At 39.3% G+C, this 72,089-nt stretch overlaps 1 protein-coding gene across 2 annotated transcripts; it reads right to left on the reverse strand.

Moving 5' to 3' along the window:
* Nucleotides 1–5,875: 5,875 nt before the first annotated feature.
* On the reverse strand, nt 5,876–48,620 carry PCGF5 (polycomb group ring finger 5). 2 transcript variants are annotated; one of them, XM_081329879.1, is made up of 10 exons: nt 48,059–48,620; nt 28,125–28,431; nt 26,926–27,022; nt 23,925–23,980; nt 23,768–23,827; nt 23,173–23,321; nt 20,221–20,319; nt 18,987–19,076; nt 16,010–16,069; nt 5,876–11,966 (listed from the first exon to the last, which is right to left on the reverse strand). In XM_081329879.1, the coding sequence occupies exons 2-10, from the start codon at nt 28,234–28,236 to the stop codon at nt 11,919–11,921; spliced, it is 771 nt and encodes a 256-aa protein (XP_081186005.1). In that variant the 5' UTR covers nt 28,237–28,431; nt 48,059–48,620; the 3' UTR covers nt 5,876–11,918. The 2 variants fall into 2 exon arrangements, with proteins under 2 accessions (XP_081186005.1, XP_081186006.1); XM_081329880.1 differs by lacking the exon at nt 48,059–48,620 and adding an exon at nt 46,985–47,274.
* Nucleotides 48,621–72,089: the final 23,469 nt, after the last annotated feature.

Raw genomic sequence — 72,089 nt, forward strand, 5'->3', positions numbered from 1 at the left:
TGCCTCCTCTGGGGAAGCAGGGTCATCATTCCCACTGCAGTACGGGGCAGGGTATTGGACTGCTTACACGAGGGACACCCGGGGGTGGTTAGGATGAAGGCTCTGGCCAGAAGCTACCTCTGGTGGCCAGGGCTGGACAAGGACATTGAGGAACGGGTCAAGGCCTGTTACACGTGCCAGAGATCCAGGCCTGAGATGCCACACGCATCCGTGCACAGGTGGGAGGCCACACACACACCCTGGTCCCGCATCCACATTGACTATGCTGGGCCATTTCAGGGCCAACTGTTCTTAGTAGTAGTGGACAGCCACTCCAAGTGGTTGGAAGTAGTCCCTGTTCCCAACATGACCTCGGGGAGGACAATCCAGGTGCTCAGAGCTCTCTTTGCCACACACGGCCTCCCTGATGTAATTGTGTCTGATAACGGGCCTCAGTTTACCGCTAATGATTTCCAGGCGTTCTTGAAGGCGAACTGGATTAGGCACGCCACCTCCGCGCCCTTCCATCCATCGACCAACGGGCAGGCTGAACGGATGGTAAGGACGACCAAAGACGCACTCCGGCGCATCATTAGCGGGGACTGGCATCACAGACTGGCAAAATTCCTACTCGCCCAACACACCACACCATGCGTTGCTACAGGGAAGAGCCCAGCAGAACTTCGATGGGGACAGCGTCTCATCACCAAGCTGGACCGCTTACACCCGGACCGAGTAGCAGCTGAGACGGTTAGACCATCATCATCATCATCATCATCACCATCACATTCATCACCAGCACACAGGGTCCTTAATGTGGGGGACCTGGTCTGGGCAAGGAACCACAGGGCTGGGCATCCATGGGTTCCGGGGACAGTGGTTGACAAAACAGGACCCCTCTCTTACATCGTGGGGGTGGAGGGGGACAGACACATAAGGCGACACATCGACCAGCTCAGAGGAAGGGTCCCTGAGCCCAACAGGGAAGCCACACCCCAGGAGAGGTCAGCCCAAACAGTAACAACACAGAACAGGAACCAGAGGAGGAGGGCCTCCTGAACCCAGCTCTGCTCAACCCAGCACAGAGGCCGCAAGAACCAGCTGTCCAATCCCAGGGCCAAGCCACACCCAGATGGTCCACCCGGCCCCACAGGACACCTGCCTACCTGGCGGACTATGTGTGCAAGTGACCACCACGCAGTTGCATTGTTTTTTTGTTGACACACGGTGTATATAGTTATGTAGCTAGTTGCAAGTTGTTATTGTTATGCGGTTCTTCTCTAAGGGGGGAGGGGTGTTATGTATGCAGGCAGCTGCATAGCAACAGCCACCAGGGGGCGTTGGCCTGAACTGTTTTGGCGGGAAACCCAGTTTCGGCGGGAAACCTAGGGCCAACCCCATTGGCTGTCCGCTTACCTGGCCAGGTTTTTAAGGAGGCCAGGTAACCCTCATCCCTCAGTACGCTACCCCCCTTCCAATAAAGAGCTGAACACGTACTCCGGCTGGCGTCTCTTCCTCGTGTCGGACCCACTACACAATACTGTGGTTTCGGCAGCTGAGTCGGACAATTCTGAAGAGAGGAGGAGGAGGGGTTTGGAGAGCCTTTGGTGTCAGAGGAAGGTTCTGATGCACCGCAGAACTCTCAGCCTGGCTCCTCCCATCTTGTTCTTCCTCAGACCCAGCTGTGTGAGCATGAAGGATTGGAAGAAGACGATCCACAGCTGGCTCTGTTCAGGGACGCTAGGAGCAGGAGGCAATCTAGCAGAACTGAGCAGACGAAAGCAATGAGGCAACTCGGGAGAAGGCAATGAGAAGCCACGCCTTGGGACTGCTGTTAAAAGGGGAATGTGTGGGAGGTGCTGGTTGCTGAAGGCAACCGTTTGAAGAGCTTCTGCGAGAGTCCTGGTCTGTTATTGTTTAACTCTTGTTTAACCTTTTTGGTTTAAGTCGTTTGAACTTTTCGTTTAACTTTTGTAAATTTGAGCTATTTGAGCTATTTCTATTGATAAAGTTTTCTTTATGATGAAGATGCAGTATTTTGCCCAATTGAAGCTTACAAAGTATCAAACAGACATAAGAGTTTAAGAAAGATAGAGATATGCGGGAGAACAACTTATGATTCTCATACATTTTGCCCAATGTTGAATTATAACTGGAAGCCAAGTAGAAACAGGCAAGCTCCATTTCACATGGAAAAGAAGGGCACTGTGTTGTTTGCCAGACTTAACAATTGGGTGACTTAAATTTATTGCCATTTTTCTAGCTGTCTTGAATTAATGTTAGAAGTAATAAAGGAAATGTGAAAATGTTGTGGAACACAGAATTATTGCATAAACTAGACTTGTAGACGTATATATATATTCTGCATAACTTTATTAAAAATGTATAGGGTTCATATCAGAGCATAGATTTTCAATCTTTGGCACTCAAACCGTATTTAAATGAATGTGGAATTCTTCAGATTTATCCTTACCTTTCAAAGTTGACAGCATTCTTCCCTCAGTCCCCCTGGAATGGTGTAAAAATGTTGGTGGATTTCCCTGGATGTGATAGTTAATGACATGTAGTAAACTTGAGTTGATATGGCTGTGAACATGCTGGAATGTAAATCTTCAATCAAAAGCTTTCCCACATAGTAGTTGTGATCCTATTGGCTTGTGGGTAAATATGCACTCAAAATCCTTCTCCAGTAGTCCTAGCATGCTGACAGGAGGGTAAGCTTACATCCAGAATCCTAAGTAGCATGGATGGACAAGGTGAAAGCCTATCATCTGTGTAAATGGATACATCATAAAATGGGAAGGTTTAAATCCTGAATCCTGTGCATGTCCATATGTGCATGTAAATTTCAGGTACTGTACAAGCCTTGCTTTCAGAATAAATTAAAATGCTGAAGCTGAGCTCAAGAATCAAAAGACAGATGTTGTCAGAAACTATCCCTGCAGAAAACAGAACACCTCTGTGGGCTGCAGTAGTTTCTCCATGGTACAGTCTCAAAAAATATTGAAGACAAAACTTTCCTTAGAAATTACATCAAGATAGACGTCAAGTTTCCGATGTATGGGCTTTTCAAGTGACTCTGAGGCACTGTTTACCTTAAAAGTCCTTTATTAGCCTAATACACCGGCAAATGCTTGCTCGAAGAAAGCTGGAATCTGAAATCTCCGCCCCTTGCACAATATATTAAAACACAATTCTCCTAACTTCGAATGTTATTGCTTGACAATAGAACTGAAGAATGAGTTAAGCATTAATAAACTGGCCAGCAGATGGAGCCTTTTGCCTAAAAGGATTTAGTTTCTTCATACCTTATTTGGTAGATTTTACAGCCAAGATCAATCAACTAACGGGACAAATCAAGGAGAAGGTTTATGAAAATGCAGAAAACAAAACTGTACAACTGATTTTGTGGCATGATTTGGGAAACCATTAATGCTCACTAAAAAAATGCTGGAGAAACAGTGTGGTGTTAGACTAAGAAGGAAAGAGCAAACTTCTACTCCAGCCTTGGTCACAGAAGATCCTTGGGTGACTTTATGTCACTCTCTCCCAGCTCTTCATAACTCACAGGGTTATTGTTTGAAAAACAGGAAAATACCCTGAGCTCTATTTTGAGCTCCTGGATGAAGGATGTAAATCAGATAACAAAATAGTAATCTGTGAATCAGAGCAATAAATGTTTGAATGTTCTTCATATAATCATGTACTTAAACTGTACACTGCTACAGTGAATTGCAGTATTTTATATTTTAGCCTTAAAAGCTGCCTTGAAATGTCAATAACATCACCAGGTGTTGAGCTTAATTAACAATAAATGTCACTTTTAGGTACTAATCATTTTTAATGAATTCTACACTAAGTTCAGTGGCTATAAACTATAGTCACTTCTATTAGCTTCACTGGCTAAATCATATAATCATGTTTACAAATCCATCTTTTTGCATCAATAAATCAAAGTGTGTTTTGTCTAATGGCTCATTTGCCAATTCTTTAACTTGTTCTGTTTCTCCTTTCTGTTTTTAGATTTAAGCCTCAACATATGTATTTCTAAAATAACAGAATTCCATCTCTGGAAAAATCACCAACTTATTAAATGCATCATATATTAAATAGGATAGGAAGACTTATCAAATATTCACACATAACTTCCTGGCTTGGTAGTTCTTGCATTTGTGTTTCCTTGTTTGCCATGTTTCTAACCCTCAGTAGAGGTATAGCCTCCAGAGCTCCGTAGTGGGAAGTTCTGAAAAGCCCATGTGGCTTTTTGTATTCAGACCTAAATATTCAACATCAGAAAAAATAAAAATGGGCAAAGATTAAATGAAGTTGAATTAAATTATAATTGGTGTTGCATGAGAAATTATAATTCTGAGACTGAACGTTTTGAGTTTCTATGGTTCATATGAAGATATCTTAGTATAGCTATTCCCAACATATACATTCTTCTAAAGCAAAAATACAAATCAGTATTTTTTCACATGATATAATTTTTATAGCACAAACTATACAGAAAGCAAAAGGACCAGAAAAATGTTTATCATACGTTGCAGATTAGTGGCACAACACATATATTTGCTTTCAAAAAATGGCAGTATGATGCTAAACAGCAAATTACTTTTACAATTTGCCTGGCTTATTTTTTATAAGTTTTATCCAATGAGCTAGATCAGGGGTCTTCAAACTTGGCCCTTTTATGACTAGTGGACTTCAACTCCCAGCATTTCTCAGACAGCGTGCCTGGCTGAGGAATTCTGGGAGCTGAAGTCCACAAGTCATAAAAGGGCCAAGTTTGAAGACCCCTGAGCTAGAAGCATGTTGCAGCATACAGGTTGTACGTGCTGGGGTTTCTATCAAGCAGCTTATGCTATAGATATTCTTGATATTGGCAATCAGTGCAGTTTGAAGGACAGCATGTTTATGATCATTATATAATGCATATAATTAATAGCAGGTCCTTGGGAAGAACTTGAATGGCAAATTGAGTCTGAATATCTGGTTGACTGTGCAATGATCCATAATAGCAGACTTATGAATGGCTGAGCAATGGATTGCCCATTCATAAGTATGAGTTACCTTTTCTTGTCTTCTGCTCAATCACGTCAAATCAAACAGCTTTATTACGATATCTGACCAGCTTTTACAAGAAAAGAGTATGGTAAAAAGAGAAATGGTTTAATACAATAATTGTTACTGGAGAAGGAAAAAAAATAGGACAATAAAACAGCATACCAAATTAAAATTTTTGCACAGTTGTGTAACTTGGTGAAAATGAACTGGTCACCTGATACGTGAGTGTAGAGTAAGCTTCTCTTAAAAAAATAATAAACATAAAAATTATCTGTATGGTGTTCGTATTTGGAGGTGGCTGAGGTAATCAAAGCATATCTTGGGGCATCATGGAAAGAAAGCACTGTAAGAGGAGATGGGTGACAGTTTCTGCCCGCCTGGATCTACAAGGGCAAAGTCTCTGTGAATAAGGAATCCCATGGAAACCTCCCTCCGGTAGAGCTGATAGGAAGGTATTAAATCGGGCTCTAGTAAAGGCCCATTATATTTGCTTAGTGTTACAATTGTGCAAGTACCCCACAAGAGAGGGCTTGTCTATTGGCGATAGGATTCAGGGCACTGGTGATAACATTTTGGTGATCAATCTCCCTGATTTTCTCTTTTTACTGTGTTATTCTAAGTCCTTCTTCTGTGCTGGCACTGCTAGTGTTTTTCATTTCAAAATCTTGACAGCTCTTTAAGAATCTGCACACTGAAAATACCGGTAATCCTTTGCTGCAATTATTCTGGATTGCAGCTCTCATAACGAACTTGTTATGTCACAATGACAAAAATAGAAATTATAAGACACCAGCAAACTAATGCAGAAGATGAAAACACGGCACCAATGTATATTCTGCCTTCAGGTGAATTTAATGAGAAACTCTTGTGGCATGCTCAAGACATATTCGGGTTAAGTCCATATATAAAATGCATCTAGCTCAGCTGTAACTATTTAGACATGAACAGAATGAATTTGTCATGAATACAAAGCAATACCATTTCTAGGTAATTCCCTAAGCAGCAACATTTTTTTCCAAAACAAAACAGGTTGATAGAATATTTACAAGTGCATTTCTTTTACAAAAATACATATATTTTAACAAGTAGAAGAGACCAAGTCATTAATAATGACCCCTTTTCACTTCAATTTGAATATTCATAATCGTTTACAACCACAAAAAGATTTCTTAAGGTATTACTAATTTTGACAAAAAACTCTGTAAAATATTTCCAACTTAAAAAAGAGAGATAACAATGAAATATTGTGCATTAAGGTGTACAGATTGCAAGTGAGAATCATCAGGAAGAAGTACAAGAGAATAACTACACGTGTTATACTTTTTGTCATTTTTGGAACTTATAAAGACATCTTAGGTATGCTTTTTAGCTCCACGAAGTTATGCATGTTTTATTTCCAATTTTATTTTCCAGTAGTTATCTGGAATATGTTTTTTAAAAGAATTGCATCATATCTTCATTTTAAATGGCTGATTGTTAAAAACCGAGAAGGCCTATGGAAATATTATGATTCTCAATTCCAGCAAAGAATCTATTAGATATTTTTAGAAGAAAATATTAAAAAACAGAGTTCTTGAAGGTTTTCCATTAAATTAAGAAATACTTTGGGGAAAAATTAGTACCCAACATTGCCTTACCTGTAAATCTGTAGGACAGGTGCTACTGATATCAGTTTTAAGGTAAAATATAGTATTTACCAAGCAAATGCTAATATTTTATCATTTATGTTAAATAGGTAATTGTGAAACCATAATTATTTTAAAAGGGTAACAATCTGTTCAGTTTTGTGCTTTATCGAGTAAGAGCGTATTGGATTTTTGGTTCAGTGGCTAAATAAATTACAGCCAACAGCAATAAAAAATAGAAATCTGAAATGTCCACTTCCTGTTTCCTGAGCGGGGGGGGGGGGGAGAAGAGGGCTCTGTTACTCAGGACTACTTTGAAAATTGCTTCTCTGCATTCCCCCATTCTCCCCCAGCTAGAAAACATCACTGAGAAGCAGAGGTGACTAATAACCAACCTTCTCCAATCTGGTGTTTTCATGATAATATGGGTTATAACTCCAGAATTTACAACTAGCATGCTTTACCTCTTAGGAAGATTCGAACAGAGTATTTACTTTCAATTCATATAAATATTTTAATAAAAATATAAGTTATTTCTGTAAAGTTAGGCCTTAAAAAAAGACCAGCAAGATCAATTCTAAGGAAAATCAAATTTCAAAACAACAATTCAGGAAGTAAAAATGCAAAAGAAAAAAAAGAGAGAAAGAAATAGAGAAAGAGAGAGAATAAGAGAGAAAGAAAGAAAAAGAACAAGAAAGAAAAAAGGAAGGAAAAATATTTTTGAAGCAAGTGACTTTGGTCATTTTTTAAAAGAATGTTAGACATTTTTCATTTTTTTCTTTTATATTATTATAATCTGCTTATCACATATAGAAAATCAGTAGATCCCACTGCATATTCAATCTACTTTGTTTTAGTAACTCAAAAATATTCAGAATCTTATTCTTCCTGCACAGCTTTCATAGTACTTTCCATGTAAATAATGGCAAGCATCAGCTTTCTCTCTTGGAGAACTGAATATTTTAATAGTCTATATATTTCCATAATTTATTTAAAATAATTGAATCATGTAAGAACTTGAGATGAGCTTCCATTAAAAATGGCTGATCGCTTGTCATGAAGGTAACTGGAAAGTGTATTACAGCTAGCTAGCTAAAATACCATTAACAAAAGCAAAAAAAAAAATAAGCTTTACCTTTGTGTTTGTGCAGACAATCTCAATTGTAACATTTAAATAAAGACATTTGCTTCAGTATAGCAAGCACATTCTCCTTCAAAGTACAGTATATTAAAATGTTTTACAGTAGTGCTTTCTATCAACTCAGTACTATCTCCACATACTGCAAGGAATTATCTATACTTCTACATAGAACTTGTTTTTTAGCTGAAGATGCCAATTATTTTGAGACTTTTCTACCTAAAAAGATTTAGCCCCTCCCTGAACTACAGTACTTCCTAGCAGCAGTGTACATTATGAGTTACACCTAAACCTCACTGGACAAATGATGTGATCATACAACTTGTGTCAATGGCCACATGGCATATGATGCAAGTACGTAAAGTCACCACATGATCATGTCATGGCGCACAAGCCGTGGGAACCCCGTCCAGCCCCTCCTGGAGTTTCCTCTTGTTCAGAGAATAGGACATATTTTGAAATAAGCCTGAGCACATGTGTCACGTACACAAGCATCTAAAGTGAACAGGATACTGATGAAAAGGGAACCTAGTCCCCAACTAAATTTTGTTTTATTGCTTTTAATGGATAATTCCATTTCCTTTGTGCCGCTTTGTGGAAAATTATTGTAGAGTAAAAGCGTATAGAATTTTTGGTTCAGTGGCTAAATAAAAGCTTCTCTTCATGTTTTACAAGGAAATGCTCAGATTCTTTAACACTATATTAATATGTTGTGAATTTTGACAAAAAGCATCTACAATGTAGAGGTACAATGCACCTGTATCAGAAATGCAAATTTGCAGGCCACAAGGAGGCTAGATGTGCAAGAAATATTTTAAGGCTTTTACTTTCACAGCTGAGAAGTCACATCTTGGACTTTTACACTCTTTTTTCCCAACTCATTTGGAAAAAAATCTTACTAATCACGGTTAAATCATATGACAAAAATGAAATAAACTGGTTCTGAAATCTGGAAATTCATTGAATTGTTGTTGAAAGTCTTTTTACTCAGAGCCCAAACATTTGTTTTCATATGATCCTTTATGTATTGCAAAAGGCAAAATCCCTGCTAGGTACAGTGGAAAATATTCTGGAGCATTTGGACAAAATGCTCTTCTGCAATATAATAAGAAATAGGAGATTGAAAATGCAACACAGATCAGTTGGAATTAACCTATGGAATATTACATTTCTTGTAATGAGACAAGATAAAGCAATAATTACTCACTCCGCAGAGGAAACCTGAAATAAAAATTGTGCACATACTTAATTGTAAAATCAAGAATGCTTATACAGTTGCATGGATGTTTAATTTTAACAATGCTGAGCCTGACAGAGTACTGACATGAGAAAAAGACTAGATGCTCCCTATTTAGTATATAGCAGGGGTCTTCAAACTTGGCCCTTTTATGACTTGTGGACTTCAACTCCCAGAATTCCTTAGCCAGGCACGCTGGCTGAGGAATTCTGGGAGTTGAAGTCCACAAGACATAAAAGGGCCAAGTTTGAAGACTCCTGGTATATAGGGACAGATAAGTCTCACTGCTAATGAGTTAGCTATGTTTGCTTAGCAGTTGTGGAAGATTTTTCAATTAATTGCAAAAATACTTGAAAAAGTAATAAAGGCATTATGTAGGACCTATCTGTATTGATAGATGTCTTAGGAGCAGGCCAAAAGCCCTGAAAATTAGAACTATGCATCGATTTCCTAGGGTTTGGGATAAAAGAAAAAGTAATGTCCTATGTATCCTCTCCATGGGGAGACATACATACTTCTAGGTTCATAGTCATTTATCCCAGAAATATGGGAATTGCAGTTTTGGGGGTTATCCAGAATTATGGAATGAAACCCACAAATCGCTCATATCTTTTACCCCCTTGCTTGAAGGGAATATTCAAAGCCACTCTTAAGACACTGGATGCATTAAGAAATCTGTTGTCATTATATACATGTTAAACTGAAGACTGAAAGAACTTTATGAACAACTTTATGTAATCAGGTCCCCAACTATATCTGACTTTTTCAGTGTTATAGCATGATTGACTAGCTGAATTAATATGTCATCTAAGCCATCAATCATAGTTTACAAACCATATGGGTTCATAGCATCAGCTAAGCCAAAACCAAACAAACTTTATGATAACAAAGCACAATGTGTAAACCCAATCAGAATACACAAAATTCTGACTAAGATACACACAATGAGTTCTAAGGGCCCAAAGTTTTGTATATTTAAAAGTAGCTTCAAAAGCAATGTATCAGCTGTTTTGAAAATGGAAGGGAATGGCAAAATTATTTTTTTAGTATGCCATGGGGTGCATTTAACTATTCAAAAAAGAAAAAAAACCCTAGCTAAAACTATTATTTGGATCCAACCTATTGCATCTAACAAAAGAAACATGTACAAATGATACTTTTTCAATGAGCTGAGAACATTTAACAGATGATTTAATATTTAACTGAGAATTCTCTATATTTGTCAGAAAGTGCTGGCCCCAAGCATAACAAGCATTGCACAGTATTTTAATCTATAGCTGATTATTCTGGACTAGAACCTTAGAACCGAGTCTATTAGTCTGGGATTTGACCTGGTGCAAATAGCACATTTTTCCTCTAGAAATAATGATCTACTTTATATGCTTTTACTTACAAGACCCCTGTATTACAAGGAAGGCATACAGTATTCGAGCTTAGTTTCCAAAACTCAATAGTTTTCTAGACTGAATTACTTGACTTATGGTATGTAATTTACTATATAAAGAATGATGTTTATTAAAAATTGTACAAATCACTAAACTTGACTGTTATCTTGGTTTTTAACTGCAAAAAGGTAATGGAAGACAAGAAAAAACAGTATACAATACATTGTGATTTCTGTAGCAATATCCATAACACAACATTATTGAACAAGAAAGAAGTCACATGTAATACCTAAGGCAACCATTAACATTTTTGAACACTACTGTTATGAAAAAACCCCAAACACCCTGAACAGCCAGTAGTTTTGGTCACATAGCTTTGTAACCATTTAAATTTACTTGAGTTTCACACTTCACAACCCATTTTATAACCACAGTAAGATTCCTGGTAACCCTAGACTGTGCCTGTGATGCAATTAAACTGGCTCATTTTATAAGCGTACTGATGCATATTACTGAATATGTTCAAAGTATACAGAAGCATGTGCCATTCCAGTGGCTGTAATCCAACACATTTAAGACCACAATTTCAACCCACAACTTTCTAGTGTCATTACCAAATTTCAAAGGGAAGGCAACAACAATTAAAAATATAACCCACACTTTGAGAATAAAGTTTTCACAACAGTTTGTGTTTTTCTTTTTAGTTGAATTATAATAAAATTTAAAATATCTCTTATTTTAAAAACTCTTATTTTACCTGCTGCACATGTACCAATGTGCTTATTACTCCAAATCAAAACTTTAAATAAAATTCTTGTGTATTATTGAAAGGAGATCATATGATATTATACCAGTCAAGTTCAATTCAGTCTGGATATTTTCAACTCCTTTGATACAAATTCTAACTGTTCAGATACTGCTAAATGATCACTGCATATCAATGAGTGAACTACATCAGATTCTATGAGAAGCTGAACAAGAAAAAGTAGTGGTAAAATAACCACTTTTCTGAAACATGTATTATATACAAATATTTAAAGGTATAGTTTTAACCTTTTATACAGTACTTTTAAACAACTTTTTCTTCAGTAAAACAGTACATGTGAAAAAACAATAATACCACAAGAGAAATAGAAGACAGCTACTTTTTCTAATTGTAATTGATGTTATGGAAGTTTTGTATCAGGCAAAGCAAGTATTCAAGAGATTCTGATTCTTGACTATACATTTAATGATTTGGCTATAATTTACAGTCTTTGATGCCACAAATATATCATGAATGTTTCAGTTGCAGAATGGCACTTGGTTTACTCTAACAGTAGGGACAAAGTAATTGATCAACTGAAGAGAAGTCCATATTTGCAGGTTGAAATTCGAGTGGTTTCCCCCCTCCCACCCCAATCCAGGCACATCCATTCATTGTGCAATCTGTCGATGGGTAAACAACATAGTGCAGGTTTAATCTCAGTGGAATCTGGCCCTTTGGTTTAACTGAAGTCAATTCTGGGTCGATACTGGAGTACCATGGGATAAGACTAAAACCACAATGAAAACAGAACAGAGACAATAATAGCAGGTGAACATGAATCATTACCGTAAGTCATTACACTGCTTGTTTATTTAACAGAATTTAGTTAGTAAGTCCTTCCACATCAACGTTAAAAGGAACAAAATAATACAAGGGTAAAGGTGGTATAAGTTAAACTCTCATGTCCACCTGACTCATCAATAAACCAATAAACATTCTCAAAATGAAAAATAAATTGGCCATGTTCTCAACAATCTGAATTCACTAGCACTTTTCTTCCTAAGCTATTCCTCATTATCTACAAAAGGATTGCTTGAGAGGCTAAAGAAAGCAATCACACTTTATAAGGAATGGGGTGTGTGTGGGGGGGAGTTGTCCCCAAACCGGTTATTTTCAGTATTGAAATAATTTTAATTCTCTCTCTGGATACACAGAGTACCATCATTAAATACCAAGAAACTAGCAATTTTTAAAATTAAAAGAATATATACAAGGTAGCCAAGAAGTGGTTTCCAGGACTGCTGCTAATAGTTGTGATGGTCCTCACAGTAACACTATGCTGAGCACTGAGGTTAGCTTTGTACTCCATTGCATAAAAACAAAACAAAACAAGCAATTTTCACCAGCTGTTCTGATTGGGCTTAATCATCATTTAAGGATGCTCTCTTTAAAATTCCAAAGCAGTCCATAATTCATAATCACCTGATATAAACTGTGATGATACAAAGATAATAACAGGAACCATCATGATATAAATCCCAGTCTTTCATCTCAGCATCAGACACCAACATGTAAAGTATGTAGCCGTGTGACATTTCATTGTTTTACCTTCCCTTGCAGATGCCTATGTCACAGCTGCAAATAGGCCACATCCCAGAAAGCAAAGGAAATTTAAAAATAGCTTAGATTACAGTGTTTTTCTACCTTGGCGGCTTGAAGATGTGTGGATTTCAACTCCCAGAATTCCACAGCCAGCATACTGACTGTGGAATTCTGGGAGTTGAAGTCCACACATCTTCAAGCGGCCAAGGTTGAGAAACACTCCCTTAGAAAATTAATTCCTGAACAGTGTTTGTTAACCATGTACTAGGACGTGATCTTTTTCATTCCAATATTTGTTAAAGTCCAATTCTCATCATATCCAGCCACTGTTGACAATGTTAAGGGATGAGAAATGAGAAATGTTCTGTAACAATATTTGCATATTGTTATGACAATCTCCACTCTTTAGGGATATACAGTTGCAAGAAAAAGTATGTGAACCCTTTGGGATTACGTGGAGCTTTGCATGAATTGGCCATAAAATGCGCTCTAAACGTCATGTAAGTCACAACAATAGAAAAACACAGTCTGCTTAAAATAATACTACACAAACATTAGCTGTTGTCATGTTTTAATTGAACATAAGATGGAAACATTCACAGTGCAGGGTGGAAAAAGTATGTGAACCTTTGGACTTAATAACTGGTTGACCCTCCTTTGGCAGCAATAACCTCAACCAAACGTTTCCTGTAGTTGCAGATCAGACCTGCACAACGATCTGGAGTAATTTTGGACCACTCCTCTTCACAAAACTGTTTCAGTGTAGCAATATTCTTGGGATGTCTGGTGTGAATCGCTCTCTTAAGGTCATGCCACAGCATTTCAATCGGGTTGAGGTCAGGACTCTGACTGGGCCACTCCAGAAGGCGTATTCTGTTCTGTTGAAGCCATTGTTTTGTTGAATTACTTGTATGCTTTGGGTCATTGTCCTGTTGCATCACCCATCCTCTGCGGAGCTTCAGTTGGCGGACAGATGGTCGTACGTTTTCCTGCAAAATGTCCTGATAAACTCTGGAATTCATTTTCCCATCAATGACAACAATCCGTCCAGGCCCTGAGGCAGCAAAGCAGCCCCAAACCATGATGCTCCCTCCACCATGTTTTACAGTGGGGATGAGGTTTTGATGTTGGTGTGCTGTGCCTTTTTTTCTCCACACATAGTGTTGTGTGTTTTTCCCAAACAACTCAATTTTGGTTTCATCTGTCCACAGTATATTTTGCCAGTAGTGCTGTGGAACATCCAGGTGCTCTTTTGCAAACTTCAAACGTGCTGCAATATTTTTTTTGGACAGCAATGGCTTCCTCTGTGGTGTCCTCCCATGTACTCCATTCTTGTTTAATGTTTTCCTTATTGTAGATGTGTCAACAAAAATGTTAGCATGTGCCAGAGATTTCTGTAGGTCTTTAGCTGACACTCTAGGATTCTTCTTTACCTCATTAAGCATTATGCGCTGTGCTCTTGCAGTCATTTTTACAGGACGACCATGCCTAGGGAGAGTAGCAATAGTGCTAAACTTTCTCCATTTGTAGACAGTCTGTCTTACCGTGGACACATGAACATCAAGGCTTTTGGAGATACTTTTGTTAACCCTTTCCAGCTTCATGCAAGTCAACAATTCTTGATCGTAGGTCTTCTGAGAGCTCTTTTCTGCGAGGCATGGTTCACATCAGACAGTGCTTCATGAGACCAGTAAACCCAAAACAGGTGTGTGTTTTTAAAGGGCAGGACAGCTGTCAGCAACACATCCAATATCATCACACTGGTTGGAGTCAAGGTTGGTTCACTCCTGGCTCCAATTAGCTGTTGGAGAAGTCATTAGGCTAGGGGTTCACATACTTTTTCCACCCTGCACTGTGAATGTTTCCATCTTATGTTCAATTAAAACATGACAACAGCTAATGTTTGTGTAGTATTATTTTAAGCAGACTGTGTTTTTCTATTGTTGTGACTTACATGACGTTTAGAGCGCATTTTATGGCCAATTCATGCAAAACTCCACGTAATCCCAAAGGGTTCACATACTTTTTCTTGCAACTGTAATCTGAAAATACAGGGACATGTCAAAGCAGTGATATGCATTTTCCCCAAGGCTACTGTCCATTTACATAAATTATGGTTGTACTTTCTGCACCTAACTGCAAAGGACTAGCTCAGATGACAATGTGTAATAGACCTCGCACAAGCAAATTTATTCTAATATTGGATATAACATTGCATTTTACGGTCTCACCATAAAGAGATCATAATGCTTTTTCAATTTCTCCCCTAGCAGAGTGACTTACTATATATACCTGGTTATATAAAATTGGGGAGCAGAGTAAAATTGAAACATACAATGAATGCTTCAGATTAGAAGTCCATTATGACAAAGGTTAATATTCTATGGCATTCTGGACTAACTCTCCTTCTTTGAAAGTATGGTCACTATATAAAAGATAATATTTCTGCAATATATTTCTAATATTTCATAAAAATAGCTTTAAAATCCTCAACTTCCTATCCCTTGAAGCCCCTAATTATGAAACCCAATATTCATAACACCCAATCATTCAACTAAGATAGTGTAGCCATAATGGTTACCAATTTTCTGTTATATTCATTTCGCAAAATATTTATAGCACTATTCATTAATCTTAATGTCCCATGCTTGTAGACACAAAATAATTTCAGAGATTATCCTATTGCTACATTATTATGTCATGATAATATAAATGGAGTTACATAGAATATTGCTAAAGTCAGCAAAGCTTCAAAGAAGGCATTAAGTCTGATTAGTTTACAAAAAATAAGTCTGTCAACTTGCAATTAATCATGGGTTAATATTCATGCACATGGTATCCTATCATATCTTACTATAAGTGCTACGATTAATCAACAGCATAGGAAATCTGATCTAAATCATTGTAATATTACGACATATTTATCTTTATTTCAAACTGATTTAGAGAATTGTTTTTTTTTATAATTTGGGAGCCCATGAAGAGCCTGCCCTATAGCATGCCACACAAGATATAAATTAATGAATATAGCTTGCCCCGTGCAATTTTTTTTTAAAATCTAGGTAAACATTCAGACAAAAACCCAAGGCTTCAATCTTTACAATCAAATTTAGTCTAAAGAACTTAATCTAGCAGAAAATGAAAGACCCATTCAGCTCCCACCTAAACTGGATTTCAAAGAATATTGCCTTAATGACTACAATGTGTACAGTCGGGAGTGCCTCTTACCTGATAAAAAGAGCCATCCTGTGAGCAGACTTGTGATGAGGAGCAGTTCTGACACCGAAACTGCAAAGGAGATGATTTTCTGATCAGATAAGAGGCATCCACAACTGAACATTGATCATCAGTCATTTCAAAATAGTTTCATATTCAAGAATGTAATTTTCTGACCCGTAAGAAATGAGCTATATGGCTGCCAGAATTTTTTTAATGCTGCTTTCTTGTTCTCCCAGTATTGGCTACAAAACAACCCCATGGATGCTCTAGAAAACAATTATCTTAGATATAATTGGAAGTGGATGGGAAGGTGGATATTGGGATTCCCCCCCACCCCATTTGAATTAAAGTATCCCTGACATTTATGAATGCTTAAAGGCAGCAATGTGTCATTAAAAAGCACAACATAATAAAAAATAAGAGCAGTGGTGAGGCAAAGGGAGACTGAAAAAGGTTGGCAATAAGATCTGCAAAAAATTCAAATCTCTGTATTGCCAAGAATTTTGCAGGCAAAAAACTATGGCAACAAATTTAATTAACATTAATTACACTAATTGTGAATTCAGTAAAAGAATAAGTCTCATAAAAATGGTAATCATCTATTTCTAGCCAATTTATAACAATTATTAAAATGCAGAATTATGCAACTTTTAGAGAGATGTATTTTTTAAAAGGCTGTCAGTAATAACATTGGGAGTTCCAAAGACTACTCCTATTCCATGTTAGATAACGGGAATTATTAATTTTGTAGAGTTCAACTTTCTTAGATTCATTAAATATTCAAAAAATGGATAAAATGTCAATATTTATTAAGCATACCAATGTATTGAAGAGTGTTAAACTATAGGTTTAACTAAAAGAGAAAATAAGTTAGCAGATAAAGAAATATGGAACAGTCCTACATATATCCATACAACAGAACTGCTCTCATGAAACACTAGACCAGACAATAATTTTTTTTAGATCTGAGTATTTTATTTTCCCAGTCACAATTGTTTTGACATCTGTATCTATAACTATAATACTGTTTTAAGATGACATTTTCAGAAATCTGAGAAGTTGCTTTTTGTACCCCAAAGTTAATTGGATTCTTGTTATTTATTTATTTTCCAATTTTTCTGGATCATTTTCCAAAATGAGTTTCTTCATAGTACATGCTGATGTGCTATCTCCAATTCATATTTTTGAAACTGTACATTTGTGAATTTCATGCACTTTGATGCTATCTAAATAACTAGTTTTTTGGGGAAAAAAATGTTATTTAGTAGAGATGTGCCCTGTCTCTACTAACAAAGTTAAACTACTGGCCAGCTAGACTGGCATTGCCTATTCTATCAACTCTCCTGAGTCTCAGTCAGAGTGGTTCTCTGACCTTTAATTGAAGATGTCACTAAGGTCAGTGCCCTTCCTCAAAGTCCTTTTATATTTATATTAAAATTTCTAAGAATATTATATACTTCAGTGTTTTTCAACCTTTTTTGGGCAAAGGCACACTTGTTTCATGAAAAAAATCACGAGGCACTCCACCATTAGAAAATGTTAAAAAATTTAACTCTGTGCCTATATTGACTATATATAAAGTAATTCTCTTGAATAGGAATCAAATAAACACAAAGAAAGTATTTTATAATTACTTTTCAATTTTTCCCACGGCACACCAGGCAACATCTCGCGGCACACTAGTGTGCCGCGGAACAGTGGTTGAAAAACACTGATATACTTTACCCACCTGTTTAAAGTCAAGATTTCCCTGAATTCAAATAACAGAGGCACAATAAATTCTAGCCTTGGTGGAATAGTTGCGCCATTTTCTACCTAATTTTACTTATGTATCAGCCTATTTCCCTTTATGAAAATAGACTTAAGTTGTTTGACAAAAAGATTAATTCTCACCACCCTAGGAAAAATCTGGCAATTACTGATTCCACTTTGTCTATTTATCTGAACTGTTGGCCACTGATAACAGGAAGAACAGTTACTCGGCAAAGTCTTGAAAAGCAAAAAATCTGGCCAAACTGTGCTTTTGGGGGGTCTATTTCTGGTTATTGCTGATATTCCTGTTAGATTTCCCTTTTTCCTGAATAATTTTCCTGGATAATTCACTGAATAAATCTAGATGCTGTTGAATCAGGGCATTAATGACTCCAGTATATCTGCTATACTATTTTATTTGTTTTTTTGCACACCTTTCTACCAATTGTCTTTTTGGCATTCTTCCAATGAATTCTAGCAGTGGACTCACAAACTGGTAAAGATTTATTTTGCCTATAAACAATCATTAGTTCCACATGCCGATATGGCTTAGAAAGGCCCATTTAAATAGCAGTACTGAAGATGGAGATAAGTTGAAATAGGTTGGCCTAACCCTTATCTCAAGATGATTAAATAGCAGTTTATCTCCTTTAAATCCCAGGCCACACTCCTACATCACAGGAAGGACCAACAGAAGAAGGAGCTCATCACTTGTTACAAGACATACTTTGTTAAGTGCAAATACTTTAAAAAGGGCAGGAAGCCCTGTTTTTAGATGTGCCAAATGACAGCAACATCAGGAAGAAGGTATGTTAGAAACTAGGTAAATACCAGGGCCAAAAGGAGGAACTGGAGAGGGTCTGGAAAAGTAAAGGCCAAATTGGTCCCAGTCATGGAAGAAGCATTCAGGCTGTGATTTCTAAGCTGGGAGAGTGGCTCCAGCAGAGCCCAGTAGCATCAGAGCTTTGTCCAGAAGACTGTGGTGCTAGAAACAGTGAAGATACTGTATAAAGTAGAACCCTCAAACTCCCAGGCCTCTGGTAGAGGACCCATGTTTGAGGAAGCCATAGAATAGAACACCCATGATGGTGGGGCTTCTCTCTCTCTCTCATACACACACATTAAATAAGCTTTAAAAGGAATATAATTAAAATAATATATAGCTAAAAGCCCTATAATTAATATAAATATATATATATATAAAGTAAAAGCAATAAAAACTTATTTCATTTACATTTTCGCCTCGTAGTCTCCATCTTGTCATGTAGATAAATTCCATAGTATGATCCTTCCCCATGATTTCCCCATTGCATAGTACATCCAGCTTTAAAAGAAAACAGTTACTTGAAGTATTTTAAAAACATTTCAGTTATTTTCATCTTTCCTAGAAGAGAATCATTAATATGTAAGAGAAAAGAGATTAGAAACCTACCATAGCATGATTACTCTTATGCAAGATAGTTACTTAATGAACAAGAATGCAAACAAAATGACTTTTTAGCTATTTATGTTGATTTTAATTATTATTCCCAAACACAAACTGTATCTCCCATCTAAAGTGTTTAGAACACAGAACATCCATTACAGCTGTTAAATACACTTACCTGTCTCCCCACCTCCCACCCCCCAAATATTTATTTTGGGATTCATTTGGTCTTTATTCTAAATCATTGGATGTTTTTAAAAGGATAGAAGTTACATAGTTGTATTTTTTATGGCAACATGAATATGCAAATTAGGAAATTATCTTATGCTGTTTTATATGCAGTATATCTTCAATATGAGAGAAGGAGAAAAACTAAAGTTTTATTTGGCATAAGAAAATTTAAAAAAACTGATGTTATACTATTTTAGCCATCCAATTCAGCACTGTGGCAATAAATATCCAGGGGTTCAAGCATGGCCTTTAATATCACCTGCAAAATTATTTTTTTAAACTTTTTCTTTTCAAGGACAGTATCTAAGGCCATTAGCACACAAAGCATATACTAAAGTAAATTGTGATCCAAATAATACAGTCATAAATACTGATATATATACAACATAAGAAAATTGCTATACACATTTGTTTTAAAACAAATCTACATCCAATTTCAGAGTTACATGATTTTGTATTCTGTTTGGATTGTAATACTACAAACAATTTTTCAGATGAAAAGTTTTCAGATGGAAGCCATTTATAAAATGTTCTTCTAATAGTCTACTCTTTTTCTTTCTTGGTGATTGACCACCTTCAATAAAATAGAGACTTTAAATTGGATTATGACATTTAAAGTGCAATTGAATGCTAATTTACATTGGAATAGGTCTAATGAACACTTCACTAAGGAAAAAGATTATTAATGCACTATATGACATTCCATATTGGCAATGCAAGGAAAAATGGTTTAGGTAGCTAAAGTTGTGATAGTTTAAATTCACTTAGTCAAAGGACAGCATCTACTACTTTGGGTGATAGAACATCATACCTCATAAGAACTTGGAAGCTTTAATTTTAAACTCAGAAATTTCTTGATAGTTCCTACAGTTACTCGTGTAGAACACCGTATGAATTTCTTCATCAACCCCTAAAAAAAGAGAGACAAAAACTGAAAACTTAGATATTAAAATCTGAATTGCTTACACTCCAAATGCTACCTACGTAATCAGATAACCTACCAATTTTATTTACTTATACGTACCTTGTCTCAATTATTTTGTACAAACATCTCAAGACTGAAATATCCAACACCTTCCTCCACTTATTTTCCTCACAACAAACCTGTGAGGTGGGTTGGGCTGAAAGAGGATGACTGGACTACTACCCAGCCAGTTTTCATGACTAAAGCGGGACTAGAACTCAGGGTCTCCCATCTTCTAGCCTGGTGCCTTAATCATTAGACTAAACTGGCTTGAATTCTAGCCAATGCTACAATATATGACATGCAAGAATGATTTTATACAGATTAAATTCACTAAATGAAATGACTTCTTTGATACATTATTTAATTTCTAAAGAAAACTATTTGATATTTGTGATATGACAAAATATTGTTGTTGTTGTTAGTTGCGAAGTTGTGTCCGACCCATCGCAACTCCATGGACAACGTTCCTCCAGGCCTTCCTGTCCTCTACCATCTTCTGGAGTCCATTTAGGTTCACGCCTACTGCTTCAGTGACTCCATCCAGCCATCTCATTCTCTGTCGTCCCCTTCTTCTCTTGCCCTCAATCTTTCCCAGCATTAGGCTCTTCTCCAGTGAGTCCTTCCTTCTCATTAGGTGGCCAAAGTATTTGAGTTTCAACTTCAGGATCTGGCCTTCTAAAGAGCAGTCAGGGTTGATCTCCTCTAGGACTGACCGGTTTGATCGCCTTGCAGTACAAGGGACTTGCAGGAGTCTTCTCCAGCACCATAGTTCAAAGGCCTCAATTCTTTGGCGCTCAGCCTTTCTTATGGTCCAACCTTCACTGCCATACATTGCAACTGGGAAGACCATAGCCTTGACTATACACACTTTTGTTGACAGGGTGATGTCTCTGCTTTTTACTGTGCTGTCTAGATTTGCCATGGCTTTCCTCCCCAGGAGCAAGCATCTTTTAATTTCTTGGCTGCAGTCCCCATCTGCAGTGATCTTGGAGCCCAGGAAAATAAAATCTGTCACTACCTCCATTTCTTCCCCATCTATTTGCCAGGAATTGAGAGGGCCGGATGCCATGATTTTGGTTTTCTTAATGTTTAGTTTCAACTCAACTTTTGCACTCTCCTTCTTCACTCGCAACAAGAGGCTCTTTAGTTCCTCTTCACTTTCTGCCATTAGAGTGGTATCATCTGCATATCTTAGGTTGTTGATATTTCTCCCGGCAATCTTAATTCCAACTTTTGATTCATCTAGCCCTGCCTTTCTCATGATGTGTTCTGCATATAAGTTAAACAGGCAGGGCGACAGTATACAGCCTTGCTGGACTCCTTTCCCAATTTTGAACCAATCAGTGGTTCCGTGTCCAGTTCTCACTGTTGCTTCTTGGCCCGCATATAGATTTCTCAAGAGACAAATAAGATGGTCTGGTATGCCCATCTCTTTAAGGACTTGCCACAGTTTGTTGTGATCCACACAATCAAATGCTTTAGAATAGTCAATAAAGCAGAAGTAGATGTTTTTCTGGAACTCCCTAGCTTTCTCCATGATCCAGCGTATGTTGGCAATTTGATCTCTAGTTCCTCTGCCTCTTTGAAATCCTGCCTGTACTTCTGGTAGTTCTCGATCCACATACTGCTGAAGTCTAGCTTGTAGGATTTTAAGCATAACTTTACTAGCACGTGAAACGAGTGCAATGGTGCGATAGTTTGAACATTCTATGGCAGTGCCTTTCTTTGGAATTGGAATGTAAACTGATCTTTTCCAATCCTGTGGCCACTGCTGAGTTTTCCAAATTTGCTGGCAAATTGAGTGTAGCACTTTTACTGCATTGTCTTTTAAGATTTTGAATAGCTCAACTGGAATACTGTCACCTCCACTAGCTTTGTTGTTGCTCAGCTTTTCTAAGGCCCATTTCACTTCACATTCTAGGATGTCTGGCTCGAGGTCAGTGACCATCTCATCGTGGTTATCAGGGACGTTAAGCTCATTGTTGTATAGTTCTTCTGTGTAATTTTGCCACCTGTTCTTAATCTCTTCTGCCTCTGTTAGGTCCCTGCCATTTTGGTTCTTTATCATGCCCATTTTTGCATGAAACGTTCCCTTCATCTCTCCAATTTTCTTGAAGAGATCTCTGGTCCTCCCTATTCTATTGTTTTCTTCTATTTCTTTGCACTGTTCATTTAAGAAGGCGTTCTTATCTCTTCTAGCTATTCTCTGGAATTCTGCATTCAGTTGGGTGCAACTTTCTTTTTCTCCCTTGCCTTTCACTTCCCTCCTTTCCTCAGCTATTTGCAAAGCTTCCTCAGACAGCCATTTTGCTTTCTTGCATTTCTTTTTCTTTGGGATGGTTTTAGTTGCTACTTCTTGTACAATGTTGCGAACCATGAAAGGGATGACAAAATATACATCCCATTAATCTCTTAAGTAACAAAGAAAAACCAGTTGGGGGCAAGATGTTGATACTTCCTCTGTTAACAAAAGATATTTTTCTTTTAATCCATATGTGCAGAATTTGAGGTCCCACAAATATTATTGTACTATAACTTTCAAAAGCACCATCTACAGGGACAGAGAATCAGAGTTTCTTAACTTTTATTTTATATTTAGAACTTTAAAATTAGCTCACTTAGACAGTGGAATGAAGACCCAGATAGGGGAACTGCAGAAAATTTTTTTAAGAAATTAGTTCAGATTTCCTTTAATTATAGAAAATCAGCATTTAAGTAACAAACCTTGTTTATATCATACCTATTTACTCTGCATCATTCAACTAATTAATACTGTATAAAGAGTTCAAAACTCACTTTTACTACATTATCACCAGACTGCCCATTGTTACGTAAACAATCCAGGCAAATAGCAATCTGTGGGTCGCTCCTGTGATAGTCTTTATCGTCTTGGTTTTCAACTCCATTTTCACCATCTTTAGGATTTTCAGAATTTGCATTTTCTTCTGAAACCAAACAAAGTACATAGATAGCTATGTAGAAAGTAACAAGCTAAGATTGCAATCTAGGCCAAGTTTTCTTGAAACCAATGTCATGTATCTTACTGAAGCAGTGCCAAGAGAGTTCCATTCTGTTTGCTCTTGCTGTGCAACTTCTACAAGAAACTTCTCTGAGAGGGAACTGGGAGGTGTTACTTCTGCTTTTCAAACTTAGGTGAGGCAGAAAATGTTCTGAAGAAGTACTTGAAATCAGTAATGCAGTTTATGACATCTAATTATTTAAAGTTTAAGTCATATAAAGTAAAGGCACTGATGGTGGATGGCTTGTTCCTTCAGTTAAGATGTACATGTCTCCATTTATTAACAAATGCAAGTGAAAAATAAGACTGCAGTTTCTGAAATTTTAATAAGTTGGAAGTTAAAATGTTACATTGTGAAATAAATGTAAATACCTTCTCCATTTTCTATAGGTTTGTTTTTCTTCCAGAATTCAGCTTCACGGTGCAATTCTTCTAGTTTTTAGTAACAAAAAACAAATTTGTAACTCAAATTAATAATGCAACAGGATTACAAAAATGAATAATCTTGTTAAGAGGAGCAAAAACATACTCTCTCGAAGTCCTGGAACCAGCTTAAATATAATTTCTTCTAGAGTATTATCCAGCCTTGAAAAGAAAAAAAAAATCAACGACTCAAAATGCTTAATATGTATATATGCATATATTAATAGACATTACAGGCATACATTAGAGAAATTCAAAGGGAAATAACAGAGCTATTCTGAATATATTTTCAATTTCTTTTTGAGCAAATGTTCTGAAAGTGATAACAAACTCCATGACTGTTCTGTAGGGAAGAGATGTACTCCCAAAGATAGCAATATGTGTAATTTGACTTTTGATTCCATAAAACTAATGGGGCTCTATTGTTTGCTCTGTAATTCTGAATGGCAACAACTTTAAATGAATTCTGAGTTAATCCTTGCTCTTTTGAGGATTATGAAATTGATCTGGGAGATATTCTTTTGGCTAAAAAGTAGATTTGGAAAGAACTCAAATGTTCTTCTGAAGAGAAGTAGTCTACCAACTCATATACACATGCATAATGACCCCATCCAGAAACATATCTGTCTTACTATCTTACTAGGTTAGAACCAATAGACTTGCTTCAAGATATTGTCAGAATCTGAAGCCCATTAAATTGTTTGAATTGCCCATTTATTATAGTGACACTAAAGTGTATCCATAATTGGGTAATGATATTAGCTATTTATAAATATGCTTAGAAGTGGGATGAGCAGACATCTTGGTGTATGTATATTGTAATTTTTGATCACAACTATTCAAATTAATGCAAAGAGTATATTCTTAAAATTACTGAAGAACAAATGGGGGTCATAATGTAAAAATAGGATACAACATACATGTCAGCTGTGTTCAGAACAAGCTTATAAATGAATTCATAAACAAGTTCTTAATGAATTAATCCCTGATTCAAGCCATCAGTTTATACTCTAACACTTCTTTCTTTGTTGCTGCTACCGCCATCACCTTGGACTAGAAAAATAATAAGATAACAGAGATTTAAAATAACAAGATACTTTAGAGATTTTGAGAAGACATTCATATAGCTGACTCCATGGCTATTTTGCATAGATAGCCATGCATAAGTTATTATTTTTTCCCAGGCAGAATGAAAATAGTAACAGTAGGACATGAATATACAAACAAAGGAAAAGGTCAGTTGCAGTGATGCTTTGAGGTAGTATGTAATTGCAAAACCTATTTAATTTTATATGTACTTTTCCATTTTTAATACTTAGATTTTCTGAATAAAATTATACACATGCACACACAGACACAGACACACACACACACACAATTCCTTGTATCTTAGACTAGCATACTTCTTCAACAAGAAAACATTCATTCGTATTTTTGGAAATCCAAAAGATCTCAAAAGATACAACTCTTAGTCTAATTAAAAATTAGCTACAATTATACATACATACATACACACATACACACACACACACACACACACACACACTACTGGAGCTCCCTTGTCTAACCTTCAATCGAGTGAAATTGGAAGGTATAGGACAACAATTATTGAACCAAGATAATTCAAATGGATTAACTTACAGAGTGCTGTAACCCATGACTCTTGTGGGAATGAAATTTGGGAAAGTTGTGACCACTTCAGCTCCACCGCTCCTTCTGACTACACTTCCCAGAAATCTGTAGGTTATGTGATGTAAGGGAAGATGGGAGGGCTATATGCCAGTCTTTTCCTGCCTCCTTCTGGCCCCTGCACTTATTCAGCTAGCAGCAATGGGGCACAAAGTGTACAGTAAAAGTTTAATGCATTATTGTTTTGCCAACTGGTTTTATACTTAATGTTTCCTTGCATTGTATTTGCTATTTTGGGAGATTAAAAGTCATTGTTTTTCTAAAAACAAACATCACTTCTTTTTTCTTTAACCCCTTCAACCAAGGTAAAACACAGAGCAGCGGCTATTACCATGTTACTGTAGTTTCCCATCATTCCTCATCATTATCTACTCTCTTCCTAGAAACTTCATTCTCTTCCATAATGAGCATATTGTTCAGAACCTTCATATTTGTTGTCCATGATGCTTCCTACCACTCAATTTTATTTGCCTAAAAAAAGAACATAAGTCTGTTCCAGGTGCTGTAGTTCCCTGTCAGTGTACCATATTTCTGGGGAACCCTGCAGTGTGATCCATGTTAGTTAGTTGTTCAGTAGACCAGAGGTCCCCAACCCCCCCCCCCCGCCGGTCCACACAAACAACTGGTCCTCACAAACAAGCAAAGCCCCATCCGTGAGATGCAGGCAGCACACAAAACCACGCACTCTCCAGTCCGTGGAAAAACCTTTCTCCATGGAACTGGTCCCTGGTGCACAAAAGATTGGGGACCTCTGCAGTAGACTGTTAGTGAAGATGTTTGCTTTCCTGCTGCTCATGACATTTGGATGGTTGATGGGAAGAAAGGGAAAGCCATTTATTATATGTGCTGATACCCAGTAATGTTTAAGTTCATAAAAAAAATAAGCCATCCAAAAACTAGAGAGGTGGGATTTGTACCAGGGGAAGAGTTTTTTCTAAAATAAATCATGTCAAAGTAGCTTCGGAGTTGAGCAAGAAGAGAAGGTAAAAAAGTTGAGTGCATATCATATCATGGAACAGTATCTTACTATAGTTGCAAAGCAGATGTGCAAAAGTATTTAGATGGTGTAAAGAAAGGAATTTCTCCAGTATAATTGAAAATTGGTTGGCAATATTTAAACCTGGGAAATTAATGATTTGTGATCTGTAAAACTGAAACTGAGTTTGATTGAAACAAGACAGATCCTTTTGTTATATTTGAAACTAATTTAAAATGTGTGGCAAATTTTAATAATAATTGATTTTAACAAGATTCCATGACTAACATTTAGTTAAGGTGACAAAGAACTATTTTATTATTCTCAATTATCTAAAATGTTGGAAATTTGGAATTCCAGCACTATATACATTTGTTTCTTATTTCATAACATTGTTGCTAAACTGTTTTCCTTTAAAATAATTTATTAAATAACCTCTTACCGTAACATTTCTAATGGATTGGTCTCATGTACTTGATTGCCACATCTGGGACAATCATTGCTGTCTTCAAAGTGTTGCACAATACAACTCTTGCAGACTGCAAAATCAGATAAGATGTGTTTTAGGAAAATATGTAAATACTAACCGCAAATTACTGATTTTTTAAGGAAAACTAATAGCCCAAGATCTACTAGAAATATATCCTGATTTTCCACATGTTATTTGAAAACCCAAATGCTTGAGCTTGAAGATTCAAGACCATTCTTGCAATGAAGTTTTAAGATATCGAAGATTGTCAAATCAAGTTATGAAAGCTACAAAGAATTATGCCTGATTTAGCACTGTACAGTTTATGTGATTATTACGTCTATTTTTTATAGAGTTAAATATTGTACCTCATGCTTTCAGCCAATAACCTTGGAGGAGGAGATACCCTGAACACCTGTATGTGTTACAGTGGCTGTTGTTAACATACGGTGAGGGAGAGATATTTTTCTAAACACTTACAAATGTACCCTTTTCATTTATAGTATGTCTCCCACACTTCACTTTCTGCTGAAAGTACTGATTCCTAGAACATCTGGATCTACTATCACGTGATGTGTCACAACATAACTCGACTTTTTTTCCATTGCCGGCAATGGGGTGTGCGCCATGATGCATCTGGCTCACAGACCGGCAGTTTGACACCCTGGTCTAGGCAGATGTTTCTTGCTGTCATATGTTTGGTCTACTGGTTAAAGTACCAGGCTAAAAACCGAGTATGACAGCCAGCTGGGTGACTTTGGGCCAACCAGTCCTTCTCAGCCCAATCCACCTCACAGCACTGTTGTGTGGGGAAAACAAAAAGAGGAAGGAGCATTATGTATGCTCACTTTGAGTTACTTATATAGTAATAAAGATAGGGATAAAACTATAATAAACAACAAAATAAATAAATGTAGGATAAAAATATAAATAAAACTTTGATCCTAGTATTAAAACTTCCTTCGCGGTTTCCAACTTCTTACTATTAATTAATAATTCGAACACATCTTGTAAGTGACAATGTATACTGAAATACATTCTAGTAAATATTAATCATTGATGGCTTCTAAATCACCAGCCTTAATCTCACAAGTGCCAAAGCATTGATTGATTGATTAATGAACACTAATTGCAGCAGGGGAAAAAAGGATGCCTCACAAATCCCTACTTACAAGTATGGAGGCACTCGGTGACGGTAGTTGGCTTGATCAAATACCCTTTACAGATGCAGCAGGTGATATGCGGGTTGAAATCTTTCACAAAGTGCTTTCTCTGTGTAGCCATTTGTGGTACTAGCAGGCAGAATAAAGTGATCAGACTTGAGACCGTGGATTTGGAAGGCAAAAGATTTGGGATCACAGGAGCTGAGGTGCTGCTGGCTGCAGCTGGGCTTCTCCCAGCATTGGAGCAGGATCTGGATTCTCAAGAGGTGACAATGCTGAACCCCATTTTCTTTTTAGAGTTAGACATCTTTCAGCCCTGAAACAAACAAACCAAGGAAACAAATAAATTCCAGGAAATGGGAGACACATACCAGGGAGGAATTAGTTATGCTTCCCCCCTCCCTTTTCCTGCTCATTAAAACAGGAAGACCACTGCCTGCAAGAGTTTGTAGGGAAAGGTGGAGGAGGAACAGAAAAAAGAATGTAGAGGCAAGCCCACATTGCAGTCTTGCTTACCTCTTTCCTACCCCACACTGCTGAAAACCACAGCAGCAAAAAGGGAGGAGTTTGCAAGGGAACCTGGACGGGGAAGTTGTACGTTCCCTTCTTGAGCCATCCATAGGTGGCCCTTCATCTGGGGGAGCTTGCATCTTCCACAATCACTTATGGCCCAAGACTCTGAACCAGGAATGTGACTACTGCTCCCTGGCTGCTACCTGGCGGTTATCACCAGCCTCAGCAGGGGGAAAAAAGGACATGCACCCTCCCACCCTCTTCTTTGGTAGAGAGGCAGCCCACCTAAACCAAGCCTCAGCAGACAAGGCCTGTTCCCATCCACTGATGCGAGTTGCTCTAATGTATGGGAAGACCACCTAATTGGGAACGATGGGTCAATTAAACGCAACGTTCTTGAAAAGTTGATCTGGCAAGGAGTTGGTAGAGGTCAACAAAAATGCACATCAAAACGTAAGTAGGATTTTAGATACATAGAAAGTGCCACCAGGAATACTGAAACTTCTCGTAAGATTAATTTTATTTTCATCATGCTCTCATTAAGATTGGGTGACAATGATAAATATAGCAGGATCTGAAGAATGGGAGCTGAATTACTAGCAGCTCACAACAGACAAATCAAAGATGAAATTATGCCATTTCTGATCAAAATATCTGGTTTTAACACAACTGTAACATGAAAAACATTTTGTTCAGTAGTCGCAAAGGTGCTTTTTCAAGAGGCAACTGGACTTTCTTGTTAGTCTTTGAAGTCCAGTTGCGTCTTGAAAAAGCACCTTTGGGACAACCATGACCTGGATGACTGAGAATCTCCGTAGAATATTTTGTTCGGTAGGAATCATAGGTGCAGTCATTCAACAAAATTATCTATTGTTTATATTTCCATAGTTTTATTTCTAATGTTATTTTTTCTGGCAATAAAAATTAAAACATCTGTTGGAGTATTTTGCACAAGCTGTTGCTGTGTAGCATAAAAACCAGACTTTTGGAGGAGTACTTTCTTAGGTTTTTCAATTCTGGGCTGGAAATTGTCATTTTGTAGTAATGCTTTTGACACAAATATCTGAAAGAAATGCTTCATAACATTCAGAAACCAGAGGAAGCAGTTTCGGAAGTAGCTGTGTGAGCCTGGCAAAAGACACGGCTGCTTTAATGATTCCAAGAAAGGTGCTTTGTTTATGCTCGGGTGGATTGCAAAGGACCTTTTTTTAAATACTCTGTACTGTCCTAATAAGGATTTCTAAACATTTCCTTTCAGTTAAAAAACAAAATATATTCAGATAGTTAGTTCCATAATCTAGTGTAAACATAACTATATATAACTGAAAAGTTATTTTTCTTCATATATTTATTACTTTTGAATACTGACTTTCTTTCTTTATAGAATTCAGGTCAACAAATAAGTGTATAGGGTAAACTTTTTATTAGTGTATAATCCACCTAATGACTAGAGACATACAGATTAACTTTGGAAATTTTTTTTCTTCCTGTGATTAAATAGGGCTGTGGGTTAGGACGCTGAGCTTGTCGATCAGAAGGTCGGCAGTTTGGCGGGTTGAATCCTGAGTGCCGCGTAACAGAGTGAGCGCCTGTTACTCGTCCCAACTTCTGCCAACCTAGCAGTTCGAAAGCACGTAAAAATGCAAGTAGAAAAACAGGGACCACTACGTGGGAATGTAACAGCGTTCCGTGTGCCTTTGGCGTCTAGTCATGTCGGTCACATGACCACAGAGACATCCTCGGACAAGCGCTGGCTCTTCGGCTTTGAAACGGAGATGAGCACCGGCCCCTAGAGTTGGAAACGACTAGCACGATGTGCGGGGGAACCTTTACCTTTACCTTATCTTTTTTCCCCCCAGACTTATACAGAGGTCTGAAATAAGCCCACTGTAAGGTTAGCAGTGCAGGTGTCTAAACAGTTGAACAGAACAAAGCCACTTCCTATATCATAGCCTAGTTACTACATCCCTTATAATTCCTATTTTCTGTGCTGAGATGATGTGACTTGAAATACCAAAAATCTACAACAGTATTTCTCAAGCTCAATAACTTTAAGATAGCCTGGACCTTAACACCCAGAACTCCCAGAATTCCCCAGCCAGCCTTCTAGAAGTTGAAGGGTACACATCTTAAAGTCACAGATCTTGAGAAACACTGATCTAGACTAGAGGATATTTGATTTGATTACTACATTTCATAACCATATGATCATACAACTGCCTGAAAGAAAATGAGATGCTAAAGGGCAGCTCACAAAGTGTAAGAAGCAACATTTCACATTTCAAACGTATTTCTAATGATCAACGTGTAGGATTTTCCATACGTGATATCAGTTTCAAGGTAATTTTGAAAGTTGGGTGACTTCCTTATGTTTGAGCATCAACTTTTAAGCTTTACAGTATTTTCAACTAAATTGCTGAGTCATTTCCCTGTGTGTTTGAGATAAATGAAATACTGTTGTGGTCTTTTCTTTTTTCACAGAATATATTACAACTAAACAGATAAAAAGCAAATTTTACACAAGCAGCTACTTTACTACATTTACAATGGTGGCAGCAACTGGGTTTTATGGTCTGAAAATACAAGTGAAATCTGTTTTTGTAGAGAAACAAAAATGGAAAGTAAAAATAAAGCAGAATATTACTTTGGCTAGTAAAACATTAAAAGGATCTACTTGATCCTCAACATTTTTTTTGAGGATCAAGTAGAGGCTAAAGAACCAAGTTTAGAACTATCAAGTTGGGATGCAGAAAGGAGCTAGTTTTCTGCCTCTCCTTGCTGTCATCTAGTGGTTATCCAGATTTTTGCCCCCTGAATCTACTAATCACACTTTAAGATGCCCACTGTTCTAAATTTTGGCTTATGATTATACTTTTCATTTGGTGTAAAACTAAACAAGTTCAATGCCAGCCCCCAACTTTGATAAATCTTCCACTAGTAAGAATGTCTTTCTCTGTGACCAGGAGGTCTATATAATGTTTTAATGGCTAAATATATTCAGCCCATTGGATTCAAGGGAAAAGAGAAAAGAGAGAGAAACACAACTATTTCTATAATATTATTACTACTACCACCACTACTACTACTGCACATTACTGTTCTACCAGCCTAAAGCTGGCAACGGTTTTGTTGTTGTTAGTTGCGAAGTCGTGTCCGACCCATCACGACCCTATGGACAATGTTCCTCCAGGCTTTCCTGTCCTCTACCATCTTCTGGAGTCCATTTAAGCTCACGCCTACTGCTTCAGTGACTCCATCCAGCCACCTCATTCTCTGTCGTCCCCTTCTTCTATTGCCCTCAATCTTTCCCAGCATTAGGCTCTTCTCCAGTGAGTCCTTCCTCCTCATTAGGTGGCCAAAGTATTTGAGTTTTAGCTTCAGGATCTGGCCTTCTAAAGAGCAGTCAGGGTTGATCTCCTCTAGGACTGACCGGTTTGATCGCCTTGCAGTCCAAGGGACTCGCAGGAGTCTTCTCCAGCACCAGAGTTCAAAGGCCTCAATTCTTTTGCGCTCAGCCTTTCTTATGGTCCAACTTTCACTGCCATACATTGCAACTGGGAAGACCATAGCCTTGACTATACGCACTTTTGTTGACAGGGTGATGTCTCTGCTTTTTAGTGTGCTGTCTAGATTTGCCATGGCTTTCCTCCCGAGGAGCAAGCGTCTTTTAATTTCTTGACTACAGTCCCCATCTGCAGTGATCTTGGAGCCCAGGAAAATAAAATCTGTCACTACCTCCATTTCTTCCCCATCTATTTGCCAGGAATTGAGAGGGCCGGATGCCATGATCTTGGTTTTCTTAATGTTTAGTTTCAACCCAACTTTTGCACTCTGCTTCTTCACCCGCAACAAGAGGCTCTTTAGTTCTTCTTCACTTTCTGCCATTAGAGTGGTATCATCTGCATATCTTAGGTTGTTGATATTTCTTTCGGCCTTGGTGGAGCAGTGGGCTAATGCCTCCTTAAGTAACACCAGCTGCCTGCAATTAGTGCAGGTTCGCATCCCACCAGGCTCAAGGTTGACTCAGCCTTCCATCCTTCCAAAGTAGGTAAAATGAGGACCCAGATTGTTGGGGGCAATTAAGCTGACTTTGTAATAATGCCGCTTAGGGGGTGTGTGAAAGCCCTAATAAGCAGGCATATACATAGAATGAAGGCTACTGCTAAGCTTGTAAGCCGCCCTGAGTCTTCGGAGAAGGGCGGGATATAAATGGAATTAAAAAAAATCTTAATTCCAATTTTTCATTCATCTAGCCCTGCCTTTCTCATGATGTACTCTGCATATAAGTTAAATAGGCAGGGCGACAGTATACAGCCTTGCCGGACTCCTTTCCCAATTTTGATCCAATCAGTGGTTCCGTGTCCAGTTCTCACTGTTGTTTCTTGGCCTGCATATAGGTTTCTCAAGAGACAAATAAGATGGTCTGGTACTCCCATCTCTTTAAGGACTTGCCACAGTTTGTTATGATCCACACAATCAAAGGCTTTAGCATAGTCAATGAAGCAGAAGTAGATGTTTTTCTGGAACTCTCTAGCTTTCTCCATGATCCAGCGTATGTTGGCAATTTGATCTCTAGTTCCTCTGCCTCTTTGAAAACCTGCCTGTACTTCTGGTAGTTCTCGATCCACATACTGCTGGAGTCTAGCTTGTAGGATTTTAAGCATAACTTTACTAGCATGAGAAATGAGTGCAATGGTGCGATAGTTTGAACATTCTTTGGCACTGCCTTTCTTTGGAATTGGAATGTAAACTGATCTTTTCCAATCCTGTGGCCACTGTTGAGTTTTTCAAGTTTGCTGGCAAATTGAGTGTAGCACTTTTACTGCATTGTCTTTTAAGATTTTGAATAGCTCAGCTGCAAAATGTAAAATAAATACATTTCCACTAAAGCAACATTGTTTCCAAATATAATAGGGTATTTCAGATAGCTGCAAATAGCAGTTCATGGATTTAGAAACAGTATCCTACACTTTTAAAAGTGCTTAATAATTTTTTTTATTATGGTCACAGACCAGCATTACAAATAACAGCAACAATAATAATAAAAGTTACAATTAGTGGTGGATTATTTGTGAGCAATCAAAATCTGCCTAATTTTGTAAACAGTATAACAAAATTTAGCTACATTCAAAGACACTAGTTATAATGCTCTGATAATAGCAATTGTATGTATAAAAAAATATCAGTGTTTCCTGGGTGTTTTATCAGAGTCGTTATAGAAGTCACAGCACAGTAGGACGTGAGCTGTAGTTTCAATAGCTCCTTGTCCATAGGAGCGTAGGCTCAACTCATATAGAATTTTTTTATACTAGCCCTCTAAAATTGGTGTGAGAAGTGCACTGCAGCGTGCTAAAATTAGTGCCCTTCAGAGTCTGGGGACAGTTATATCATGTAGGTATCTCACTGCTTTGAAAAAAGGAGTTTGACTGCTCAAAGAAAATGTTCTTAGGAAAAGCAGACTTATCTTGCTAGTCTTCCAAGTCTTTGGTAAAGTTGTTTAAATGTACTAAGTGCACACTCATATCCCATCATTATGAGCACATCTCTGGTGCTTTAAATACAGTAGTGGCCAAAATTGTGGAAACCTTTTCGGAAAAGTGTATTTTTGAGGTTTGATGGCTAATAACACCACTTTTTTTGTACCATAAAATTATATATCAATGGAAAGATAATTTAATCAAGATTGTAATGCAACATAGCCTGTTCAATTATCTGTACTGTATTCTATGAAAAGTTATAGCCAAATAACCAGAAAAAGGAAGCACAACTTGCTTAGGTTGATATCAGGTAGCTTTCCTTCTTCTGATTGTAGCCAATGAGCACGAGCGTTTAGAGAGCCAATCAGGTGTCATCTTGTTTAGGCAATGAGCCAATCAGATCACAGTAGGATTCAGTTATTGATGTCATGTATTGAAGCTGAGAGGAGGACGTTTGTCAGTGTGTTATGTGATCACTATCAAGTTGGTTGGTTTTTTGTTTCCATTTAGTGAGCTTGTAAAACGTAATATAATTAAAGTAATGGTGCAAAGAGTTGACTGGTCACCCAGAAAGCAATGTAAAATAGTATTATTAACTGAAAAGGCTACAGTTGTAAAGAAGTTAGAAGAAAATTGGTGGAAACTTAACCAAAGGTGGCATTTCTACTTTACACTTTTCCCAAAAGGTTTCCACAACTTTGGCCACTACTTTATTAGAATCTCTTGAATAAATGTTGAACTCATCCATATATAACCAACTATTATTCTGATTAGGTATAGTGTGTTTTTCTCCCCTTCCGTTCAAACCGAATTCCCAGAGACTTCCTGGAAAAGTCCCTCCGGTTTTCTTGGTAAGGTTTTTCATAAGTGATTTACCTTTGCCTCCTTTTTAGGGCTGAGAGAAAGTGATTGGCCCAAAGCCATCCATTGGGTTTTGTGCTTCAGGCAGGACTAGAACTCACTGTCTTCCAGTTTCCAGAATGATGCCTTAACCACCAAACTGGTTCTCTTGATCTGCTTAGAATAACCTAATACCAGTTGCATTACACAGGAAACCCACTGAACTTATACTAGATCAGGGGTGGCTGGCATGGCTGGCTCAGGAATTCTGGGAGTTGAAGTCCACAAGTCATAAAACAGCCAAGGTTCCCCACCCCGGTACTAGATCATCTTAACTTCATCATCCCAGTATGATTGATACATCCTGCAGAGTATTACTGCAAGCATGCTTTGAACAAATCCAGTTCAAACTGTTACTGTATAGTACACAGGTCTGCAACCTGCGGCTCCGGAGCCGCATGCGTCTCTTTCAGCCATCTCCTGCGGCTCCCAGTCCTCTGCCATGTGCAGTTCCCCCCCCCCAAAAAAAAGTGGGACTAAAAAGTTCAATCAATTCAAATATGCAGGGTAGGTGCATATCTCGCCTTGGCTCCACTCTTCAGTCAAACCCTGTTCCGCACATGCGCGCATGTACGCACATGCGCACACATTTTTTGCAGCTCCCAGTTTTTCCTTTTGTGAGGGAACCGGTTCCGAGTGGCTCTTTCACTGCTTCAGGTTGCTGACCCCTGGTATAGTAGTTGTAATTCCCCCCCCCCACATAGTTTTATTTTCTAACGCAGCTCACTTTTCAAAAACATACTTAATTCTGTAATCACACGTGTACAGATTCAAAATGGAATCTGAACTCCTTCTGTGAACTGTTCCTGGTATGAATTATTATTCCTGAATTACTAGGCATGGTTTTGGCATACAATTGACAACGTAGGTTGCATCTCATACCTAAAGCAAAAGGCAGCTTGGGAAAGTTCTGCTTGCTCAAACATGTGAAAATGTACCAGGTTTCATTTCACACAGTATAAAAAGGTTCAAGATGTGCTTCAAACAATGATGCCTCCCTTGTTTCAAAATAAAGAAAATGGGTGGAATCCACAGTACTGTACTTTTGTCCATTAATGACTAATAGTTCTCAGCCTTCCTGTCTCAGGTATTTGAAGCTGCTTGTAGTTAGCACAAATAGCACAGTGTATGCATCTTTAATCAAAGAAAACCTATTTAACCTATTTTTCCCCCAGAAAAAAACCATGAAAATCAATAAAAATTGCAAAGACAGAAACCCGTGCATTGTATTTTATTTACAGAGTAACTAGAATGCACACTTAAGGCAGAAACCAGACACTACTATTCATTGTATTTTTTGCTAAACATTTATAGTATTTTCTTCATACTTACTAATTATACACCTTCCACATACACACCCTGGCCAGTCTACAATATGTTATTTTTATTTCAATTTAGCCCTGATTGTGGAATTTGCCTTTTGCCGAGTGATTTCTTTTGACCTTCACTGGTGATACAATTTTATTATCTGATGTAAAAATTAACATGGAATTAGCAAATCTATGGGTATCACTTCAGATTAATTCTGATTCTGGGAACATTAAAGACAATAAAATGTTTTGCAGTAAATCTGACCTTCCTTTTCTCATCTCCTCTCTACAAGGAAGAAACAGTAACTTATTGTCCTAGTCCTGGAGATTCCTGTACATTTTTATTAATTGCACTGAAAATCTATGCCAATCCAAAAACTCATTAATTAAACTAAGTATGGCAATTAAAATAGATATAATGACAAAAGAATCAAAGCTATTTTCCTGACTGAAATAATGAAAAGTTTCATGTTATAGATATCTTTAGAACTTTTTACAATCTAGATGCAATTTTAATTAAGATGTTAGTTGCACTCTGGATCTCAAGATTGCAGACCACTTTCACAATAAAATATTGAATTTCTATCCATCCAGATCCTAGAACAAACACAAGCTGTATTTGTTTTTTTTATTAAATCTTGAATATTTTCTTGCCACAAATCCAGCAATAGTTAACAAGAAACCTCTCCCCACAAAATGTTTTCATTACCATCCCCTTAAGTATAAAAAAGAGATAGCTTCTCTTATTTTTAAAATGTTTTTCACTAATAAATGACATTGCTATGTATAGTTCTATTTTAAATACATTTTTAAATGGTACCATTTGAGACCTAAGGTAAAGGTAAAGGTTCCCCCACACATGCATGCTAGTCGTTGCCGACTCTAGGGGCCAGTGCTCATCTCTGTTTCAAAGCCAAAGAGCCAGCGCTTGTCCGAGGACGTCTCCGTGGTCACGTGGCCGGCATGACTAGACGCCAAAGGCGCACGGAACGCTGTTACCTTCCCACCGTAGTGGTCCCTATTTTTCTACTTGCATTTTTACGTGCTTTCGAACTGTTAGGTTGGCAGAAGCTGGGACGAGTAACAGGCGCTCACTGTTACGCGGCACTCGGGATTTGACCTGCCAAACTGCCGACCTTCCGATCGACAAGCTCAGCGTCCCAACCCACTGAGCCACCGCGTCCCTTTTTGAGACCTGGTATAGGGTTAATCTGCTGGAGTAAAACTCAAGGAACCTGGATGGAAGCAGTTGCTGGTCAGCAACCTGGAGTTACTAGAATCGTTAGCTCTGCCTAATCCTGACTGATTCCATTCTCTACTGTATCTTTTCCATTTCCATTTCATTCTTTGGTTTGTCTTATGATGGTATCTAGAAAATGTTCTTTAGTTTATTATATGTGCAGCTCTTTTGTGATCTTTTTTTCTGTACAGTTATAGAGTACAGCAGGAATTGAAACTAATCCTTTGCAAGGTAATGGTAAAATGTTTTAAGAGAAATGTGATACAGAAATAGCAAGTACTTCTCAATTTAAGAAATCAGTTCATATATATTAATGACCAGCAGTTGTAATGGAAAAGAGACACACTCTTTTCTTGAAAAATGACATACTTCAGTCAACTTTTGGGGTGACTGCAGGGGCAGGGGGAAATTTGGAATGACATGTTTATTACAGCAAAAGTGACAATGGTATACAAATATGTAAGTCAACAGGACTAGCACACTGATTTCCAACTTTTTTGCTTCTCCTAAAATGGGACCCATTTATAATTCAAACTTGTTTTGGTTCAGCACAGAAATTTTATAAAAGCTGTCATACCCCATGCATTTTAAACACACTCATATATTTAAGACTTGTATTTTCTCCTATATAATCCAGTATGCTCTGAAGAACACTGAAATAACTATATTCTTTTATTTTGTAGTATGATGTATCCAACGATGTAAAGACACAGTGGAATAATATCTTAGAGACAAGAAAATACACTTTATGGAGTGATTATAGCTGTACTTTTAAAACTGTTAACAGTTCTGATCATTATATCTTAAAAACATTGAAGAGCTAAAAAAAAAGGCAGAAAAAAATCATTCAAAGTGATCATACAGCTTCAGCGACTCTGATATTTATTTATTTATTTATTTATTTATTTATTTATTTATTTATTTATTTATTTATTTATTTGTTGAATTTATATACCGCCCCATTCCCGAAGGACTCATATAAAGGCTACAATAATTGGGAAGCTTTAACTTTGAAGAAAAAAAGACAATAAGTGTTGTATGATTAAGATATGCACAGTACATATATGTATAAAGAAGTATCATACAGAAAAATAAGAATCTTGGGTCATCCACTGAGTTGAAATTGTAGAAATTCAAATTTTAAAAAAATCTTCACACGGCATAATTTATTTTTGGTACTATCAGAATAAATCAAACCACAAATTTAAATTGCTTAAGAGAGGTTAAAGTAAATTCATGGAGGTTAAGGTTATTAGTGGATAATAATATTGGAGGCAACAGGCCTCATGATGTCAGTTACAGAAGACGCTACATTTGTGATCTGCTTATAGGATTTCTGTAGGATCTGGATGATCATTGTGAGAATAAAAGGCTGGATGTGGATTATTTGGAATGATTAATTACATTTCTTCTTATATCTTTTTCCTTGCCACTTTTGACTAACTTTTGTGATAAATTTTAATAAAAAATTAAAACAATGCCACTCTTAAAAAAGATCTGCCTTTACATTTTTAAAATAGATAGGTGAAGAATCATAACATCTGCATGTTCATAGGTGGAAATTTCCTTCATCTACTTCTGAAAATTATTTACTGATGAAATTACTATAACCCAGTTTAAGAAACTTATAGGAAAGCAAGCTTTTGAACAATTCCTTATTTCAGGTTAAGAACTACAATATAAATTGGATATTGTTGATTGGGAGCCACCCAGAGTTTAATATAAGATGAATGCCTATATAAATGTATGAATGAATGAATGCAGATAGTCCTTGACTTTTATAAGTTCATTTAATAACCATTTGAAGTTAACGAGGTTTTTAACAGAATAACAGAGTTGGAAGGGACCTTGGGAGATCTTCTAGTCCAACCCTGTGCTCAAGCAGGAAACCAATGCAGCATGCCCAGGATCATGTGATCAAAATTCAAACGCTTGGCAACTGACTCATATTTATGACAGTTGGTGTTCCAGGGTCATGTGATCTCCTTTTGTGACCCTTCTGACGAACAAAGTGAATAGGAAAGCCAAACTTACCGTACTTAACAACTGTGTTACTAACTTAACAACTGTGGCAAGAAAGATTGTAAAATGGGGCAAAATTCACTTAAGAACTGTTTCACTTAGCATCAGAAATTTTGGGCTGAATTGTGGTCCTGAGGACTACCTGTAAATAAATCCACATTCAGATGCATATTATTATTATTATTATTATTTATTAAATTTTTATACCGCCCTTCTCCCGAAGGACTCAGGGCGGTGAACAGGGCATATCTTAAAACTACAAAAGTACAAAAGTTAAAAAAGAATTAAATTATTGCCCACAATAAAAACAATAAAATATATATATAAATATTAAAACCCTAAGTGATTCCCCATCAGGCCAGGCCAGCTTGTTCAAATAAATGGGTCTTTAACCCGCGCCGGAAGGAGCGGAGATCCGGTGCCATCCGGAGCTCAACCAGCAGCTGGTTCCACAAAGCCGGAGCGCCCACAGAGAAGGCCCTCCCCCTGGGGGCCACCAGCCGACATTCTCTGACTGGAGGCACCCTGAGGAGGCCCTCTCTGTGGGAACGCACGGGGCGGAGGGGAGTCGACGCCGGCAGCAGGTGGTCCCCGAGGTATTCCGGACCCATGCCATGTAAGGACTTAAAAACCATCACTAAGACCTTGAACCTCACCCGGAAGACAACTGGTAACCAATGCAGCTCGCGGAGCAAAGGTGTAACATGGGAGTACCGGGAAACTCCCAAGACAACTCTCGCGGCCGCATTCTGTACCAGTTGGAGCCTCCGAGTGGTCTTCAAGGGAAGCCCCATGTAGAGAGCATTGCAATAGTCAAGACGAGAGGTCACGAGCGCATGAGTGACCGTACACAGGGCATCCCGGTCTAGATAGGGCTGCAACTGCCGCACCAGGCGAACCTGTGCGAAAGCCCCCCTGGTCACGGCTACTACATGATCTTCTAAGGTAAGCCGTGCATCCAGGAGGACTCCCAAGTTGCGAGCCCTATCTACGGGGGGTAAAGACTCACCCCCCATAGAAAGTGATGGAACGTTTTGAATGTCCCGGGATGCCGGAATGTACAGCCACTCAGTCTTGTCAGGGTTGAGTTGAAGTCTGTTCCTCCCCATCCAGACCCGAACCGCCTCCAGGCAACGGGACATCACAGCGAGGGCATCACTGGGGTGGTTTGGGGTCGAAATGAAAAGTTGGGTATCATCAGCATATTGATGATACCCAACTCCAAAACCACGAATGATCTCACCCAGCGGTTTCATGTAGATGTTGAACAGGAGAGGCGAGAGAACCGAACCCTGAGGAACTCCACAAACGAGAGACCTAGGGGCCGATCTCTGCCCCCCTGCCAACACCGACTGCGAATGTCCCAGGAGATAGGAGGAGAACCACCGAAGAACTGTGCCTCCCACTCCCAATCCCCTGAGACGCCGCAGCAGGATACCATGGTCGATGGTATCGAAAGCCGCCGAGAGGTCTAATAGGACCAGGACAGAGGAATATCCCCTATCCCGGGCCCTCCAGAGATCATTCACCAGAGCGACCAATGCCGTCTCCGTGCTGTACCCGGGCCTGAAACCCGATTGGTACGGGTCCAGATAATCCGCTTCATCCAGGACCAGAGGGAGCTGATGCGCCACCACACTCTCAACAACCTTCGCAAGAAAGCGAAGGTTGGAGACTGGACGAAAGTTGTTCAAGACAGCTGGGTCCAAGGCAGGCTTCTTGAGGAGGTCTCACCACCGCCTCCTTCAAGACGGTGGGGAAATTACCCTCACTCAAAGAAGCAGATATCACCGCCTGGAACCAGCCTCGTGTCCTCTCCCTGGCTGCATAAACCAGCCAGGAAGGGCACGGATCCAATAAACATGTGGTGGAGCTCAACCTCCCCATAATCCTGTCCACTTCATCAGGGGTCACAGAATCAAACTCCTCCCAGATAACATTGACAAGACCGCCCGTGTCCTGATCGTCCGACTCTGTCCAGCTGGAGTCCAAACCGGTCCGAATACGAGCGATTTTATCCGACAGATGTTGACCAAACTCCTCGGCACGACCCTGCAAGGGATCCTCCCTCACCTCCTGATTAAGGAGGGAGCGAGTCACCCTAAACAGGGCGGCCGGGCGATTATCTGCGGACGCGATTATCTGTATTCTAAATACTGGCACAATTCAGAGCACTGACATGACACAATTGATTGTCCTTTCACATGCATATTGCAATTATAGTCTTGTGCAAGTTGTTATATGTTGTATCTGGTTCACTTACATTAGAACTAGATTATGAAGACAGGTATATTTGATATGGGTATTATCAATGAGAAGGTCTTTATAATACCAAAGACTGCATATATGTATGCAAATTGATATTATAAAAGTTAACATATTTGCTGTGACCAGCACAGCAAAAGATATCAATATCAATAATGCTGTTCTGCAACATTTTATTTACAAAATTCACGTCAGCATGCACATTTTAGGTGGTATACATGCTAATCTGCTAAACTAATACCTATGGAATTCTCTGGAATTATCAGCAATGCTAATCTATTGTAAATAAATAGGGTTTATTACATGACTAGTACTTTTATCATATGGCATATGAAATTTGTCTATCCTTACCACATTTTACTTAGACAATCCTTTTGTTAGAAGTTCTAACTACCGTATGCATAACTGCAGTAACACACAAGATAGTTTTTCAGAGACTTGAATTCATATATAAAGCCTTTTATGACTTGGTACTAAATTATCTGCAGGATATTTTTCCACTAGAATTGGCTCCATCGCTTCCTGCCACGAGAAACATTGGCCAAGTATAATTATTGAGGATTTGGGTGGGCAAAAGCCCAGAAGCACTGTTTTTCTGTAATGGTGCTGGCCGTCTGAAATAGCCTTCCACAGGAGGTTTTTCTGTCTCTCACATTAGTTTTGGGAAAAGTTAAAAAAAGAGCTTTTCTGAGCTCTTTTTGAGAAATTTTAACATCTTTGTAAGATATTTTGGTTGATTCACATAGTCTCTTTTAAGGTAGACCTCACTTACTGCCTCATTTAGCAACCAGAGACATGATTGTGTTAAAAGTAACACCTGATAAAGAAATATCATGAAGTTGTGCTTTCAAAAGAATAATAATGATTTGACCAAGTTTTTCATATGCAAACCATTTATAAATGAAGAGTATTCTAGATAAAACACTTCAACTTTTATGCATGGATTTGTATCTATAGCAGTTTGAAAACTAATGAAAAAATAGCATAGTGCCACCACTATCATTGTTTATTTGTCTGTTAAACTTACCACCCATCTTGCAGTGGGATTTAGCTTGCAACTGTTATATACCGCTTCATAGTGCTTTACATTATGTACTTTACCCTCTCTAAGTGGTTTACAATGTTAGCATATTGCCCCCAACAATTTGGGTCCTCATTTTACCAACATCAGAAGAATAGAGTGCTTGAGCCGTTCAGAATTGAACTCCTGGAGTGAGCAGTGAATTCTTTGCAATAGATATATATTGTGATATATACACACAATACATACATATATAAATACACACACACACACACACAGAGAGAGAGAGAGAGAGAGAGAGAGAGAGAGAGAGAGAGAGAGAGAGAGAGAGAGAGAGACTTACGATGTTCTCACAAGACCCAGAAGAGCTACAAAGACCTGCATAGAGCAGGAGAACCATTTGGCTTATAAATAAACCTGAAAAAGAGCCAGGTTATGTTTAACAAATTCAGTAAAGAAAGAAAAAAAGTTATGTTTGGAGAAAAACAAGATGTAGTAAACCACTACACACAGTATACCTTGGCCGATGGATCTCAATGGAAAGTGATAAAATAATGGAAATTGAATGGCGTGTTAAAAGTGATTGGCAGGTAATCAGCAAGCTAAGCACAATTTTCAAGAACAACCTCTCCGTATGCCTGAAATGTTTTTGGTCAGTGTGTGTTACCTTCTCTAACATATGCCAGTGAAACATGGACACTAACTTCGATACAAAAGCTATGAGTGGTGCAAAGAGCCATGGAAAGATACATGCTTGGCATCACTAGACAAGATAGAAAGACCTGCACATGGATTAGAGAACAAACAAAAGTATAGGATATCAAGAGAGTAAAAAAATTGAAATGGAAATGGGCTGGTCATGTAGCAAGAAGAACTGATGGCAGGTGGATCAAGGCAGTCATAGAATGGACCCCACTTGACAAAAAGTCTCTACGAAAGACATCAGCAAGTATTGTGGGTCCAATTGGCAAAAGAAAGCTCAGGATCATAGAGGTTGGAAACATACAGAAGAGGCCTTCATCCTGCAGTGGATAGACAGTGGCTAAAATGATGGTGATCTATTCTATTTTTCTTTCATAAGCACTAAATTATTATGGCATACAATAATTTAAAATTGCATGAAATATAAAACATAACATCAGGATTGAAATTTTGATGATCTAAGAACAGAAAGTTCTTGATTAATGCTTTTCTGGTTCGTATAACCAAATACTTTGAATAATATTCCTGTTTCTTTTTTCCCATAAGGGTAACCCTCTAGGCATTCTCACTCTCATAGGATAATGAAAAATCCCACCAATTGCTGGTATTCAGGAAAGCTTCTGAGGATTGATAAATATACTATGTTCTCTTCTTCCAGTAGGCAAACTGTTATCATGACTATTTTCCTTGCTGTCTTAATGGATAGGAAGATTTAATATTATTGGTTGGTGAATTTTTATCTAGCTATTTTATTTTGTATTATTTGTATTGTTTATAAGCCATTTAGAGCTTTTGAGAATTAATGGAATATAAATTGCAATAATACATATATTTAATTAAAAAGACCAACCCCCCCAATATGTAACTCAGATGGAAGTCTTCAAAGTTTTTCATATTTAGTAACATATTTTCACATGATGAATTTGTAGCTAAGCCTATTAGAACCAACTACTGCTACTTATATTTCTGTGAACTTCTGGGCTACAACTTCCTCTGCAAATGACAGAAAGTAACATCCTGATCAGAAGCTAAGAAAGCTACGAATATGCAAATTAGCTAGTGTAGTTCAAAGTCACAGTAACACTGAGTCTATAAACATCTACCCACACTTTAGTCTCTAGTGAGGATAAGCATGGATAAAAAAGACATTGTTGTAATTACAAAAAAATCAGTATTTATGTTGCATAAATGCTTTCTAAATCACAAAACCCATTAAATATTGTATCTCAGATGTTCTTATAGGATCTGAGCAAGATCTGAATCTATTAGACAGAGCTGATACTTTAACCAGCTTGTACAAGGATGAAGTTTTCAGGTCTCCTCATAAAGATAGGCAAGAAATTTAAAGAGAAAAGGCAACATATGATACAATATATGAATACTGTTGAAGCAAGGATAATTTGTAAGGTTAGAAAGTCATGGTAAAGTTTAATAAATTGTACCGGTAGAAATTAAATTCAAGTTAAATTTCTACTGATCTTTTGCTTTCAGCTTATTTTGCCCACTACTCCTTACTCTTTCTTACTTTGTTCAATGAAAGGGAAAGACATGCTGGATACATATACATATTGTTCATCTTTTTAGCCATCCTGCAGCTCCCGGATCTTTGCTGAAAACCAATTGCACTGTTTTCTGCTATTTTGAAGTGGGAAACATTCTATCATAATTTAAAAGGAATGTACCCAAAAATCCCCACTCAAAATGTTGCTGTAACTATATAAATGTTCATGCATATTTTGTAGTTCTCAGCCCTATAGTATTAATTGTGGCTTGGCCATCAAATGTTTATCAGAATTTGAACTACGTCACAGCAGACCTACACCACTATGCAAAAAATAAACCCCACTAAGTTGTGTAGCTCATATTTCCTAGTAGATACTCAGAGCAGCAATCTAATGCAAATTAAATTTAGTACTCTACTAAAATTAGTGCTGAGTTAGCTATTTCTGACTAACTTTCCTCAGAAATCTCAGTGGGGCTTAACATGTGATTCAGTGTATGTTTATTTAGGCTATTTCCACACCAATGATTTATATTGTTCTATAGTGGGCCAATGCTGTGGTGATATATTATAAATGAAGGCAGGCTTTAGATTCCTGCAGCAATAACTAGATAATACTATGAGATACTATAAATCAATAATATGGAAATGGCTGTGCAGCTAAATTTCACTGAATTCAGGGTGATTTACTCCAATAGCACTAGGTTTAGGATTGTAATTGTAACTTAAATTTAATTGAGATGAGTCCATCAACACAGCTGATGGGCTTAGTTCAAACTTCTGTCCATTAAACCACACTGGTTTATTGCCAATGATTTCAACATTAAGGCTCTGAACAAAACAATAAATGAAGAAATGATTCTGTTTGTTTTACTTGGATGGAAGTACACTGCAGTTATGCAAATCAAGAAACCTGTTTTAATACAACATTAAATGATTGCATATCCTCGGACAATAAATGTTTCAAACCCCCAATAATCTACCATAAAAACTGGCTATTTTATCATGTTCTGCTGTGGTCCATACTACTATGCTTAGTATGGTGGCATCTCCATACTAATTTTTTTTTTATTTAGAAACTCTTCTAAAAAAGCAAGACAACAGAACTTAATGAAGGGGCACTGCTAGCCATTGCTTTGTATTTAAATTAAATGTATATTACATAATTTCAACAAGCTGAAATGCCAAAATGTCTTAAAATTCTTCATAGCAAAGTTAACTTCTGTAAAGGAAACCAAAGGGAGTAAGTAATATGTTAGAGAAATAAATTTACATTTCATCATTTCATATCTCTCTCCTTTTCCCTAAGGCACAACCCCCACCCCCCATGTTCTTGAATAAAATTCAAAGCTTCTACTAATTGCAAACTAGACGAATGTCATCTTGACATTACTCCTCATTTAGTCATATATTTAAGATAATTTAACATGCCAAGACTAAATAATAATAATAAATACAAAAGCCCAAAAGTTCAGTTCGGCTCCAAATGAAATTTGTTGGAATGGACACCGAAAAGTAGACCACCACCCCCCTTTTTAATTTTTGTTTCTCCTACTGCACTACACCATCCCTGTCTACTTCGATCCGAGATCGCAAAAGCACCACCCTTAATCTAAAGCATGCACGCTCGCGGGCGCGCGTGTAGCAGAAGTGAGTCACTATTCCAGGGAACTGATGATTCATCCATTCAGTCATCCTTTTTCAGGCCAAATTAACAAGCAAAACACACGTGGTAGGTTTCTAATCCACAAATCCTTTTTACCCAGAATCGGCGGGATTCGATACGCCCCCGAGTTCTTTCAACTCCACCCACGGCTCCAAATATCGATTACCCCTCTTTTCCTCCCATGACGAAAGCAACCCCCACCCCACCCCGGGAGAAAACCCAACACGTGCCCGACAAGATAGGGTAACACACCTCAGTCAATAGGTGACGTTTCCATCCCGAAAAACTCTTTTTTAAAAAAAAAAAAAAACCCACGTCCCTTTGGACTCAGGCACCTGCCTGGTCAGGTGCACGATCGGTTCTTCAGTTTCACTTTTGAGATTTTGACTGCGCGTGTGCAAGAAGCTTTCCTCCGGCTTGAGCAGGGCCAGAAACATCGCACCCGAGAGAGAGAGAGAGAGAGAGAGGGAGAGGGAGAGGGAGAGGGGGGGAGAGGTGTATCCGGCTCTCTCTTCGCCCCAGTCACAACTTGCACCGTTCCTCCTCCTGTGACACCTTACATAATACGGGCTCCCAAGCAAATCAAAAGAGGAAGCCAGCCAGCAAGCAGAGCCGCCTTCGGGCACCGAGAGGAGCAGATGCTCCTCCGGACCAGCCACCCTTCGCTCTTTTGGGGGGGGGGGTGGAAAAAAAAACCCCGAGAGACGCCGGTTGGGCTAGAAAAATCCGGAATGGAAGAAGCGACGCAGCAGCCTCAGGCCGCCCTCGCCCTCGCGGCCGGGGTGGGCTTTGCTTGGCCGCCCTCGGTTCCCCTTTGCCGAGGTTCAAGCCAAAGGGTCTCTTCGGGTTTTCCCCCCAGCCGCCACCACACACACACACACACACACACACACACACAGAGACCGTTGGGAAATGTCAGCCTGGCCGAGCCGCTTCTCTCAGCCCGCGCGCGCTTGGGAGCGGCTCCGAATTAAGCGGGGTTTGGGGCGGGGGGAGGAGGGGAGAAGAAGCGGGGTTTTTTTGAGGCAAACAAGAAAGAAGTTAAAACTCTCTTTGCCGGTCCTTGGGAACCGCGGCGGGCGAGTGTCCGCGGCTCCCCGGGCTGCTTCCAGGCGCGAAGCGGCCGGAGCAGAGACGCCGCTTCCCTCAACTTGTTCTGACAGGGGAAGCCGTTCCCCCCTTCGCCTCAGCCGCCGGCCCTTCGCCCGACGCCTTCGTTCCTCACCCCTCCCCTCCTCCCCTCCCCTTCCCTCAACTTTCCTCCGGGGTTGTCGGAAGAGAGTTGAAAGGGAGCGCGGGAGAAGAGCCGGGGCAGACGGCCCTTACCTTCCCCCCGGAACGCCCCGAGAGCGGAGCCCGCAGACGCAGCGCCCGAGTCCTGGATGGTGCCGGGGAGCGAGAGGTGCGCTGGAAGCTGCCGTTCAGCTGACAGGAGTTCCGCCGGGGAGGGGGAAGGAGCGAGCGAGCGAGGGAGGGAGGAGGAGGAGGAGGACGTCGAGAGTCTGCGAGGAGGAAGGCTCGCGCCGCGGAGTGGAGGGAGCGGTGCAGTGGGGGGGGAGGGGGGGAGGAGGACTTTCCCAGAGCTTGTTGTTTACGCATTTGCTGCCCTGCTCGGTGCACACAATTCATTCTCTGATTGGACACAAACTGGGGCACAGCCTTGTCGCTGCCCGCCCGCCCTCTCGTCTCGCACGGCCCCGGGGCGGCCGCCGCTCGGAGCCCCCTAGGGAAGAGCGGCCCGGGAAGGCGGCTGGCAAGTTTGTCCCGCGGAAGGGACTTCGGCTCCCGGGAGGCAAAGCTTGACGCACCAGCCGAGGAGCCAATGGCATCCAGCGGGCCCGCAGCGAACGCATCCTCGCGCGCGTGCGCGCGCGCGCGCCACCGCTGGTCCAAGCTCAACTCTCTCTCTCCCCCCCCCCACCCCACTCCACTCCGCCCGCGAGGCATTCATTTCCCACCCCCCACCCCTCCCCCCCTTTTTTTTTTTTTACCCTTCCTGGTCCAGCCGCACACACGCTAACCAGGACGCTGGAGCAAGGAGCATGTGCGTGGCCCTGACGCATGCTCCCTAAAGCTCAGTGAAGGCGCAGTGACGCTGCTGCCCTTAGATGTCCTTTTTTTCGTGCCGCCTTATCGACGGGAGTTTTATTTGGTCTGCAGCTCCGAACCTTTCGGGAACTGACCTCCCGTAGGAAGGTTGTTGGGTTGCTAAGAAGGAAAAACTAGGACGGTGCTCTTACCGTTTTAGTCTGACCCGTGGGAAAGTAGAGCTTTAAGGTGCCCGCGGAGCAGTTGACTCGAGAGAGAGTCAACTCGAAGTCAACTGATCAAAATAGGAGTGTGTGGAGTTTTAGGGGGAAATGTGCGGTGTGTTCGCGTCAGCGTTGACTGGCTGGATGGGTCCCTGCAATTTTCTTGGCAAGGTTTGGGAAGTGGCTTGCTTGCGTTGCCCGCTTCCTAGGGCTGAGAGAAAATGACTAGTTCAAGGTCACCCAGCTGGTTTTGCGCCAAAGGTCGGACTAGAACTCAGGATCTCCTGGTTTCTAGCCTGAGGCCTTAACCATTACAGAAACTGACTATCCCCCAGCAATAGAATGGAAGGCTATTGTGGATGATTTTGTCACCGAGGACTATCTGGAGAAGTGCAACTAGGGCGAGGGTGCAGATCCCAGGAGCCAAAATTTGAGAGATGGCATACAGTTTGTCTGTGCCTCTGTGTGTCCCTGAGATGGAACTTGCCCATTTGATGTAAAATGAAGCAGTAATTCGAAATTCATCCTTTATACTGTATAACTGGATGCAATGGCTTGTGCTAGTTGCTAGTTTTGGAGTGGGGGGGGAGCATGGTTAAAGATTGGTGTGTTCAGGTCTGTACCTGATGATCTGCAGGAGAAACTCACTCCAGGCTGTGAAATACATTCCCTGGAGATTGCTTAGCATCCAGTAAATTGACTATTAAGCTTAGGGACTTGAATCCAAGTACTGTACCCCTCAAAATTTCAGGATAATCCCATTGACATAATGGCATAACTGGATGGGAGTTTTTAACTGCTATTATGGTAGTAAGGAAAGTAGATTTGGCCACAAGATAATCTGTGACTAGCAGGCTAGACCTGAGGATTACAAGTGATAGAGAACCTCCTCGATTGGGCAAATTAGCTTCCCAAAAGGGCTTTTAATTACACAGCATATTCTATAAAACTGTGAAAGAAAATGGAGTTTTTCAACATCTAAACATGAGCCCAAGATGATCCAAATGCATATTCAAGGTGGTGGTAAGATTTGATGTCTGGGTTTTACCAAGAACATTTCTCAGTAAAATATTCTCCTGGTCCAAAGCTCCTTGATGGCTTAGCCTGTCCTTGTATTCCTGGACTGGTGCAAGTTTTAAAATCTGTGTTTTCAGTCTTACTGTTGTGTGAATTCTTTCCCTTTGTTTTTGTAAATAGAAGCTGTCAAGGAGCAAATCCAGGTTGAAACAACTGACAGGGCACATTTTTTCTCTGTTACTTGCCTATCATTTTCCCTACCCCAGTTGCCACTACTCTGGTTGGAAAAGCATTTTTATTAAGAGACAAAGAATGGCATTCCTGCCGCCTCATTTCTCATTTAACTGGACCTTTGTTTTCCACTGCTGCAAGGAAATGTAGGTTTTTCTATTATTTGTTTACTAAATACTGCTCCTTTGTCTTTTGATAAATAATATCTTTATCCCATAGACTGCCATCAAGCAATCCAATCTGTTTCATCATTCATCAACAGTCTGTTTCATCATTCAGGACAACTAACTAACGAACGGACAATATACACATCTGGCTAATCCTAATTTTTAGCAAACTATTTTCACCTGGTTTTCTTTTGTTGCTGGTCTCAGCTCAACCTTCCCCAATCTCTTGCCATTCAGGTGGCTTGGGAATACAACCCCTTTTGGATCTGAAATGCCACCATATTTGGAGGGTGCCACTTTAGGAATTGCTTCCTCTATTTTTGCACCCCTTCATCCACCCACATAACCAAGAGAGGGGAATAATTCACAGTTACAAAGATGAATTACTGCAAAGGACTGATTTGGATTTGCCAGCTTTTCTGGGTTGCCTGATCTTCTCAATCTTTTCAGTTCCTATAGGTAAAGGACAAGGTGGTGCTCAAAATCATATTGGTCTCTAGCCCTATAGAGCTGTATATATAGGAGCCTAGTGGTGTAGTGGGTAGAATGCAGTATTGCAGGCTAACTCTGCCCGCAGCCTGGAGTTTGATCCTCAGGGGGCTTGAGGTTGACTCAGCCTTCCATCCTTCCAAGGTCAGTGAAATGTAGCCCTGATTTCCAGAGTGGGCTGGGGTGGGGCAGTATGCCAAAGATGACACATGGTGAAAGTTGCAGTAGTGCTATCTAGAAATCCACCATTATCCTCTACTGAGAATCCCTATGCATGCCTGTTTAGTGGTAACTCCTATTGAACTCAGTGAGTGAGAGTTCTGAGTAGATATATATATATTTTAATCCCATTTATATCCCACCCTTCTTCGAAGACTCAGGGCGGCTTACAATCTAAATCACAAATCAATGTGCATAGCAATAGCCTTCATTCTATGTATATGCCTGCTTATTAGGGTTTTCGGCCCCCCCCAGCGGCATTTTTACAAAGTCAGCTTGTTGCCCCCAACAATCTGGGTCCTCATTTTACCTACCTCGGAAGGATGGAAGGCTGAGTCAACCTTTAGCCTGGTGGGACTCGAACCTGCACTAATTGCAGGCAGCTGGTGTTACTTAAGGAGGCATTAGCCCACTGCTCCACCAAGGCTGTTTATGAACGAGAAAATACTTCCCCTCCTATTTCTTAAAAAACAAAATGCTGTTTTTCAAAATAAAGCATTTCTTCCCTTCGACTGATCCTGCAGTATTATCTACCTAATACTCATGCAGTGTTTAAAATTATTTTCTTAAAAAAAGGAAACGTCAAAAATGGTTGTTTATCCAGTGCTTTTCAAGGTAACTTGCCACGCAAGAATTAAGTGAAAGAAGCTTTTCCTGGGCTGGGGGAAAAAGCAGTTTGGAAAGCAGAACTTATTTAATTTCTGCACGGCAGCTTCTAAAAGCCATATGAGCTGTGCCAACAGAGGATGCCAATCCAAATAACGCTTAAAGGAAAAACCAGGTTTGTTTTCAAAACATCTGGGAAGGGCCTAAAAGTGCATGGTTGAAACAGCATGGAATTCGTGTCCTTTATAAACAGCACTGTTAATTCACAAAAAACTCTTAAATCAACAGCTTCTGAAACATTCCTAGGGAGTTTGAGCTTTTGGATAGATACTCTGAGGGGAGATCTTTAAGCAATTTGTTTACCTTGTGTTTAGCTACAGATACATTCTAGCCAGAAGTAACACCTTTAAATCCCATTAAGTAAATGGAAAAGTTATGGGCGCACTTAACTTTTTCCCATGGCCAAAGCGAAATGCTAAACTTTTAGGGGACTTTGCTCTTTCATTAATTATATTTATTTTACAATGAAAAGACTTTTTCTTTCTTCCTTTCTCTTTTCAGCATCCAAATTCTCTCATAAAGGTTGAAATGAAATAAACGTTTTATTGCAAAGTCCAAGATATTTTAAAGTACTTTGTTGTTTAGTGTCCTTTTTCTAAATACAGAGAGAACTTAAGATGTGTTTATAAAAAGTAATGTTTATTGTAACATTATTTAGATGAAGAGGGTTTCTTTGCAGGGGACCAGAGGAAAGTTATATTTACGAGCTCACTTCATTAATGTAATCAAATAAACATTCAATTTGTAGACTCTGTCATTTACTCTCAGATAATACTTTTCTAGGAATTCTGAAACCCAAAATGCTGATTCATTTAAATACAGATTTCCATGGTGCACAAAGCATAGACGAGTTCATCTGGCTAGATTATTATTTTTATAATTATTACAGGTTCATTTCCTCCATGGGTGGTTTACTGTTTTTTTAAAAAGTTAAATGTAAAAAAAATCTATAATTATTTCAGGTGGAAAGAACTACCTGAATTTGTTATATTGCTTTTTAACTAAATATTCAATTTCAAGACTTCAATTCTCCTTTTATATCTTTTTTTCTTTAAAAAATAGAATGTATTTAAATTCCCTCTACACAGCTTACTTTTCTCACCCATGTCTTCTGTATTATAGAACTAAGAGTCATCCGTGGCAAAACTAATATAACTTTATAGCCATAGAATTTATGACTGGCAACATTTTTCCTAGAACCTAAAGTACAAGGCTAATCTATTTGGCATCTCGGTAGTCCAGGGGTCTTCAAACTTGGCCCTTTTATGATTTGTGGTCTTCAACTCCCAGAATTCCTCAGCCAGCATGCCTGGCTGAGGAATTCTGGGATTTGAAGACCACAAGTCATAAAAGGGCCAAGTTTGAAGACCCCCGCTCTAGTTTAATACTAAGTATACAATATTATTGGGAGAAGGGAATATTCAGAATGTTTACTGAGCAATCAAGTACAATGGATGAACTAGGAAACTTGAGAGGAACAAACTCCTCTGCAGAATTCCCAAGGGAGAAATACAACAGCTAAACCATAAACAATGGTTTATAAACCACATGGCTTAGCATGTTCCTGCACATGCTAAGCCAAAATCAAAGAACCCTCTCATTTGCTTCAGGCACTTCCACTGTTCTTGCTCCTCATGCCTTTGGAAATAGTTTGAGGCTGACTCACAACTGTCTTAATTGACATGAATCTCAATACCCAATGAGGTCATGAATATATCCTCTAGTGCAGGGTGTCAAACTCGCAATGTCACATGACATGTCGCGATGTATCATGACTTTTTTTCCATGGCCGGCAAAAGGGTGGGCATGGTTTCGCCAAGACGCATCTGGTCCGCGGGCCAACAGTTTGACACCCCTACTCTAGTGTAATCTTCAATTAACCAATATGTCGACACAACAGCCAGCACCTATTCTTTATCCACATTCTTAATGGATACGATATTTGGCCTTTGGAGCTACAAAAGGGAAAAAAAACCTCCATTGAAGATACATGTTTCGAAACTGGGTCTAGAGCAAATCCTGCTGAACTGTGGCTGAGCTGAAAATAAGACTCAGCTGCCAAACACAGAACATGGTTAAAGAACTAGCTAGAGAGCAACAATTCTGAGATTTGTGTGATATTATTTTGGTGTAATGTATGAAGTCAAGCTATTTTGAGTTCAAAAGAGGAAACCTCAGAATGAAGTGATTTGCTGAAAAAAGTGAAAGTGAAAAGCTGAAAAAAAATTGATAACTCTGCCTTCACCTCCATGGAGATCTGTCTACTACAGAACATAATTCAAGTGCAAACTCAAGCAGAAAGTTATGGGGTTTTTTTAATTGCCTTTTCCAGAAAAGCGACCTAGCTGAGGGAGGAGTTGTGAGTTAACTCTTGCAATCAAGCTACCCTATTTGTAACCCTTTAGATCTGCTGCCATATCTCACTTTTGTCCAGATTCTTTTTGAACGATTCTGTGGGTGTCATTGCTCTCTTTTGCACTCAAGTAGTTTCCTCAACCATCTTCCCCTTTTTCATTCTTACTCTGTCCATCGTTGCTTAGTCTTGCTTCAGTTCATTTGCCTAACTTTTCATTCCTGTCCTTCACATCCCCTTTCCTTTTTTTTCAGGCTTTTTGCAACATCTTTACGGAATTCTGATCCCCCCCCCATTTATTTAAAGACAGTAATTTTTAGGCATACAGGTAATCCTCTACTTACAACCACAATTGAGCCCAAAATTTCTGTTGCTAAGTGAGGCAGTTGTTGAATGAGTTTGGCCCCTTCTGCGACTTGCGCAGTTGTTAAGTGAATCACTGCACTTGTTAAGTTAGTCACACGGTTGTTAAGTGAATCTGGCCTCCCCATTCCCCTTCGCTTGTCAGAAGGTCAAAAAAGGTAATCACATGATCCTGGGACACTGCAACCGTCATAAATATGAGTCAATTGTCAAGCATTTGAATTTTGATTGTGCGACCATGGGAATGCTACCGTGGTTTCCTGCTTGGGGAGGGATTGGACTAGAAGAACTCCAAGTGACATAAGTCACTTTTTTTTAGTGCTGTTGTAACTTTGAACAGTCAAAAAATGAACTGTTGGTAATGGAGAGCTATCTGTACCTTTTGATGGAGGCTTCCTCCCTTCATTTATTCCTTCCTCAATTTATTCTTGAAATGACGGCCTTTCTTCTCCCACCTGGGCTTCCTTCTTCCGTCATACTGTAAATGATAGCCCTCACCTTCTTCCTATATTTTTTTTCTGCAAGCAATGTCGTGAAGATTCTTTGCATTTTACTAGAGTAACTGAAGGGGGCTTCCTTATAAGGAACGGGGGATAGAAAGCTAGGAGAACTTGGAGTGGGGAAAGAGAAGAAAGGCAGTTAATACGCTTTACAGAGTAAAAGGGGGGAAAGGAAAGGAAAAAGATTTCAGAGGGCCTGAAAGAAACAAAACCACGGATAACTCTGAACCATGTAGTCGACAGTAATTCCACAAATAAGTAGTTCAGCTCCACTAAATGAAAGCATCTCACGTCATCTGCTCCTACAGTACTATTTGAATTGTTGAAAAAGAGCTAAGCTGAATAAATGAGAGAAAAAGGGAGGATGCCTCTCCTCGATACTTCGGGTTCAGTCTAATTAATTCCTCTCTTAATCTTAATTTCTTTTACCTCTTTTGTGCTTTGGGTCCACCTATTGGTTAAAAAAAAGAAATTTCTTAGGTATAAGAGCTACAAAGTTTATTGTTTGGTGGTAGATTTGAGCGATCGACAGGTAGTCCTCGACTTACGACTGCAATTGAGCCCAGAATTTATGTTGCTAAGTGAGACATTGCTTAAGTGAGTTTTGCCCCATTTTATGACCTTTCTCACCGCAGTTGCTAAGTGAATCACTGCAGTTGTTAAGTTTGAGATTTGGTTGTTAAGTGAATCTGGCTTCCCCATTGACTTTGCTTGTCAGAAGGTCGCCAAAGGGGATCCCGTGATCCTGGGGAGCTGCATGAATTGGTTGCCGAGCATCTGAACTTTGATCACGTGACCATGGGGATGCCGCAACAGCCGTAAGTGTGAAAAACAGTCATAAGTCACTTTTTCAGTGCTGTTGTAACTTTGACCTGTTGTAGGTCCAGGACTACCTCTACTGGAGTTGTACTTACTCGTGCTCCATATAATCTTAGAAAACGTTATATCATTTCTGAGCAAACCCCCCCCTCTGTTTTGCCCCAGAGAGTAGTCCTCTGGCTCATTTCCACCCTGTGTAGACGAGGTAGTGCCAATCAAGAGATGAAAGATGGAAAACTCAAGAATGGAGATCTGTTAAGCACTGCTAGGAGAGGATTACCTGGAGTGTGGGGAAGAGCTAATCTGAGCAAATAAATGACCCAGTTAATGCCAGAATTCTTGGCATTTTCTTATGGTAGAATCTGATCATCCAGGCAGTTTGCGTTACAGGAAGAAATAGATAACCTGGAAGTCCTGTTTATCGGAATAGCCTGATATTCCAAGCTTCCAAGAAGAATTCCAAGGCAACCTGTTGCAAGTCTGCAATACAGCCAGTGATACTAGAGAAAAACATTAGACCATAGTCACTTGTTTTGTGAGGTAGACGGCTATGTAAATTTGTAAAATAAATAAAATAAGCCTGAAGTTAATTGTTGACTTTTAGCTAAGGCTAGGAATGGCTGCATCTGGATGATTTATGCACAGAAATCATTGTTACAGATAGAAACAAAGTGGGTTTCATTTGGTAGAGTTGCTCTTCAATGCCCTGTGCAACCCAGATGTATATAAATTGAAATTTCTTTCTTCCTGATTGGCTTCAAAATATGTCAATTCTTATAACAATCGTAGCTGTCGGAGCACAACGTCTTATTTTCACATTAGGTATCATGTATCAGTCTTAACTGAGTTTTGTCTTCAATAATCAACATATGCACAGATCCTGTTCAAACAAGGTGAAAAAAGCTTTGATAAGCTGTCCCTAGCCTTTATTAATATTTGTTCTCTATTAAAATATCAAATATGTAACTAAATAAATATATTTTTATCTTCCCTGTCAGACATAAAGTACAAAACATGAAGCATGCATGTTAAACAAAACAGCAGCATTAGAAACAAGTTTTTTCCCCCCTATGCTGGTCAGTATTTAAGAAAGCAGCAAGAAATCAGCAGAATCTGTTGTCTCTCTCAAAATAAACCTGCCACTGTTCTTTTTTTTCTAATTCGTATTTTTATTCAGTTTGGATTGCATAGAAGCTTTTTCAAGTCACCTTTTGACTAAAGATATGGTGGAGGGAAAAAGTATTGCTTTGTATTTTGATGGGAAACAATTTCGCTCACAAATCCCAAATTAAAATCCCAAACTGTAATCTATTTATTCTTTGGTTTACACACCTGTGTAAATGTGATGCAATTATTTGATCAAAAAAGACAACAAACAAGGGCACATTTTTGTCCTATAAGTTTTATGTGTAGACTAGGAAAAAAATGTGTTCTATCTGAGTAGGAAAAAAAGCACTATAGAAAGAAAAACATGCCTTGTTTTAATTTCTATGAGCTAATAATTAAACACTAACCTATAGACATACCTGGTCTCTGTGAAGAACAGAAAATAACCATGTGTTGTGTCACAATACAGGGGAATCTTGAATATAAGAATTAGCTTGCTGGCTAGGGAATTCAGAGTATTGTTGTCTACCCAACCTAAAAGTTGCTAACGTTGAAAAATAGTGGACTGGAATAAAATTAATTAAAGAAAAACAACCCTTTAACACAACTGCCTCTCTCTCTCTCTCTTCCCCCCCCCCAATTCTCCATTCTCCATTTAATAATCACTTTCAAATTCAATATAAAGTATATTTTAACAATGATTTCTGCTTCAACACTTTTTGCAGTTTCAAATTTGGAGTGATATTTTCTTTCTTTTTCACCTAAATTCAATGCCTGCTTTTTCTTCTAAAGTTGAGCTGTCCAACTATTCTGATGTGGCTTCCTGAAATATCTTCATTAATATACATAGGTAAAGGTAAAGGTTCCCCCGCACATGCGTGCTAGTCGTTTCCGACTCTAGGGGCCGGTGCTCATCTCCGTTTCAAAGCCGAAGAGCCAGCGATTGTCCGAGGACGTCTCCGTGGTCATGTGGCCGGCATGACTGGACGCCAAAGGCGCACAGAACGCTGTTACCTTCCCACCGTAGTGTTCCCTATTTTTCTACTTGCATTTTTACATGCTTTCGAGCTGCTAGGTTGGCAGAAGCTGGGACGAGTAACAGGCGCTCACTCTGTTACGCGGCACTCGGGATTTGACCCGCCAAACTGCCGACCTTCTGATCGACAAGCTCAGTGTCCTAACCCACTGAGCCACCGCGTCCCTTTCTTAATATACATACATAAGTGTTAATGATTTCTAACATGCACGTAGGTAGCCTTTAGAACTCTTTTCCATTATTGGTCTTTTTTTGTTGTCCTTCTAAAATCCGCTTCAACCTGTACTAACTTTTCTTTCTTTTTTTACAGGGAAGCAGATGAAGAAAATGACCAATCATTGGCCACAAACCTTTATGAACAATGTCCCCTTTATGAACAATATGATGAGACAATTTTATTAAAAGGCCTCTTTGACAGCTATCCTTCTGCAAAAGAGACTGTGTGTGTATATGTAAATTATTATGAATCATTGATTTTCAACCTGCTTCAAACAATGATTTCGTTTTGTGTGCAGCAAAGCAAGAACAAACATAAAACAGCAATAAACTAATCAGAAATGCTCCACCTGAGTGTGCATGGTATCAGCCTTACCAGGTAGACCAGACAGGAAACATGATCAGATAAGCTAATTCTACTTTATTGCAAAGCTACATTTGTAGAATCTTGCAAGTCTGAAAAAAACAACTTCCTGCTGTCCCCTTTACAGCCTGATAACTAAGCGAGAGTCCCTCCTGACCATTTATTATGCCCACTATGAAGCTGAGGGGCTATGTTATCTCTTATCTGGCCATCTCTCTTATCTGACCAGAGGAAGCATCTCTTCACTTGATCTCCCAAGGTCATTCCCATTTACCATTACACGTGCTTTTCTCAAAGGATCTTTTTCAAAAAGCAACTGGAGTATGTTTTCTCCCTTGAGAGAAAAGAAGACTTTTCGCTTCTCATTCAAGAAGCTTCATTGGTTCTGGTTGACTGGTGTGTGTGTGTGTCTGTGTGTGTGTGTGTGTGAACGAATCAGAACTAATCGCTCCATTTCCCCCACCCAATGGTGGGATTCAGCCAGTTTGCATCACTTCGGCAGAACCGGTAGCTAAATTTTTTGTTGCCCAGGCCCAGAATGGACTTCCGGAAGCAGCATCCACACAGAGAACCAGTTGTTCACATATTTGAATTCCACCACTGCCCGCACCCTACCCCACCATCCAGCCAGAACTGATGAAGCTTCTTGGATGAGAAGCGAAATGTCTTCTTCTCTCGGAAGGGGAAAAAAAACACCAGTCCAACTGCCTTTTAAAAAAGCACCTTTGAGATAACCATGACCTGGATGACTGCGAATCTCCATGGACATTACATATGGTCATTCAGCTGAGCCAAAGGAAAGATAAAATAAAGCTATTTTTATTGCCTTAAGGAATGCAAGAAGGAAGAAGGATAAAATTATTTGAAACTGCACAGGCAGATACAGTTTTGACAAGATGATATTTGATCTATCTCAATGCTATGCAGTGTACAATCTGATAGATGATTCCTACTCTTCAAATTGTGCCACTGGAACTCTAAAATTGGTGGTTGCACAGGCCACCACATTCACCTAAGGCAGACATGTCAAACACAAGGCCCGGGAGCCAGATCCGGCCCGCGAAGTGGTTTCATGTGGCCCAGAAACAGTGAGGGAATGGCCCCCGCTGCCTTGGCTCTGGCCCAGGCTGGCCAGGAGCCAATGTACAATTTTGTGGTGGTCATCTATGCTGAAATACATTCAGTCTTAGCTCCGCAAGGCCATCTGGAAACAGTGAGGGACCGGCCCCTGCCGCATCGCCCCCGCCCCCTGGGCACACGCTTGGGGAGGTATCACCCTTTGTGAGGAATGAAGAAATGCACCATTGCCTGGAAGTGGCCAGCACATGGCCCTGCCTACTTCGGACAGGCTAGGGGCTGGGCAGCGTTGTGATTTTCTTCAGATTTGTGCCATCTGGCTCAGCCTCGGCGCTGTGAGGAGAGGGCCATGTGCTGGCCACTTCCAGGCGATGGTACATTTCTTCATTCCTCATGAAGGATGACACTTCCCCAGCTGTGTTTCTTGCCTGTTTTTCTCCCTCCCTCATCTCAAATATTTTCCCATCACTCTGTTCTTAGGAAGGAAGGAAGGAAGGAAGGAAGGAAGGAAGGAAGGAAGGAAGGAAGGAAGGAAGGAAGGAAGGTCTGAGGGAAGTCCTGCCTTAGTCCTTCCCTGCTGTCTTTTCACCATCCCCTTGCCCCCTCCTCCTGGCCTAATCTGGGTGGTCTCCCATCCTATTGCTAAGGAAGCTTTGGAAACAAAGCCAGGTCTCCTCACATGGAGAGGAAGTGGGCCTCCCTCTTGATGTTGCCCTCATACCCATCATGAGCAACCTGGCTAAGGAGAGCAAGCACAGCAGCTGGGCACCCCCTTGGGGAAGTGGGGGTGGGCTTAGTGGTGTGGTTGCTTGAGGGCTAGGCTGGGCATTTGACCTCCGCATCACCTTCCAGCCTCCCCCCCCCCCCGCATGGCCTGAGAGGAACAGTGAGGCTCCTCCAGTGGACCATGCCTTGGCACTTGCCCCAGTCCCATCTCCTTCTGCCAGAGACCCTCAGATTTGTCCCACTCCTGCCCAGGCCCCCATAAGCACCATTGACGTGAACAATGTAGAGCTGGCCATGCCCACCCAGTAGGTCACACACACTCCAGCCACGCCCAACCAGTAGGCCACGCCCACCCTGGACACACCCACCCAGCCCCTCAAGGGTAACTGGAATGCTGATGCGGCCCTCAATGAAATTAAGTTTGACACCCCTGACCTAAGGTGACTAATATGTACAATTCATGTAAAATGATTCATAAATAAACCTGGTGACTACTGTACAATTTTGTCTAGAGTCCTAGATTTGACTCAGGTAATCCCCTTTCTTATTCTCAATGCCAACATAACCACTTGGGCTTTCTCTCCCTGTGACTTTAGAGGCACATTAAGCATATCTGCAGAAGTGGAAGAAATCTAAATTAAGATCAGCTGGTTTCATGTAGAGAAAAACTTTTCTGTCATTATAAAATTAGCAATAATAGTGTTATCTCCTGGTAGTGGGATCTTTTTTGTTAGGTTCATTTTTTCCTATTTCTTAATGAACACCAGAATAATCCAAGAAAATAATCAGATTACTTAAACATTTGGGTTCTTCCTAAATGCACTATCTAATTGCATCTCCAATTTATCATAGTTACTTGGAAAGTTTTTGGATTTCTTCCCCTCATTTTACCTTGTGAATCCATCTTACTTGGTTTCGTTGAATATTTTACTAAGCAACATGGGACTATCCAGATAGCACAGGTTTCAGCACAATCAGCTTCAGCCATCTTGGCCACTAGCAAAGAATTGTGGGAACTATAATCCCAAATTTCTGGAAAACACCCCTTAATAATTACCTCCTGCCCTATGATATCCTAAGGTGAGAGATCCTGAGGCTCAATTCAACCATCTCTATGTAACCATTGATTCTTCACCCCTGCTTAGGAGCAGCCCTCCTGCTGAATTGGCCAGAGCAAGACAGCAAGGTTACAAATAGATTGGATCTATGCCTGGTGATTAACCATGGTTTATTTAATCATTCTTTCTTAAAGGCATCTCGATAAGAAGGGTTCCCCTGACATGCTAAATCATAAAACTGGGCGCAGATTAACTTGATATGCAAACCCAATCACAAATAAAGGTAGTCCTTGACTTACAACAGGTGCTTTAGTGACCGTTTGAAGTTACACAGGCACTGAAAAAAGTGACTTAAGACGGTTTCTCGCACTTATGACCATTGCAGCATTCCCATGGTCATGAGTTCAAAATTCAGATGCTTGGCAATTGACTCATATTTATGACTGTTGCAGTATCTCAGGGTCATGTGATCCCCTTTTGCGACCTGGCAAGCAAAGTCAAGGGGGAAGCCAGATGTATTTAACAACCGTGTTACTAACCTACCAGCTGCAGTGATTCACTTAACAACTGTGTCAAGAAAGGTTGTCAAATGGGGCAAAACTCACTTAACTGTCTCATTTAGCAACAGAAATTTTGGTCTTAGTTGTGGTTGTAAGTCAAGGACTACCTGTATTTTCTTTTGCTACTAATAGAATTCAACTATTAGTTTAATAGCAACATTTGCTACTAATAGAGTTCAACTCAAGTTCAAGATGACTTTAAGCCAGACACTAGTTTTCAGCTCAGCTAAATTCTCTGATTTTTGTAGTGGAAGGTAGAGTTTTAAGTATTGGGTTGCTGGAAAAAAATAGGGCATAAATTAATCAGTGTTGAATTTTTTTCCCCTTCGACTTTTGTCAAAGTTCTGACCTATGAAATATGGTGAAATGTTTTTGTCATTTTGTTTTAAATGGATTCCAAAAAGCCCATGGCCTTGAGACTTTGAAAAATAGGTAGATGCATTTTTAAACATACAGATAAAATAACATTGTAAAAAAAGGAAGTAGAATGCAAGAGCATGAGATAAAGATAAGAACAGGAAGCAGCATGCAAGAATGTGGAAAGAAGGATGAAGATGAAAATATTTCTGTGACTTACTAAATTTATTCCATTTGGAGATGTGGTTTTTAATTGTTTTTTTTAATGACCATGACTAGCTTTCATTCACAAAGTCTGTGAGAGGAAATTGAGAAATAATGAATGTATTCATTATTTCATATTGGCTTCAAAGACCTGTGACATCTGCCAGTTGTGAAGAAATTGGTGGGCTGTGGTCTATTCCTTAAAGTGTTGCAATGCCATTCTTTTCTTGCAATTCTGTTTTCTGCTTTTTACTGTATTTAGCCAACACTTGTAGTAAGCCAAAACCTTTTTAATAATAAGTTGCTCAGGAAGAGTAAAGAATTCCTTATAGGGATGAGCTTTAATGACTTTTCATAGGGCTCAATTCTTTCTTGTTGTTAGTGTTATTATGTATGTTATTATAGGCTGCTAAAGAGCGTGGTGGCTTGTGTGATTAATACATTAGGTTGGAGGTTAGCAAGCCTGTGTTTGAGACCCAAATGTGGGGTAAGGTTGAGCTCCTGTCCTTTGCTTCAGCTCCTGTCGGGGATATTAAAGGAGCTCCACTATTCGGTGTCTCCCCAGGCAACGGAGATGTCACTGGATAATCCTTTCAACCCGGAAGCACTTTGGTGCTTCTGACACAACTGCTATGCCGGGCTATAGGCTGCTGATTGATGAAAGAGGCTCTGAGGTGATTCTGGATATTAGCATACATTGTGACTCTCATTTCAGTTTACATGCTAACTTTTAGCTTTATTAATTTATGTAGGAGAGGGGTTGTAAAAAATCATTTATAATGTAAGGTAGTCATGGATTTAGGAAGTTTGAGACTGTCATTATGGCTCATTGTCCATTTTTTCAAGATGTGACTGATGTGCAACAGGGAACAAAACAATGTGTTTAGCATCCTGCCTTTTCCAATGATAATGCAAGCTCAGAAATACAACCGAAAGAAATTCATAAATATTATAAAAAAGGAGAAGGAACAAAAGGAGGAGGCTTCTGAGAAATTGCAAAGTAATTTCAGCACAATGAAGTTTAACTCCCCAGATTCTGCATCTTGTTGTTGCTAGACATGCAAACTGAAGCAACAATTTAACAAATAGTAAGGGGCGAAAATCTCAGGTCAAGGAAACAGTAAATCACAATAGTGGAGAGGAGAGTTTCTTCTAAAATTTCTCTACAAAACCACATAGCAGCAATCTTCATTAAGGTCATTGATGGGGAAGGTTAAAACTTCCATAAATTATTCCCATCACAATTGGGGGGGGGGAGCAGGATGGTACAGAAGACTTAGCCTCTTCCCTCAATCCAGATGAAGAAAGTGGTGGCAAGAAGAACTCCTAAATGCCAGAATGTCATCAGTTCTCCAGCTTGGTCCTCTTGTTGGCTAGAAAGCACCTCTACTATAATTTATGCAGGCAGCTTCCATCAACTTTCTGTTTTTATTTCCAATAATGCTATATTGATCAACCATCCAGACACATTGTAGTGTACAGGTAGTTCTCTACTTACAACCATTTGTTCAGCGACCTTTTGAAATTATAATGATGAATGAAGGGATTTAAAGGTAAAAGGTAAAGGTTCCCCCGCCCTGGCGTGCTAGTCGTTTTAAAACTTGTACCCAAAATTATGGCTGCTGCAGCATCTCTACAGTCACGTGAACAAAATTTGGGCACTTGGCAATGCATGTCTCACTTATGGCCGACTGCAGGGACACTGCAGCTGTCCCCTCCTGCTTATCATCCCCCCCCATCTACTCCACTGGGCCCCTTTGGCCTATCTAATACCTGGCCTGGTCCTCACCATACTTTTTCCTTCCTGCCCCACTGAGTCCCACATCCTTGGGCTTACTTCTGCCTCTGTCATATCTCTCTTTACTTACCTTTCCTGAAGATTGCCTCAGAAAAGGTGAACCAGCAAATCGGCTGTGTGGCCTTCCTATATAAATGCCGCATAGTGCCGTCCGAGAAGCAGGCACCATTTTGGAAGCCACTGCAATTCTTGGATCACCCCATTCTGGATGTGGCAGAGGTCATTTCACACTGATGCGGGCTTCATCTTGGGAATTTATATTTTGATGGTTCTTACTTCAGGCAGCAGATGTGAAATATGGAGAGAAGCAACCATAGCAGAGGAGAACAGAGGCCTCTAATCTGTCCGGCACTCTCTTTGTTTCTTAACCTCAGCAACTTTAAGATATGTGGACATCTATTCCCAGAATTCCCCAGCCAGAGTTTGTTAGGGAATTTTTTGAGTAGATGTCCACACATCGTTAAGTTGTTGAGGTTGAGAAACACTGCTCTAACCAAATGTCCTTCACCACATTTGGAGAAGAACCAATTCCTTGTGCTCAGAGAGGAGACTCATATGCTATTTGAATATGGAAATGGGAAGAACACTACATTTTTCTTAACCTGACAAAGCTGTAATGAAATATTTGTTTCTTTGATTTATGTTCCATCTTTTATTCAGGAACTCTTTTCATATTTTTCTCCATAACAACATTTCTCTTCTTCTTCAGTCATTCCCTGCTCTGATGCAATCCAGATTAAACAGAGCCACCTTCTGCTTGGAGAAGTTCCCTGCGTATGGAACAAATACATACATTTAAGAAATGTCTCTTGGAACATTCTATAATATGATTTATAGTGCCAGAATGAACTGGGAATAGTTGTCTATGTTTAAAGTCCAAAGATACATACATTTGGCTGAAATTCCAAATTTTCAGGCATAATGCTCCTACTACTAGATATTTTAGTGCCCAAACTTATTTTCGTGGCTCCCACATCATGCCAGGTGGTGGTAAAACGGCTGATCTTTAGCAACCTTATTTGTTTGTTTACTTATTAAATTAAATGTCACTGACCAAGTCAAGCAGCCCAATGTACTCTCAGAGGTAAGATACTGACACACCTTCCCACCAACCATAAAAATCTAGATCTGGACATTTAAACCCTGCCTAAACCAGACATCCCTGCATCATTTAGACTCTACTATAAGACCTTTGCAATTGGAGGTAAAATAAAGCAAAAGTTGCACCTTTGCCAGGCTAAAAATTGCAGTCCTCTGTTTTACAATAGGTCAGCCCACAAATATTTGTGGTTTCTCCTCTTCTGTCAATTGTAGATGTCTCATTATCTTTAAGTTATCATAACAGCATTTTAGACTTTTCCCTGCTGTAAGGTCACTGGCCCTTACTTAAATTTGAGATACCATTGAAAGTCTAATCGGGCAACTCAAACAGAGGTTTTTTGAGGAAACAGCACTTCATTTTTGATCGAAATAAGTCCTGGGTGGGAACACAATCTGAACACTGCAGAGTTGCGTTCAGAAGTGCCACCCCTTAGAAAGTTAGTAGCATTGCTTTATAAACTTTGTTAGCCAATGAAAATCAGACAACAGAGCCATTACATCATAAGGAAGATATCAATCATTCCTGTACACTCTCTTATTCCCTCCTTCAGTACATCCCATCCATCTACATGTTTCCCACGCTTGCATGAAATTTGTCCCTGATGCAAATTACAAAAGCGAGATAGCAATAGTTAGGCTAAACAATTTCTTTTTATTCCAGTTACAGAACCCTTCACTGCCATTGTCAGACTAATGAATGGATGCTTGCAACACTAATTTCCTAAAATGCAAATAGAAATGTTATGTAATTTGCCCTTCTGATAATTCTAAAACTGTTTAGGCTCATTTAGATATTGTAGGAGGTGAACTGGGTTGTTGATAATCAAAAATTGATCTGTTGAGCAAAATATCCCCGTCCTCAAAGCAGGCTGTCCTAACCTCTGTTTAAGGAGCAGAACTTCCTGTTTTGAGATTGAAACACATTTGGCAGGATTGGAACCAGATGCTGCAACTTTAACTGTTTTGATATTTTGCATGTAGGTAGTCCTTGACTTATAAGCATTCATTAAGTGACCATTTGAAGTTACTGTGGCACTGAAAACCATGACTAACAATTAGTCCTTGCACTTACAATTGTTGCAGCATCTCTGTGATCATGTGATCAAAATTTGGACAAAATGTGGATATGAAGGGTTTGTAAAATCAGGCATAACTCACTTAATGACCAACTTGCTTAGTGATAGAGGTTCTGGTCTTAATTGTGATTGTAAGTTGAGGACAACCTGTATTTCTTGCTCAACTAAAAAAAGTTTGCTGCAAACTGTATGACTGGCCAATGACATGTCAAATGGAGCCTTGGTGGAGCAGTGGGCTAATGCCTCCTTAAGTAACACCAGCTGCCTGCAATTAGTGCAGGTTCGAGTCCCACCAGCTCAAGGTTGACTCAGCCTTCCATCCTTCCGAGGTAGGTAAAATGAGGACCCAGATTGTTGGGGGCAATAAGCTGACTTTGTAAAAATGCCGCTTGCCCCCCCCGAAAACCCTAATAAGCAGGCATATACATAGAATGAAGGCTATTGCTAAGCACATTTGATTTGTGCTTATTAGATTGTAAGCCGCCCTGAGTCTTCGGAGAAGGGCGGGATATAAAATGGGATTAAAAAAAAATGAAATGCAGTGAGAATACAAAGTGATATAAACATGCCTATACTTTTTTTATTTCTTGCAATGTCATATACGCTGATGTTGAACCAATCTAATGTTGAGTGATTCTTAATGAAAAGAAAAATATCAGCAAGCCTATGGCAGGAGGATGACAGGAGGCAGAAATTGGGAAAGGGCTTGAAAAGAAAAACTGCTGCTTTGTTACAAGTAGTCCTAAACTTACATCATTCATTTAGTGGCCTTTTGAAGTTACAACGGCACTAAAAAATTTTTTAGCATTTTTCAAACTTATGACCATTGCAGCATCCCCATGATCACATGATCAAAATTCGGGTCTTGGCAACTGGCATCTACTTACGACAGTTACAGTGTCCCTGGGTCATGTGATCATTTTCTGACAAGCAAAGGCAATGGGGAAGCCAAATTCACTTAACAACCGTGTTACTAACTTAACAACCGAAATGATTCTCTTCACAACTGTGACAAGAAAAATCACAAAATGGGGCAGAACAACTGTCTTGCTTAGTAATGGAAATTTTGGGTTCAGTTGCAGTCATACGATGAGGACTAGCTGTAATGTTTTATTACAAAGGATGAAGACATTCCTGTAATCTCTTAATTTAATAAATATAGGTTTACGGATTTTGGATTTAATGAATAAAAGCTTTTGGATCTGACTTCTGTCAAAATTTCATGCAATTTCAGACTTCGTCCCAAACAACAAACACACTGGACAATGTTCACAGCTTCCTTTCAAACTGCCAAAAAAACCCCAATGAATCTTGGACTCACCAACAGAGTTATAACATTGATTTCACAGGGAAAAATAATTTGACTTTAGACTACATCAGTCAGACCACCCCCTGCATCTAGTTTTGGTTAGCACAATACAAAAAAGATATTGAGGAATTGAAAAAGGGTGGTCAGCAAATCAACGAAGATGGCAAAGGGCTTAGAGACTAAAACACACAATGAAACATTGAAAGAAGTCTATAGAATAGAATATAGGGACGCGATGGCTCAGTGGGTTAGGACACTGAGCTTGTCGATCAGAAGGTTGGCAGTTTGGCGGGTTGAATCCCGAGTGCCGCGTAACAGAGTGAGCGCCTGTTACCCGTGCCAGCTTCTGCCAACCTAGTAGTTCGAAAGCACATAAAAAATGCAAGTAGAAGAATAGGGACCACTACGGTGAGAAGGTAACAGCGTTCCATGCGCCTTTGGCGTCTAGTCATGCCGGCCACATGACCACGGAGACGTCCTCGGACAAGTGCTGGCTCTTCGGCTTTGAAACGGAGATGAGCACCGGCCCCTAGAGTCGGAAACGACTAGCACGCATGTGCAGGGGAACCTTTACCTTAGAATAGAATAGAATAGAATAGAATAGAATAGAATAGAATAGAATAGAATAGAATAGAATAGAATAGAATAGAATAGAATAGAATAGAATAGAGCAGGAAGGGACCTTGGAGGTCTTCTAGTCCAGGCCCCTGCTCAAGCAGGAAAACCTATACCATCTCAGACAGGTGATTGTCTAGTCTCTTCTTAAAAATTTCCAGTGATGGAGTCACCATAATTTCTGGAGGCAAGCTGTTGATTGTCCTCACTGTCCTCACTGTCCTTGCTTCTCTCCTTGATCAGTTTCCAACAATTGTTTCTCATCCTTCCCTCTGGTGTTCTGGTGAACAACCTGGCCCCCTCTGCCTTGTGGCAGCCCCTCAGATCTTGGAACACTGCTATCATGTCTCCCCTATTTCTTCTTTTCTTTAGACTAGCCAATCCCAAGTCCCACAGCCTTTAATCATCTTAGTTGCTCTTCTCTGAATTGTTTCCAAACTCTCAACATCTTTTTTGTGATATGGTGACTAAAATTGGCTGCAATACTCCAGGTGTGGTCTTACTAGGGCTTTGTAAAACAGTACTAGTACTTCACATGATCTTGATTCTATGCCTCTGTTTATGCAGCCCAGGATTGTATTAGCTTTTTTGGTTGCTGCTGTACATTACTGGAGGGCTTATGGGAGACAGGATGGGAATCTTCTAGGACTTGAAAGGCTGTTGCAGGGAAGAGGATGTGGTTTACTCTTCAGAGTGCCTGAGGCTAGGACAAGAACCAATGGATGGAAAGCACTACAGAGAAGGATGGAAACTCAAAAGAAGAGGGAATTTTCTGACTATTAAGCAGTGGAACAGCCTGCCTTCTGGAGTTGTGCTTAACACCATCCAATTGTGCTAGCTATTTGCGCTCTAGCTACATCACTAGAAGTTGCGATGCAAAGGTTAGTCAGTCATTTGTTTGAGATGGTCTGAGTATTCCTGTTGTAGGCAGGAGGTCGGACTAAAAGACTTCCATTTCAACTCCATGATTCTAAGATTCCACGGGTACTGAGTGTTATAAAAACAACAATAATAAAAAAAACATGTAAAAGTATTTTTCTCTCTTTTAAATAAAGCTAAGCAGGAGAAACAAAACTTCAGTCTTCCCTTAATTTCAAATAACACAATAAGAAGACAAATAATTAAGAAAAGATCCAATTTGCTTGATGTTTCCTTTTGAAATAAAGAACAAATCTCCTGAGTTTATGAAACACTTTATAGTACAGCAAATTATCTGTGCTGGAACGGAAAATGTTGGTTTGAAGGTAACTGCCTTGCAAATAATAGTATAAATGAATAGTATTCCCAAGGCATATTTTCAGTTGAGATCCAGTTTGGTGTAGTAATTAAGACTAGACCAGAAACTGGGAGACTATGAATCCTGGTTCCAACTTAGAAATGAAGCCAGCTGAGTAACTGTATGCCAGTCGCTCTCTCTTAACCCTAGGAAGAAGACAATGGAAAACTTCTGAAATCTTGCCAAGAAAACTGCAGGAAGTAATCCAGGCAGCCCCCAGAGAGCAATACTGATTCGAAGGTACACGCACACAAACACACAGACATTTTTGGTTGAGACATTTCATGAAATAGTCTTTGATTCTTTTATCCAGTGGAATACGCTGATGCTCATATAAGAGCCAGGGCCAAGAAGATTAATAATAAGCTGAAGTGTGTGTTCTGTCTATCAGACTGGTCTTCATACCGATCAGGTGACTTAATATTTTCGATATATTCTAATTCTCCTCCTCTGATCATTTTTTTCTCTATGAGCTGACCAAAGTAATTTTTGGTGCTCTACAATCGTACCATCAAATCTAGTATTTACAATGTCCTCAATCCTCAGTAATAGTTCCATTTTTGTTTTTGTTTCTTTTTTTTTTTTTTAAATTTTTTATTAAATTTATTATTTAAAAACATTGGACACAGTACCAGCGAGCTGACAAACCTTTTTGTCTACAATGTTTAAATATATATATATACATGTATATATGTACATCAAAAATACACTTAAATACACTTAGATTACAAATCGGTGAAATACCACAATATTTAAAACAGTGAGCTAGTCTGTAAAACCTAATAGAGACCTTTCTTTTTATCCATCCAAAGATACAATTTGTTCCAAATTCTATAATAGTCTGATTGATCTTTATTCTTTAATTCCAAAGTTAATTTGTCCATTTCAGCGCAATCCCAAATTTTCCTAATAACCTCTTTTTGTCCTGGGATCTCATTCTTTTTCCATTTTTGCGCAAATGATATTCTAGCTGCTGTGATAATATGGATCGTTAAGTATAGCACATCTTTAGGATATTTCTCTTTCGTGATTCCCAACAAGAAAAGTTCTGGACTAAACTCCAGATCTTGTTTCAATATTTCTTTCAGCCAAATCCAAATCATTCTCCAAAATTTTTGTGTTTTACTGCAAGACCACCACGTGTGGAAGTATGTGCCTATCTCTTCAGAACACTTCCAACATTTGGGAGATGCTGTTGTGTACATTTTTGCTAAGCGGGCTGGGGGAAGATGCCATCGGTAAAACATTTTAAATAAATTTTCTTTATACGATGAGGCCAGTGTTATCCTTTTATTCCTATCCCAAATTGTTTGCCAAGTATCTAGGTCGATGTTATGTCCTAAATTGTTAGCCCAGGTCAACATGGGGTCTTTCACTTGCTCTTCAAACAGCTTATATCCCAAAAGTAATTTATAAAAATTCCTTATTTGTTTAGAGTCCGGTCCCAATAATATTTTGTCCAATGCTGTTTCAGAGGTATATATCCCCCATTCATTTTTATCCTTCCTAAATCTCGATTGGATTTGTAAGTAGGCCCACCAATCGAGTTTTATACCTTGTAATTCTAGTTCATTCCTAAGTTTCAATTCCCCCTCCTCATTCAGAATATCCTTGTATGAGATTATGTTACCCAAATCAAACAGATTTGGGTAAACTATCGCTTCAAGGGTGGATAGCCAGACCGGTATTTTGGTGTAATTGTGAGATCTAATTTTTTTCCAAGTATTAAGTAGCGCTTGCCTGATCCGGTGTCTTTGAAAATGCGAGAAAAGACCTTGTTTCTCCGTCCATAGGAAAGCATGCCAGCCATATTGCAAATCGTGACCCTCTAAAGTTAATAGTCTTCTATTTCTCAAGATTACCCATTCTCTAATCCAGCTCAGGGCCGCGGCGTGGTAATATAATTCCCAGTCTGGCAATCCAAAACCCCCATTTTCCTTCGTGTCTTGTAAATATTTCAATTTAATTCTTGGTTTTTTCCCCTGCCAAATAAAATTTAGTGATAATTTATCCAAATTTCGAAAAAATTTAGAGTCGAGTTGAATTGGGATATTCTGAAACAGAAACAGGATTTTAGGCAGAATATTCATCTTAATGACAGCGATTCTTCCCAATAATGAGAGTTTTAGGTTTCCCCATCTTTCCAGATCACCTTTTATTTGGTTCACTACATTATCATAATTATCCTTTTTGAGTGAAGTGCATCTAGCCGTAATGTTAATCCCTAGATATTTTATTTTCTTGACTATTTCTATATCCATGATTTCGGCCAGATTACCTTTTTGTTTATTGGTCATATTTTTAACAATCATCTTGGTCTTATTTCTATTTATTCGCAGTCCGGCAACCTCACCATATTTAGATAATTCTTCCAATAGCTTTGGTCCCGTCTGACATGGAT

The sequence above is a fragment of the Vipera berus genome, assembly GCF_964194415.1.
Source record: "Vipera berus genome assembly, chromosome: 5".
NCBI lineage: Eukaryota > Metazoa > Chordata > Lepidosauria > Squamata > Viperidae > Vipera > Vipera berus.

Bases quoted from the DNA above. Each gene is read 5' to 3' on its own strand.
- PCGF5 (XM_081329879.1), bottom strand. From the start codon at position 28,236: ATGGCTACACAGAGAAAGCACTTTGTGAAAGATTTCAACCCGCATATC. The intron at 20,320-23,172 runs GTGAGTTTTGAA...CTCTTTTTTTAG, and splicing joins CTGGTGATAATGTAGTAAAA to GGGTTGATGAAGAAATTCAT. The intron at 16,070-18,986 runs GTAAATGAAATA...TCTCCTTTGCAG, and splicing joins GGAGACTACGAGGCGAAAAT to TTTCGGTGTCAGAACTGCTC.